The sequence below is a fragment of the Amphiprion ocellaris genome, chromosome 8 (assembly GCF_022539595.1).
Source record: "Amphiprion ocellaris isolate individual 3 ecotype Okinawa chromosome 8, ASM2253959v1, whole genome shotgun sequence".
NCBI classification, from domain to species: Eukaryota; Metazoa; Chordata; class Actinopteri; family Pomacentridae; genus Amphiprion; species Amphiprion ocellaris.
Window position 1 is genome coordinate 906,745 of NC_072773.1, and position 55,146 is coordinate 961,890.

Here is a 55,146-nt window from a genome sequence, read left to right on the forward strand (position 1 = left end):
TTTTGGCAATGTTCATGCAAATCGGCAGCGAGGTCACATTTTCATATGCAAATGAGGCTTGGGTCAAACTTGTGGGTAAATTTATGGAAAATGTCCGGCAGCTTTGACAGAACGTTTACTGCAGATTCATATTTTCATGTTTTCTTGGTGCTTTCATGGTGGATAAAGAGGCTCCGGAAAATTCACAGAAATATCCACCAGAAACACAGAAAACATGAATTTAAGACAAACTGTGAACTGAAAAATCATCTGTTTGTTATAAATGATCCAGAAAACATGAAACTGAAGCTGAAACCTCAGAAATGTAAAATCTAATAACAGGGAAGTCGTCCAATCAGCTCATCTAAAGATCTACAGGAGCTAGTTTAGGGTTTTATTCTTGATTCTGCTGATATTAAAGGAGCTTTAATGTGCTGAGAAACATCCACTAATGTCAGATTATTTCTAAATGTTCCATCTCCTGGTGGACCCATCAGGTTTCAGGTACCTCCAGGGGTTTTTCTGCCACTGAGGCCTCCAGCTGGTCCAACAGGATCCACTCCACACTGGAAAAAATGCTCCTCTCAAAACAAGAAAAAAACTTATCTCAAGAAACTTTTACTTTGAAATAAGTGAAAAATCTGCCAATAGAACAAGTGAAAATGTCTTGGTCAGATTTCTAGAAATAAGATATGATATTTAGAATATTGAGATCTTAAAATTAGCTGGGAAAACTTATTTTAAGCTCTATTTTACCAGGATTGTCAAGCTTAGGTGTCTTAAAATGAGCCAGACAGGCTTTAAAAAAAAAAAAAAAAAAAAAAAAAGTAGTTTTTCACTCAAAAATATTTTGGCTTTCATGTAACCTCCTAATCTGAGATGTATTAAACTTATTTTGAGCTTTCTTGTAAAATACAACTCAAAACAAGATAATTTCAAGATTGTTTGACTTAAGATATTTAAGATGCACTGTTTTAAAACAAGTCCCTCCATCTGATGAATGTCACTTGTTAAGTGAATTTATCTTAAATCAAGTGGGATGAGACATTTTGACTAAAAATAAGACAAACAGACTTGGTAGGATTTGGACTTTTTGCAGTGCTCCTGGTGAATTCTGACTCTCTGACTTTCAGCTCCAGAACCAGATTTCCCTGATGGACCATAAAGGCAGGATGAGTCTCTGCTCCCCGTGAAGCTGTTTCATTAGTTTCTATGGCGACCAGGCAGCTAAACGACGCCGCTGGAACGCTTTAATTCATCTGCTAATGACGGAGAGAACATCTCTGCTGTCGCCGGCTTCATAACGGAGGAAATGGAGGAAGCAGAGTGAAACCTGAAGACAGAAACAGTGACAGAAAACGGAGGACAAATATATTTAAAGATGTCCTCCTGGTGCAGCGCTGCTCTGCTCCCAGAGCTCCTGAAACACTCTGGACTGTTCTGGAAACCTGAAAACCCTCCCAGCTCTCATTTAACTCACTGGAGTTGCATTTTTTTCTTCACTGTAGTTTATTTTTCTTTACTGTAGTTTATTTTCTCTTCACTGTAGTTTCGTTTTTCCTTGCTGTAGTTTAGTTTTAGCTGAAATCTGGTTCATTTTCCTCAATAAAATTCACATGGGTCGTGATACTTTCTTTAGAACATTTAGAACATTTAGTTAAACATTGTTTCTGTTTTTACAGTTTCTGGCTGATAAATGGTTTCATCTTGGTGACACTGAGCCTGTTTTGGGGATTCAGATTCTTACAATCCTGACATCATGTTAATAAGATTATAATTCTGTACATAAGCCAGCATTTGAATCTCCAACAAACAGATGAAGTTACAGAACCTCAGCAGAGTTTCAGTAACAGATGTGGAGATATCTGAACATCTGGACGTCACTGTTTGATCCTGAAGTTAATAGAAAAAGTTAAACTGGTTCTACTGAGAACCGGTGAGTAAACTGGAGCTTTCTGTCTCTGTTGTTGTCAAACCACAGATAACGCTGTTTTTCCTCCGTCGTCAACAGGAGCCGGTGTTATTGATGGTTACCATGGAAACACCGATACCCAATCAGGAGGGGGGGTTTAAAAACCTCAGATTATCTTCAGATCAGAGAGAAACAAATAAATGGAAACAATCAGCAGCTTCTCCTCAACAAACTATCAGAAAAACAAACTGTTTATCAATCAGCTGATCGACATCTGATGGATTATTACAGAAAATAAATCATTTACCAGCATCAGAGCTTCAGATTCAAGAAATTTTAGTTTGAAACTCAAAGATACAAACAGAAACAGCTTTAATATGTTCAGGGGAAATATTAATGTTAGCTAGAGTTAGCCCAGGTTAGCTCAGGTTAGCATACATATTAGCTCAGGTTAGCTAAAGTTAACTCAGGTTAACACTGGTTAGCTCAGGTTAGCATACATGTTCGCTGAGGTCAGCTAAAGTTAGCTCAGGTTAGCGCACATGTTAGCTGAGGTTAGCTAAAGTTAGCTCAGGTTAGCACTGGTTAGCTCAGGTTAGCATACAGGTTTGTTCAAGTTAGCTCATTTTATAATATGTTAGCACAAATTAGCACGTTATTATATGTTAATAAGCATTAGCACACATTAGCACGTGTCTCTGGATGTTGGCACATTTTAGCTCAGGTTTGTACATGCATGTTAGCACTCACTGGTGCACATTTGCACATGTTACTGTGTGTTGGCACATGTTAGCACAGGTTTGCTCAGGTTAGCCCACAGGTTAGCTCATATTGTTATATGCTGGCACAAATTAGCACGTTAGCACGTTCCTGGAAGTTGGCACGTTAGCTCAGATTAGCTAAAGTTAGCTCAGGTCAAACATGTTATTAGGTCTTTGGACTCTAAAATGTCAGAAAACAACATTTAAAAAGCTGCAATCACTTAATTTAGACCGTTTTATTTTAAAAATATTTAGATTTTTGTCCAGAATTTGCCCAAACTGAGATAAAATCTGGTTGAAGTTGTAAACAGCCTGAAACTTTCTTCACATCAGACTACAAGGTTTAAATTATTTAGCTGAAGCCATAAAATATGACGAGGTTTTAAACTTCTTTTTTATCTGACCAGTGTTGAAGTGATTTTCACTGAAGTCCAGACATCTGCTGGTTCTGAGGGGAATAAATCCTGGAAGAAACTGTTGCCGAAGGAGGTTTCAGTGTTTAAACTGATGCAGCAGCGACACCTGCTGGCCGCTGAAGGAACCACATGAACCTTAAAATGTTTTGCTGCTTCTGTTTATTGATCACTGAGACGTTTTTATAAAAACTGAACCAAACTGTCAGTCTTAAAACATCTTTTTCTGACCAAATGTGTTCAGTTTACTGTCAAACGGGAGGAAAGAAGAAACAGAAACTCTTCACATTGAACCTCTGAGCTGTTTCTGGGTGTTTCTCTTCACTGTGGTTCATGCTTCAAACTAAAGTCCTGCAGCTCTGTGGAACCAGAACATCATGGAGGAGGAGAGAACTCAGAGACATCTCAGAATGATGGAAACCAGAATAAAGAAACTTTTCTTTCATTATTAACTTCACCAAAACTGTCCCGAATGACTCAAATATCATCTAGAACATCTCTAGATTTGTCTCAGATAACATCAAACTAAACCAGAATAAGTTCCAAATGGTCCAGAAAGTTTCTAGTTCAGAAGAACTTTCAGGCAGATGTTTAAAACAGACGCAGAATTCAGATTTGGTTCATTAGTTCACAGGTGATTATTTGGAGGAATGTAATCGTAGGAGCTTCAGCAGAACCAACTGGACGTCTCTCAAGAGACGTCTAGTTGAACCCGGGTTCAAGAACCTAAAAAGGAAGTTCAGTTGAGACCTGGTTCAAGAACCTACAAGGGAAGTCCAGTTGTTTTCTACTGAAGCTCCTACGACCACCATGACCTGATGACTGAGAACCTCCAGACATTTGTAAGACTGAGTGAAAGTTAAAGAAGATCTGATTCTTTCCGTTTCTGCTGATTAATGGAACCATCATGGAGATGTTTCATAGATACTTCACCTGTTGAAGCTGTCGGAGTGTTTTTGGGTTCAGAAGATTAAAAGTCTAATCAGGCAGAAACATTTAGTCTCTAACTTGGATTCGGTTCCTCCTCTAAACACTGAAGAACAGAAATCAGGAAAAAACAAACATTTTATTCATTTATTTTACAGAAATCTTCCAAAATTGTTTGACATCGACCAGAAAAACTTGAAATTTAATCAAAATTTTAGCAAAAAAATGGTTCAAAATGACAAACCGTTGAGTCGTGGCTTTTCAGTTGTTCCATAAATCACAAAGAAACAATAAACTAAAGTTGATTTCTTGATCAGAGGCGACAGAAGAACTCCTGAGCAGCTCCTCGGTGGTTCCACAAACTCTTCAGGGTTCTTCTTGTCCTGGAATCATCGGCCCGGTCGACTCTTTAATCAGATCTTCTGCTACGTTGAAGCTCTCCTCCCACGTCTCGGCTAGGATCCGGTTCTCCACCTCGTTCCTCAGCTTGTCTCTGGAACATCTGCCCAGAGTCTCCTGCAGAACCTCGGCCTCCTGATCCAGGATCAGTTCATGGTAGAAAGTTTTTCTTTCACAACTCAAAGGTTTTCCCCGTCTGAAGGTTGTCGCCAGAGCAGGAACAGAGACGATGGCAAATAGCAGGAAGGAACCGATCATCTGAAACCAACTCAGAAGATACACAAAACATGAACCAGATCCTCCTTGGAACCATCAATATTTCCAGACTTCCAGGTCCTTGAAGTCCATAGAGGAGAATGTCCCCTGGAGAAAGTTCTAGAGTAGACCTAGCGACAAGTGGACAGTTGTCAGTAGGTCTACTCTAGAACTTTCTCCAGTTGTCAGTAGGTCTACTCTAGAACTTTCTACAGGGGACGTTCTCCTCTATGGACTTCCAGGACCTGGAACTCTGGAAATATTCCCAGTCTGAATGTAGAACTCTGATCATTGATAAAGTTACTGGAGATGAAGAAACAGAAGGTTCTGAGGAGGTTCTGGTTGGTTCTTCTTACTCACCCTGGACTTGTTTCTGAGCTCATTGAGGTTCTGTTTCTCCTCAGCCGTGGTTCTTCCTTCTGGTTTACAGAGAAGCTACTGGTCGCTCAGACAGCAGATGAACCAATCTCTACCGATCAGCACCAGAACCGGCCATAGCAGCCCGAACAGAAGCGCCTTCACCACCAACCTGCAGCAAGCAGCCAGGAAGCTGCATCTGCTGCTGAGGACCAGACGCCTGCCGACGCTGTGGAAGCTTCTGCCCGTCCACACCACGATAACGAACACGATGAAGATGGGAAGAACCATGTGGACGCTGCAGTCCATGGGCTGAGGCCTGCAGGAGCACCAGAAGTTCCCACTGAGGAACAACATGATGACCGCCATGGCTGCATAGCTCCAGAAGCTCCAGCAGAACACGTCCAGCTTCTTCATCTCTGCTATAACGTCTGCTGACGAGCCGCAGCTTCAACCCTCAAACACACGAAACCAGGAGCTTCCTGACTCTGAAATGTGCTGACGGAGCTGCTGGTGTTTGGAAAAGCAGAAAAACCTCAAACCTGCAGCAGCTTCTGGAGGTAGAAGGTCCTCTCAGGTCTGCTGCTGCTGAGGGCTTCAGGTGGGGTCATTAGATGTTCTGATCAGAGAAGATCCTGGACTTCACCTACAAAAGAGATGGAAATGAGACAGAAAACAATCAGAAAGACGACACAAAATGTGTCAAAATCTGTCTCATTTTACACAGAATGATGGAAATGGAAAATAAGATGAAAAGACTAAATGACCAGAAAGAGACAGAAAAATGAATCAAACTATTAAGCTTTACACAGAACAACCAAAATGAGACAGAAAATGACCTGTAAAAGAAAAGAAAAAGTAAAGACACAGCGATGACAAAGAGAAAAAATAACCACAAAACGAAAAGAAATGAGACAGAAAATGACCACAAAGAGATGCAAAACAAGACAACTGACTAAAATGAAATTGCTTGAATAAAATCACATGAAACAACTTAAAAAAGACACAAAAAGATGCAAAAAACGAGTCAAAACTGTCTAATTTGACAGATGATGGAAATGGGATATAAAATGACCACAAAGAGACACAAAACAACCATAAAAAGACAAAACGACCTCAAAAATGATGCAGAAAATGACCAGGAAGACAACAGAAAGGAGTCAAAAACTGTCCAACTTTACACAGAACGACCAAAACGAGACACAAAATAACTAGAAAGAAAACAAACACAAGACAACAACCACAACAACAAATGACACATGAACAAAATAACCAGAAAATAACACAGAAAGATCCCAGAGATGAAAAACTATCAAATGATTCATAAAGAGAAAGACAGATGCAAAATATGAAAAAAACTAATGAAAAGCTCAGTCTGAAGAAAAACTGACTGAAAACAAACACAAAAAACCCACATGACCAGAAAGAGACACAAACTCAAACAGAAAATGATTCTAAATGCTGCAAAATCACCGAAATGTCGACGCACCTCTTTGTTTTCATTCAGCTGGAGGTTTTAGAGGAGAGTTCATCAGATGTTCTGGTTCTGCTTTAAAATATTCTCACTTATGAATAGAACAGTTCTGGTTCCTCACAACCAGCGGCAGGTTCATCTGATCAACGAAAAAAAACAAAGATAGAAAGAAAGACGGAAAACACGTAAAACATAAGACACCAAACTACACAAAATGACCACAAAGAGACAGAAAATGATCAGAAAGACGACAACAATGAGTCAAAAATTACCCAATTTTACACAAACCAACAAAAATTAGACACAAATTGACCAGTAAAAAATAGAAAAGAAAAAGTAAAGACACAATGATGACAAAGAGACAAAAACTCATCCACATGAGACAGAAAATCACCACAAATGGATACAAAACAACTGACTAAAATTAAATTGCATGAAGAAAACAACACAAAACAACCATAAAAAGACACAAAATGCCAGAAGATTACAAGTAATAAACAAGTGAGAAAGAAACAAATTAATATTACACAGAATAGTGAAAATGAGACTCAAAACAACTATAAAAAGACACAAAAATGAGTCAGAAACCGTCTTAATTTCACACAGAATGATGGAAATGGAATATAAGATGACCATGAAGACAGAAAACCTCCAGGAGAGTTTGTGAAGTTTCTGGATTTCTTGGTTTGTCGTCTCTGATTTTAACATTTTTTTTTTTTTTTTTTTTTTAGAAACAAACTCAAAGAAAAGACAGCGACTCCGTTTCTCTTTGGGAGTTTTTTAAACCAAAGCTGGAGTCTGAACTGAAACATGGACGTTTGAAAACCGACGATAAACTTCAGTCGGGTTTTAATGAAACTGTTTGAGGAAACATCAACAGAAACAATGAAGGATTCATCAGCAGCAGACTGCAGGTAATAACAATAATAAAAACAACAGTAATAATAACTTTATTTAGATGGAGCATTTCAACAACAACAGGGACAAAACTGGAAAACAAAGTTTAATTATGGTAAAAGATTTTCAATAAAATATCCACTTACGAAGAAAGAACAAGTGGAATAAAATAAATCGAGGGTAAAAACCATAAAGAAAAGGATAGAAATATTCAGATTATTAGAAACAGGAAAGAAAAAAAATAGAAAAAATCATAAAAGAGAATAAAATGAACAAATAAAATCAATAAAATAAAACAGACGTCAATAAAAATGTGCTTTAAGAAGATTTTGTGTCATTTTGTGTTTGTTCTCACTGCAGATAATAGAAACCATTTATTTAAATCAGAAAATAAGATACAAGTTTCTGGATGTTTGTTTCTTTCTCTGGTTTCATTATTTCACATCGTCGTTTCTTCTCTCGAAGTTTGGATCCTCGGCGTCGAGAAGTTCTCACTCTGTTGGGAGAAAACAGGATTTTATTTCAGCAAACTCAACAGCAACAGTTTTATAATGAGTTTAGATTCAGAACTTGGCTAAAGTCTGAGTATCTTTGTCGTCATGGTAACAGTGATAATCAGCAGGCGAACAAACAGGAAGTCGTAGTCTGAAACAGAAAATAAACAGCAGCTGATGTTTTATCGACCCGTCCGTCCGACCTGACCTCCTCCCTGAACAGATGTTACAGCTGCTACACTCCAGCCACTAGAGGGCGCCACATGTTTTCAACATCTGGAAGCCCAAAAAAGAAACTTTTATTTTGAAAAACCTCTACAGCATCATTCGAAGATGCAAGATCAGATAAAAACCAAGAACCAGAGGAAACATAAACAGTTTTAGAGTCTCAACCAGTTCCAGGTCGACTGAAGACCTTTAGTCTGGTTCTACAGGTTCCTGATCATCCTGAGACTGAAGTTTTGGTTCTTGATCATCTGAAGCTCTGCTGTTCTCCATTAAACACTGAATTCTTTGGTTCAGCTTCTCAATAAATGATGCAGATCTGCAGAAGTTTTGGGTAATAAGGTGAAACTCACCTGGTCTCTGGGCCAGTTTCAGTTCCTCCTCCTGCCAACAGATCAGAACAATGTTAGAAACGTTCCGTTGGTTCTTCTCAGGTTTCACTTCTTTGTTTTGTTTCTGGACAAACTTTAAATAAATCAGAATTCACAGCAGAACGGTTTGAACTTTATTAAAGAATCTAAAAGGACGACGAGGATCTGTTGACCTGGAGGTAGAACCAATCAGAAAACAGCTGCAGACATCCAGCTACCTGTGGAGGACACTTACCTGTAGGGGACAGTTACCTGTAGGGGACCTGTGGAGGACAGTTACCTGTGGAGGACACTTACCTGTAGGGGACAGTTACCTGTAGGGGACCTGTGGAGGACAGTTACCTGTGGAGGACAGTTACCTGTAGGGGACAGTTACCTGTAGGGGACAGTTACCTGTAGGGGACAGCTACCTGTAGAGGACAGTTACCTGTAGGGGACAGTTACCTGTAGGGGACAGCTACCTGTAGGGGACAGCTACCTGTAGGGGACAGTTACCTGTAGGGGACAGTTACCTGTAGGGGACAGCTACCTGTAGAGGACACTTACCTGTGGAGGACAGTTACCTGTAGGGGACAGTTACCTGTAGGGGACAGTTACCTGTAGGGGACAGCTACCTGTAGGGGACAGTTACCTGTAGGGGACAGTTACCTGTAGGGGACAGCTACCTGTAGAGGACACTTACCTGTAGGGGACAGTTACCTGTAGAGGACAGCTACCTGTAGAGGACACTTACCTGTAGGGGACAGTTACCTGTAGGGGACAGCTATCTGTAGGAGACAGTTACCTGTAGGAGACAGTTACCTGTAGGGGACCTGTGGAGGACAGTTACCTGTAGGGGACAGTTACCTGTAGGGGACAGCTACCTGTAGAGGACAGCTACCTGTAGAGGACACTTACCTGTAGAGGACAGTTACCTGTAGGGGACAGCTATCTGTAGGAGACAGTTATCTGTAGGGGACCTGTGGAGGACAGTTACCTGTAGGGGACCTGTGGAGGACAGTTACCTGTAGGGGACAGTTACCTCTAGGGGACAGCTACCTGTAGAGGACACTTACCTGTAGGGGACAGCTACCTGTAGGGGACAGCTACTTGTAGGTGACAGTTACCTGTAGAGGACAGTTACCTGTAGGGGCAGTTACCTGTAGGGGACAGTTACCTGTAGGAAACCGTTACCTGTAGAGGACAGCTACCTGTAGAGGACAGCTACCTGTAGGGGACAGTTACCTGTAGGGGACAGTTACCTGTAGGGGACCTGTAGGGGACAGTTACCTGTAGAGGACAGTTACCTGTAGGGGACAGTTACCTGTAGAGGACAGTTACCTGTAGGGGACAGTTACCTGTAGGGGACAGTTACCTGTAGGGGACCTGTAGGGGACAGTTACCTGTAGGGGACAGTTACCTGTAGAGGACAGCTACCTGTAGGGGACAGTTACCTGTAGGGGACAGTTACCTATAGGGGACAGTTACCTGTAGGAGACAGTTACCTGTAGAGGACAGTTACCTGTAGGGGACAGTTACCTGTAGGGGACAGTTACCTGTAGGGGACAGTTACCTGTAGGGGACAGCTACCTATAGGGGAAAGTTACCTGTAGGGGACAGTTACCTGTAGGGGACCTGCAGGGGACAGCTACCTATAGGGGAAAGTTACCTGTAGAGGACAGTTACCTGTAGGGGACCTGTAGGGGACAGTTACCTGTAGGGGACAGTTACCTATAGGGGACAGTTACCTGTAGGAGACAGTTACCTGTAGAGGACAGTTACCTGTAGGGGACAGTTACCTGTATGGGACAGCTACCTGTAGGGGACAGTTACCTGTAGGGGACAGTTACCTGTAGGGGACAGTTACCTGTAGGGGACAGTTACCTGTAGGGGACAGCTACCTATAGGGGAAAGTTACCTGTAGGGGACAGTTACCTGTAGGGGACCTGCAGGGGACAGCTACCTATAGGGGAAAGTTACCTGTAGAGGACAGTTACCTGTAGGGGACCTGTAGAGGACAGTTACCTGTAGGGGACCTGCAGGGGACAGCTACCTATAGGGGAAAGTTACCTGTAGAGGACAGTTACCTGTAGGGGACCTGTAGAGGACAGTTACCTGTAGGGGACCTGTAGGGGACAGCTACCTGGTGTTCTGCTGCTCTGCGTCTGTTTTCTCGTCCCCCCAGGTCTCGTCCTTGTTGTGATTCTTCAATCAGAGTTTCAACGACGTCACAGACTTGGTCCCATGGTCCATCGTCTATCTTCTCGATGACTTTCTCCGTCAGCTTTTCTTCGGCTGCTTTCCTTAGAACCTCCTCCAGTTTGTTTCTTTTGGCCTCCAGGATCAGTCTCTGGAATAGAGGCTGAGTGTTGCAGCATCTTTCCCACTCAAAGACGGACATTAAAGCTGCAATAAGTACGATGGCCAGCAGCAGAACGGAGCCATAAACCTGAGAGGAGACACCAGAGATCAGATTCTACGTTCTGTCTGGTTGAGATGTTCTCAAAGGAGGAATGAAAACTCACCCTAGACCAGTTCTTCAGCTCGACGATCCGGACTCGCTCCTCGGCGGTGATCTTGGTCTGGTCTGTGCAGGGCAGATGGACCAGCAGGTCGGACAGGTTGTTCCTGCAGCAGACGTACCAGTCTCCATCGATGAGGACGAAGGCCACCCACAGCAGCCCCACCAGCAGAGCCTTCAGCACACGAGGCATGAAGCTCCAGGACCAACAGCGTCTTCTACAAACGTGTCTGCAGATGCTGTGAAGCGGCCGATCGGTCCAGAGGATCAACACGACGATGATGAGAAGAGGCAGCACCATGTAGAAGCTGCACTCCAGGCGCTGAGCCCTGCAGGAGCAGGAGAAGTCCCGGTCCAGCAGGACGTTGTAGGTGAACATCATGATGATGGCGGCGTAGACGCTCAGATGGCGATGGAAATATTTAGTCACGACCTTCTCCATGTTTGAAGCCCGACTGGCAGCAGCTTCTACCCTCTGAACCATGAAACCAACAGATTCCTGTTTTTATAGAAAGAATCTGCTGCAGCTGCAGAAAAAAAACACACTTGAAACTGAAAGTAAAATATTCTGCGTGATTCTCACATCAGAAGACGATTATCAGTCATCAGTGTATGGATGGATCCATATTTCTACTAAAATTCAGTCTTTGGTCCACATTTCACCAACAATAACTTGAATCTCGATCAAAATGGCTCAAAATTGCTCCAAAATTAGATAAAAATGGTCCAAATTGACTCCAAAATGTCATAAAAAGACTTGAAACTTGTAAAAATAGACTCAAAATATGTTTAAAATAATAAAATATAGAGAACCTCTACTAATAAAATATTAGTAAAATAAAATAAAGTAGAACCTCTCAGGCCTACGAGCCTCAACCCAGTTTAATCTGAACCAATACTTCATTCTTCATTTGACATTATGATATCTGATAAATTACCGATGGCCCAATATGACTAGAAACTAGACCAAAACTCATTGAAAACTGTCAAAGTTGTCAAAAAAGGACAATTCTGAAGAATTATTGGTCCTTGAAAATGGAAAAAAGTGCAAAATGTCCAATCCAGGCTCGTCTAGTGTCTCTGTAATGTTCCTGTCAGTGTTTATATCTATGGATGGATCCATATTTCTACTAAAATCCAGTCTTTGGTCCACATTTCTCCAACTGTTGAGGCTCTAACATCAGTAGAATCTGATGTGTTAAAGTTTGACCTGACAAGGTTCCAGTTTTTAGATGTTTTGTTTCGAAACCAGTTCAAATTACCCACAACTTGTCCCAAATAAATCATAATTTGTCCAAAATAACCTGAAATGTGACCAAAATGACTCAAAATTCTCCAAAATTACTTGAAATTTGTCTAAAATGAAGAAAAAAAACTGTCCACAATGACTTAAAGTTTATCCAAAACAACAGAAAGGATCACAGAGGTTACTCAAAACTGTCCAAACAACAACAATGAATGATTATCTGTCTTTCAAAATTCAAAAAAAGAAAGTAAAAATCCAGTCTTTGGTCAACATTTCTCCAACTGTTGAGGCTCTAACATCAGTAGAATCTGATGGGTTAAAGTTTGACCAGACAAGGTTCCAGTTTTTAGATGTTTTGAAAAAGACTTTGAATTTCTGACTAAAATCTCTTGAATTCAAGTCTTAAACACTCAACATTTTTCTGATTAAAAATCGTCTCCAGATGTCTGCGGACATGAAGCAGAGAAATCCAGATCTAGAACTAGAAACTTAGAATAAACCAGTAAACAGATGAAATTAAACTGTCAGCAGCAGAATTCAGGCTGATTTATTCCACATGTAGCAGGAAGATGAATTCCCTTCATCACTTCTGTAAAGTTCTCGTCATCCCAGCGGTTTCATCAGAGCTTTCATGTTCTGCCAGCTTTTTTCCTTCCTCTTTCTTTCTTCTTTTCTCCTCACGATGGTTTTGCTTAAATGCAATGTTGCACAGAATGAAGTCTGTCACAGAAAATTCTCTAAAAAAACAGTTTCATCAGATTTCTGTTCAAAATAACGGCAGCATCACAGCCACAACTTCTGCATCTGAGCTTTAAAAAGACCTTTTATTGGAGGAAACTGAAGGATGAGTCAAACTATTTAGTGGATATTTCTTCCACTTTCCTTTGGTCAGGATTTTAGTTGTTGTCAGGACATGAATATGAATCAACACAGAAATGGAAAAAGGTTTGAAATTCATGTTCGGTTTAGCTCCCAGCTGGTTTGGATTGTGCCAATAATTACTCAGCTGCTGTTTGTTGAAAGACATTCAGGCTGGTTTCACATCTGTGGTGGTTTTTACTTCTGTTTAAAGTGTTTCTGTTTGTTCTCGAGGTGAAATATTCTGAGGTACCCAGATGTTTACTTCACTGAGCAGCTTCAAACAAACAACACTTTACTGTTTCCACAACAACTTGACGTTGACTTATGTACATATTGTGCATCTGAGGTAAGGTCAGGGGTAGAACTTCATCTTCTTCTACTGAAAACACCAGTGGATCCAGAACAGAACCTTGAGGAACCTCACAGTGAATTGTGACGGTTGCAGCAGAGTTGTTGTTTCTGTTGCACTTTGCTGCAGTTTTAACCTCTCAGATAGTACTCTTTATCTTTTCAGAAAGGAGGAAGTTCTACAGACAGTTCTTGTGGCTGGAACACAGAACAGTTCTGGTCGTCCTAAAGCAAGGTTCTGCAGTGGAATATTTCTGGATGTTCAGTTGCTACCAGGACCTGATCTTTCACAGCAGAAAAAAATAATCAGATGGACAGGGCAGAACTGTACTTCTGAATAATGAAACAGTGGATCCGATACAGAACCTTGAGGAACTCCACAACAAAGACTGATGACTGTTTGTGTTCTACTCTGCTGGAGACAAATTATCCCAAGAAAAGCACTCCGAGATTGTAGTACTCCTCCAAGGATGCTCAGTCACTGTATCACTTCCGACACATGAAATCTTTAATTAAAAATGACCTCATGCTGAGCACAGGCATGTGTTCTGCATGTGTACGTTATGTACAAACACCGAATCACGTGACATAAATATGTAGCAGGCGGCGGGAATTGATGGGACTCAGAAATACCCCCACAATTTAATCAGTTGTTCCTTGGATCATTTCTGACGGATAAGTCCTGATAAGTCCTCAGTGGTGGATTTGTAGTAGGATCACAATCATGTGATCATATAGTGTTCACTTGTCATGGTTACAGTGACGCTGTGCCGCTATCTGGCAATGATACAGAAATCTTTAACAAATCCGTGTTGTGATGACCCTCCACCTGGACACCAGGTGTGCCTGTTCCTGGTCATCACCTGATTGAGCCACACCTACGATCTGGTGGTTCAGCTGCATTTAATCTCACCTGCTTCCAGTCAAGCGGGGCTCAGACAGGAGCTCCTGCCGGCCGGAGCTCCAGCAGCATAGTGGTTTTCTGGTTGCGGACCTTACTGCACATGCATGGTTGCTTTGCGTGGCAATACACCCTCTTTTAGTCACCAAACCATGTTGTCTCCTGGTTTTGTTACAGCTTTGGAGCATAGTTGTAGTAATGTATCCAGACTATAATGACAAAAACGAGACAAAACGACAAAAACAAGACACAAAACGACAAAAATGAGACACAAAACAACATATACAAGACACAAAATGACAAAAACAAGACACAAAATGACAAAAACAAGACACAAAATGAAAAAAAATGAGACAAAAACAAGACAGAACAAGAGATGTCCACTGGGCCTCTCTGGACTTCTCTTGTAGTTTCTTGAAGACGTTCTTGTGGTCCTTGTGTCATTTCTGACCATCTCTGAAAATTTCATCCAAATCGATTCGTCTGTTTTAGAGTAACGTTGTGAACAGACAGACAGACAGACGTACGCCGATGGTCATATAATTCCGCCATGTTCCTTGGCAGAGTAATAAATATAGCAACAGACTGAGGCTAGTTAGCTGGCCTAAAACCTTGCATTCCTGTTAGCATGTCAGTAAAATATGAGGTTTCACTTCCTTCAGTACAGGAGGTCCTTGACTTACGATGGAGTTTCGTTCCTAGGGCAAGACGCAAGTCGATTTTCACCGTAAGTCAGAATTCCATCAGAAGAGTCTGACTTACGCTGGGAGCCATAATGAAGGGCAAAAAGTTAGTGACTGTAGCACAATCCAAGGTGGCGTCCAACCGGAGAATGGAAACAAAGCCGTCTGATAGCACCGCGTGACGTATTCATCCGCTCCAATCATCATCTAGTTCCACGTAATGATGAAACGATGTTGTACACCGAGGACCCCCTGTTCAGATTATGTGAAAGTTTGTATTTTTGCATCTATTATCTGCTGTTAGTTTTATATAATCACAGTTCATCAACGTCTTTACCGTTACTCAGAAACAACAGTCAGTAAACTGTGTGAATGTTTGTATCGCTGCTTTTTTATTGCATGAAATTTGACCCCAAAGTTGGTCCCACGAAGAAAACACTAAACAGCAATAAAAATAATCATCTGCATAGTGAGTACTGCATTAATAAGCCTTCATATAAGATATTAGCCACTTTAGCATTAGCCTGTTTCACCCAGAGCAAAAAACAAGTTCTCAAAATGACTTTAAATTAACCTTAAAAGAAACTAAAGTAGAACCTCTCAGGCCTACGAGCCTCGACCCAATTTAATCTGAACCAATACTTCATTCTTCATTTGACATTATGATATCTGATAAATTACCCAGAATCCTGCTGCAGCCCACATTAAACTACAGATAAAACCCAGCAGCTACATAAATGAGGAAACAATGTACATATAAATACAACCAGTAGAACATTCGTCACCACAAAGACGCAAAACATGAATAAAAAGAACAGAACTGTAACAGAAGCAGCTGCTTTAAGGTGGAGTCACTCAAACAGAGAGAAAAACATCTCAGTATGAGTGGAAAAAACTAAACATGGAGCCTAAATGATTTATTTTGATTCCTAAACCGATCGTTACCAACTACTGATTATCAGCTAACACCTGCTATTAAGTTATTATTAATTAAAGTGGTTATAAAGATAATTTTACTGTTTTGTGCTGTCGGTTCTGGAGGAGAGGCGCCCCCTGTCTGTGTGTTACTGTAAAGACACCCTCTGAGAGCAGCCAGTAAACATTCAGGGTTCTATGTTCTATTAACTACACGGTAACGCAGCAGCAGGAACCCTCAGATTTAAAGAACCTCCTGAGGACCCAGTCCAGTTCCCTGAGGAACTCCTGAAGTAAAGTTTGGTGAAACTTGACAGTTTTTTTGGACACTTCTGAGGAGTTTAGACATTCTTTCTTCCAGATCACACCTCTGGATCCTGTTCTTCATACACGGAGAACTGAGTTAGCTTGATTGATTGGTTGTTCTGAAAGCTCGTCCCAAAGCATCTTCATAGTAACGCCAAATAGCCGCCAGTTTACTGTCAGCCGGCTCATGACTTCTAAAGCTCCAGTTTATTTTTGAACACAATCTGCTGCTTTGTTTGAGCCCAGAAACACAGAAATGCAATTTAATTCTTCTAAAGTTTATCATAATTTAACAATAAAGAGTAAAATATCTTTAGTTTGGGACATTAGATGTAAAAAAAACAAAACATTTAACTACTTTTTTGGATGGTTCTCTTGAAAGACTCAATTTTATGATTATTTTGAAATTTTCTCAAACGTTTTTAGTTTTCATTTAAACATTGCAGTGTTTCCTGCATGCTTGGAACATAAAGATGGTTCCTGATCAGTAAGTTGAATCTCATAGCTTTTATTTTGAAACTGTTCATCTAAACGTGTTTATCTAAGTAGCTGATAAGAAGCGACACTGAAGCCCTGAAATAATCCTCTGACTTCACCTCAACCCGTTTATCCTGTTTAAGCTTACTACAGCTATGGAGAAACTAAAGAATTCTTCTTTTCACCCCTGAGAATATGTTTAACATTTACAAGCTTGAAGATGAAACATCATCACAAAGTCCTACAAAAGAATTCTTAATTAGTTATCCTGAAGACATCCCTGCTTCCAACACTATTATTAACACGGTTTCCTAAAGATCACAACTTAGAACCGTTTAAGACAACAGATTCAATGTTAAAATATCAAACAATGTAGTTTTTTAATGAATATACGTCAACATGTGGATCGTTCCAGAACTAGAGGGCGTTTTACATCCAATAATCAACGTAGAAAATCCTAAATCTATAAAAACTAGGAGAAAAGAACATTTGAAAATATTTTAAATCCCAAATAAGTCTGGAGTTCCCCTAAAATACCATTTTTTTCTTGTCCACCCCCCTGATGACCAAGCTGGATCTCTAATAAAACAGTTAGAATCTAATTTAAATTTACTTTTTCTGGTTTTATTTTTTCATTCATGTTTCTGTAATTGTGGGAACATGTTTTAATCAACAGAATATTTTAAATACAAATTATTATTCATGGAACATTTCCCACAACATGTTAGCAGAACCTGTTGATGACGTTTTTGTTGTTCAGTGTCTCGTTTTTTGTCTCGTTTTTGTCATTTTATGTCTCGTTTTTGTCGTTTTGTGTCTCGTTTTTGTCGTTTTGTGTCTTGTTTTTGTAGTTTCCATCATCCAACAGTGTTCCTATAGAATGTGTAGAGCAAAGCTATGTCCTCTCTTCTATTTTCCATCTTTCCATCCCATCGTCAGCCTTGATTGAATGTTTCCTTCCAGCTCATATTATCAGGATCAGACTAATTCTTTGGACTGTTTTCCATCAGTCAGTTTGTCCTCTTGGTCAGCAGTAACAGCAGCTAAATATCTAGCTTCTACTGCTGAGAAAAAGATCACATTAGCATGGATTAGAGTAGAGTCAGCAAACAGCACACAAAACATGGAAGAAAAATGAGCCAATCACTACCTATTATTGATCAATATGGAGCAGAAAACTGGAAAAGAGAAGCTTGATTTTTCGAATGTCCTCCAGTTCTGGAATGACCTATAGATGGCGCCATATTCTGAAGTGTGTGTCGGTTAATGGAGTTGTTTCTCTTTGTGTCAGGAAACAAAAATGACTTTTAAAGGTAAAAATGTCAAACTGACAGATTCTGCTGTGAATATTAATGATAATTATGAGCTACACCTCCATTACAGAGTGAACCTGGAGGAGCTAAACTCCGCTGTTGTCCTTGATCCAGTGGCGGTATTTGGTGACTCGGGTGTAGATGCCGGGTTTGTTCCTGAGTCCGCAGCCTTCGCCCCAGCTGACCACGCCGGCCAGGACCACCCGTCCACCAGCGCCGGTGATAGACAGCGGACCGCCGGAGTCGCCCTGAGGGTCAGAACACGGCATCTTCAAGTTTAGAGTCAGAAAAGGTCAAAGGAAATGACAAACTGAAAAAAAACGTCCTCAGTTCTACTTTTACACTCGCTTCAGGTGGTTTTTGACTGCTCAAGAACGTTCATCGTCTTCTTATTGAAGCAGTAGTTTTGGGTTCTGCTGTTCATAGACAGATGCTGATTATCTGGACAGTTTTGGTGAAATTGTCCAGGTAATCAGCATCTGTCTATTTATCTTATGTCTGAACAAAAGAACTCAAAACTACAGGTTGTTTTGGACTTTTTCTAAAAACTGTTGATACCAAAGAATCCTCAGAACCTTCCTGACTGAAGATCATTTCTAAAGACTTCCTGTTCCTGCTGGTTCTGGTTCTCTTCTACTGTTTATTGCAGCACTGCAAAAACTCTATATCTTACCAAGTCTATTCATCTTATTTTTAGTCAAAATGTCTCATCCCACTTGATTTAAGATAAATTCACTTAACAAGAGAAATTTCAGCAGATGGAGGGACTTGTTTTAACCCTGAAAAGTTTGAAAATGTGGAAAAAAATGTATTTTCACAGTGAAACTTCTGATGTCCACATTTTCAACATTTCTGGGAAATCTTTCAACATTTTTTGGTGGAAAAAAAAAGAAATGTTAAAAATGTTTCTTTAAGAACATTCACAAAAAATCAACCAAAATCCAGCTGGATTTTGGTTGATTTTTATGTGAATGTTCTTAAAGAAAATATTAGAAGTTTTACTGATATAGATGGAATCACTACATATTTTTAGGATTTTTTGGAAGATTTTTACTCATTTTTTGAAAATATTTACAAGAATTTTCTTGCCAAGTTTGGGGGATTTTTTTTTTTTAAATAAAACCTGTAAGGAATGAAGGTTTTGCAAATTTTCTGAAATTTGGGGATTTTTTTGCTGAATTTTTGGATTTTTTTCAGACAAGGAAACAATATTTTTTTTTGGTGCCCTTAAATGAAGACAACAGGAGGGTTAAAACAATGCATCTTCAATATCTTGTTAAATAAACAATTTTGAAATTATGTTGTTTTGAGTTGAATTTTACAAGAAAACTCTAAATAAGTTTAATACATCTCAAATTAGGAGGTTACATGAAAGCAAAAATCTATTCTTGAGTGAAAAACTACTTTTTTTTTTTTTTTTAGCATGTCTGGCTTATTTTAAGACACCTAAGCTTGACAATACTGGTAAAAAATAGAGCTTAAAATAAGTTTTTGCAGCTAATTTTAAGATCTCAAGATTCTAAATATCATATCGTATTTCTAGAAATCTGACCAAGTCACTTTCCACTTGTTCTACTGGCAGATTTTTTCACTTATTTCAAGGCAAAAGTTCCTTGAGACATTTTTTACCAGTGAGGCACGTTGTTCTGATGACTTTACCAATAAACCCTTGATCAGAATGACTAAATGAGTCAAAATGGAATAAAAACTCAAAGTCTGCACAAAAGAGCAACTTAACAAGTCAAAATCACTCAACAGTCATATGAAAAGAATGAAAATGTCAAAAATAACAATAAAAAAAACATCCAAAAGACTTGAAATAATTTAAAATAAAGTTTTCCAGAAACACTCAAACTCATACTTTTTAAATTTGTCCAATGTGACTTCAGAGTGATTCAAAAAAAGTCCAAAATGACCAAAAAAAATGAAATCACTCAAAATTTTGTCAACTTGTCTCAAATGACACAAACACCAGTTTTCAGACCTTAAATGTACAAAAACAAAAAGCAGCAGCTACACAACACTGAAGGAAAAGAAGAACCAAAGAGACGACTGTAAAGTGGGATTTTTAGTATTTACATTTAGCATTTACTTCAGATTTGTTCAACACAACAAAAGTCCAAAATCTGTAAAGATTTGGACAAAAATGCTTGAATATTCATAGAAAATTATTTAAAAGTTAAGAAAAAATTTCCAAAATAAAAAAAGTCTAAAATGATCCATAACTTGTTCAACTTGTCTCAAATGACACAAACAGACCTTAAATGTACAAAAAGCAAAAATAAAGCAGCTATAACAACACACTCAAGGAAAATAAAAACTAAAGAGACGACTATAAAGTAGGATTTTTAGGATTTGTATTTATTTCAAATTTGTCCAACCCAACAACAGAAAAAAATCCAAAATCTGTCAACATTTGGACAAAATTGCTTGAAAATTCATAGAAAAATTACTTATAACTTAAGAAAAAATGTTTAACCCTCCGGTTGTCCTTATTTACAGGCACCAAAAAATATTGTTTCCTCGTCTGAAAAAAAATCCAAAAATTCAGCAAAAAATTCCCAAATTTCTGAAAATTTGCAAAACCTTCAGGAAGAAAATTCCCATAATTCCTTTAAAGTTTCCCTTAAATGTTTTATTTGAAAAAAAAAATACCCCAAATCTGGCAAGAAAATTCTTGTAAATATTTTCAAAAAATGACTAAAAATCTGAAAAAAAATCCTAAAAATATCTAAAGTGATTCCATATATATCAGTAAAACTTCTAATATTTTCTTTTTCTTTTATTCACATAAAAATCAACCAAAATCCAGTGAAATTTGCTGCATTTTGATTGATTTTTTTCTAAATGTTCTTACGAAACATTTTTAACATTTCTTTTTTTCCACCAAAAAAAGATTTCCCAAAAATGTTGAAAATGTGGACATCAGAAGTTCCACTGTGAAAATTTTTTTTTTCCGCATTTTCAAACTTTAAAACAGGTCAATTCTGACCTGCAGGACGACATGAGGGTTAAAAAGACCTAAATTTTGTGCAACACCTATCTGGAACAACTCGAACACACATTTTCAGACCTTCTACGTGCAGCTGAACAACACCATGAAGGTCTGAATGAACGTCCTGAAGGTATAAACCATGAACCCAACCCTTCCTAACTGGTCCTACCTGGCAGGCGTCGGTTCCTCCCTTCAGGACTCCAGCACACATCATGTTGTCGGTCACTTCGTCGTTCATCAGACTCTTACAAACGGTGCTGTTGATGACCCGAACCATTGCCTTCTGCAGGATGGTCGCCGTCACGCCTGGCAGACGACACAAGCTTTAAAATCACTACGAACCGCTTCAAATCCAGGTTTATGTGATCTCAGCTTCAGTCTGAGTGAAACCCTGGACTCAGATCTGAGGTGTTCTGCTGCTACGATACAGACAAAGATGAAGTCGGTGGTTTGGGATCTTTTGGACCCCAGACAGCAAACACTGGGGAGCTAGGCTGTTCCTCTTTAAACCTCTAGTTCCTGGGTTTAAAGCTACTTTGAGCTCCTTACTACTCGATAAGAAAAGCCTTTTTTATCGCTCTGTTATGGTTTTTCTCTGCTGTCACCACAGAGCTGCTAGGAGGTATCCCTGGACCTGTGGAGTTTCTCTCTAAGTTACCGTTGGGCTGAATATTTGAACCTGGTGGGTACATTTGTAAACTTATTTCTCTGTTGGAAAGAACTTTGGCCCAGCGTTTGTTGTTTAAAACAGGACGTTAAGATCATCGTTTCCATTGCTGACATGGATCTAGTTTGGCTGCTGTCCCTTTAGTGGTACTTTGATGTAAAATGCAACCAGAAGTTGAAAAAAACACATAAAGAGACACAAAGTGTTGACAAAAATAGTCAAAAATCAACTTTCCTTTTCCAACACATTGCTTCTTAAAGTTGCCGACCTGCTCCTTTTGTTTGTGTTCGGCCAAGGGTCATTCCACCTCAGTTCACCAAATTTAAAAAAAAAAAGTTCACCTTAAAGACAGTTTGTCATGTTGGTTTTTGCATTGATTTATTGGCACCAGTCTGTGGATGTTTAACCCTCCTGTCGTCCTGCGAGTCAAACTGACCCGTTTTAAAGTTTTAAAAAACATATTTTCACTGTGAAAATTTCCACATTTTCAACATTTTTGGAAATCTTTGAACATTTTTTGGTGGAAAAAAAGAAATGTTAAAAAAATGTTTTTTTTAAAGAACATAACAAAAAGTTCAGTGATTTTTTTGTAAATGTTCTTAAGGAAAATATTAAAAGTTTTACTGATATATATGGAATCACTTTAGCTCTTTTTAGGATTTTTTTTCAGAATATTACTCTTATAATAATTTTCTTGCCAAATTTGGGGTATTTTTTTAAAATAAAATTTTTCAGGGAAACTTTAAAGGAATTATTGGAATTTTCTTCCTGGAGGTTTTGTAAATTTTCAGAAATTTGGGGAATTTTTTTGCTGAATTTTTGGATTTTTTTCAGACGAGGAAACAATATTTTTTGGTGCCTGTAAATGAAGACAGCAGGAGGATTAAGGTGACTAGAGGAATAATGTAGATGGAGTCCTACATGGTACAACCCACGGTACCAACCAGGTATATGATGGTGCCAATCTGGTCAAAAAATGTCCACGTTTGTTTCTATTCCGATATTCCTCCAACCACGACCCCACCACTCTATAACGGTTTTTAACTCCAGAACTAACGTTGCCGATGACCCCAGCAGTCCCAGTAAACCTCTGGATAGACGGCGTTTCCTCACCTCCCTCCCTGGTGACGCCCCAGCCGGTGATCCAAGCCTCGTGGCCGGCAGGAACCTGGTAGGAGGCGGACGGCAGGCAGATGGGGAAGATGTTCTGGTTGAGGGTGACATCGGCGTCCAGCTCCATCAGGGCGATGTCGTTGTCGTAGGTGACGGTGTTGTAGTCACGGTGGGCGATGATCCGCCTCACGTTCCTCCTCACCGTCCACTCATTGGTCTGACTCTGCACGTGAAGCCCCAACAGCGCCTCCCATCGGTCGGCCTGGGAGTACCTGTAGTCGAGAGGTCAGAGGTGGCATCAGCAGGAGGAACCGTGTTACGGGACTTTGTGGTCGACAGGTTTGCTGCAGGATAAATCCCAGAAATAAGTTCCAGGAAACTTTCTCACAGCTGTCAGTTTTGTAGGAGATGATCTGAGAAGGTAACTGACAAAGACCTCCATCTGCAGACGTCCCGATGGTGGTTTTTGAAATTTTTCCCATAGTGGATCCAAGTCTTTTAATATTTAGTATTTGCTGACACCTAACACCATTTTTCCAAGATGTCCAACTAGTTTTAGGGCCACATTTGTAGGACTTCTGGTCTTTCATTAACCTTCTTGGACCAGATGACAGGTGACCACTGGTTCACTCCAAACGTTCATTAAACTCAAATAGCAACACACTAACGCTGAACTACGGAGAGTTTTGGTTGGAATTAACTTTCAAAACAGGAAACACTTGGACAGAAAGTAAGATATTGGGTGAAATAAACTTTTTAAATGATAACTTGCTTGTTAGAAAAACTATTTGGATGGTTTAAATCTATAAAACTCTAAATACTCTGATATCAAGTAGAATTTTATAGCATTTAATTGTATTTGTAGCGAATGCTAGGGAAGTCCAGATCTATTTTTAAAAAATTCACCTCTGATTCAATTTGTCATTTAATATTTAGCACCTGAGTCCCAATCTGATACCATTACATGAATAATACACACTTCAAATACATTAAAGTTAATACAATCAGTCCGATGTATCTGCTTCACAACTGAATATCTCTGGAATGAAAGAAAAAAAACTGCATTTCTGCATCCAGTCTGTTGGGTAAATGTGGTATTAGAGGGTAAATGTGGTATTAGAGGGTAAATGTGGTATTAGAGGGTAAATGTAGTATTAGAGGGTAAATGTAGTGTTAGAGGGTACATGTGGTATTAGAGGGTTAATGTGGTATTAGAGGGTAAATGTGGTATTAGAGGGTAAATGTGGTATTAGAGGGTAAATGTGGTATTAGAGGGTAAATGTGGTATTAGAGGGTAAATGTAGTATTGTTGTGGAAAAATGTCTTCACAACTTGAGGCTTCTTCAGTTCTGGCTCTAAGTTCTGATTGCTTAAAAGTTTACAAGTCCAAAAATAATAGCTGCCTAAGTCTCTCCAATAAAGGCAGAAAAGAGTCTAAGAGTCAATCTTCAGATTCAAAGATGTGTTTTATTCCTCCACATACCGGTCAAACACACTGAGAGATACCCCGGGGTATGTCTGAAGACCCTACCTGATGCACTGGCTTTTATACTATTTGGCTCTGGGGCTTTCCACGCCCCAGGCCCATCCTTCTTTTTGTGACAGGCCTTCTACCATTATATCACTAGTTTCGATTCTAATAGTGTTAGAGGGTAAATGTGGTACTAGAGGGTGAATGTAGTATTAGAGGGTAAATGTAGTATTAGAGGGTAAATGTGGTATTAGAGGGTAAATGTGGTATTAGAGGGTAAATGTGGTATTAGAGGGTGAATGTAGTATTAGAGGGTAAATGTAGTATTAGAGGTGTTACAACCCGGCTCCACAGTTGCAACAAAAACTCGGAGACAACCACTGTACGGTGAGAAAACAAAGATTTATTGCTAACTAAAAGCAGGCCACAATGCCGTCAAGGCCCAAACGACACAAAACCCCAAACGTGAGGCTGGAGCTCCACAGACACCAGCTGCTGTCAGCGAGCCCCGTCTAGACTGGAGAGGAGAGCAGTTAAATGCAGCTGAGCCACTGATTACAGGTGTGGCTCAGTCAGGTGACGACCCTCAGCTCCTGATCAGACACATCTGGTGTCGAGACGAAGGGTCGTCACACACACCCCCCCTTAAGACGATGCTCCTCCTGAAAAATCTGGAACAGCCGCATCAACAATACCAACACAAACTCACTGCTTTAAGTTGAATTGGTCAGCAATTTCCCACACCCCGGAAACTGTACAAAATCTTATACTGACAAATTTCAGTCGACTGGACACAATGTCCAAGCTATCATACTCACCAGTCCTACGTAGACCACTCCAGGAAACCCCTCATCTCCATGCTGCACCCAGCAACCTCTGGTGGCAGGAGGAGAAACAAACAGGGACCAGGAGGACCACGCATGAATCCAATAAGCACAGTTTTACAAACCAGGGACTCTGGACAAACAGCCACCACATCTTCAGAGCTAATGTGGTGTGCATCCAAACAGTGGGACAGTAAAAACACAACTATGACCAACATTCGGTTACCAGTTCATGCTCCCCTTCACAGGACTGATGCTGCAGGGCATAGGCTTAAACCGACTGACGACCCTGTTAACCTCAGCCTCACGGTCATACCAGCACTTTTTACTCAGAGGAGGGGAAAGCTGGCTCTTCCTCGCTTTAATATAGAGAGACACATCCCGTTTCATGTGAGGCCAAAAGAAGTGCTTACGGATGTACCAGTACATCTTGCGTACCCCCAGATGTCCACACCGACCATATGATGTCCTCAGTACCTCCCCCTGGAACACTGAAGGCACAACAATCTGAAAAATAGGATCACAAGTGAAACCTTTCCCATTTGGCACCCATTTTCTTAGCAACAGGTTGTTGTTTACCAGATAACCTGGTGCAGAACTCTCCCCATGTAAGAGCCCAGAATTAAACATTGCACTGAGGGAGGGATCAGCTCGTTGTTCTGCTGCCAGGTCACTGTGAGAAACAGAAGGAAAAACATCAGGTAACCCAACAGTGAAGGACCCACTATCCTCAGTACCACTCAGCTCAAGGTCTGATTCTGCTTCTCTGGCCCACACGGTCTGGGCAGCTGTACCGCCACCAGGAAAACATTCTGCAACACCAGGAGAAGCTGTTACCACAGGTTGAGGTGGACCATCAGCCCACACACGGCTACCAGCCAGATCATTCCCCAGAACAACCTGCACCCCCTGGACTGGTAGAGCCGATCGCACCCCCATGGTCACCTCACCCTGAACCAACCCACAGTCCAACCTCAGTTTATGAGCTGGAACAGGTAGCACATCCAAATCCATTCCCTTCATCAGAACCTTATCACCAGTAGCAGTGAACTGAGAGAACGGCAGCACAGAACTCACAATATATGAGCGGCTCGCTCCAGTATCTCTCAGGATTTTAACTGGTACTTTACCATCACTACCTACCAGTGACACGTAGCCATCAGACACAAAAGCTGAGAAGTCAGACTGCAACCTCCCATGAACCACTGCAGATTCCCTCTCAACTCTGCGAGAACAGACCCCAGGAGAGAGAACACCAGTTAACCTCCTGCCAGGAGCAGCGAGCGCCACAGGCTCCACCTGCCCACCTTCAGGATTACTTTTTAATGGACACTGAGCCTTCCAGTGTCCCCTACCTTTACGGTAGTGACAGATGTTCTTCTGGTCCCCCTGTGCCTGACTACACACAGACCTATCTGTTCTACTTTTACCAGATTCCGGAGCTCGATAGTCATAAGGCCCCCGATGAGTTAATACATAATCATCGGCGAGGGCTGCCGCTTTCTCTGCTGTGTTCACCTTATGTTCACTAATATAGACGGCAATATGTGGAGGAACTGAATCCTTAAACTGCTCCAAAATAACTAACTCACACAGAGCATCAAATGTATGAACATTTAGTGAAGAACACCACCGATGAAAATGTATACTTAGCTCCCTGGCAAACTCCATGTGAGTCTGGCGACCAGACTTCTCGCAGGACCTGAACCTCTGTCTGTAGGCCTCAGGTACCAACTCATAGGCCTTAAGAACAGCGGCTTTGACCGAAGTATAGACCCTGCTGTCTGCAATACTGAGTGCACAATACGCCTCCTGAGCCTTACCTGTGAGAATACACTGCAGGAGTAATAACGTTCTCTCAAACAAAGTAAAGAACGTATCAGGATCACGTTCACTAAACGGAGGAACCAACCGCAGATTCGTGGACACATCAAATGAAGGTGGAGGACCAGACGAACCTCCAGGAGTCTGACCCACGACCCCAGCAGATCTCAGGCTTAATAAGTGCTCCTCCAGCTCAAGCTTTTTCAGTTCAACTTGTAACATCAGCAACCTCTCACGCTGCTCAAATGTTAAAGTCGAGCTGCTTGGAGCAGCTTCACCAGAAGCAGTAGCTTCACCAGAGTCTAACTCAGCCTCTACAGCCTGAACTTTAGGCTGGAGAACCCCTGCATCAAGTAGGTTCATTTTCAGGATGTGTTTCATATTGTCTTTAGAACGTTTATCACCTACATCCATTTTAAAGTACTCTGCTATTTTCACTAACTGCTCCCGTGAACAGCGGTCTAACAGCTCCTCTGATGGAGCTTTCAAAAAATCCTCCACCGAAGCCATGACTCAGCACAAACCGAATAACCACAATGATACCGACAGGTTTAATCAGCTGCTCTGTCTCGAAGCTCTCTGCAGCGGAAACAGCTGACTGGTCACCGTGGCTCCGTCCCTCTAACTGCCTCCACCAGAATCTAGCTGATCTCCCCCCTAGTCTTCAGGCGGTACTTGTGGCGGGTATTTACGCACTGATCTCCCGCAGGCCGTGAAGCAACCGAGGATCGGCGACTCCACCTGCAGCCTCGGACGTGCTCCCGAGACAACCGCTCCAACCACGTTCTCACCACACTACCGACCCCCCAACGGACTGCAAGGGAGTTCGCTCTGAAGCCTAACAGGGACAGAACCACAGCGACTTACCACCGCTGTGCCGATGCAGAAACACACGAACTCAGAAACGAACACAGTATCAGAGCGAGCACTAAACAGAACTCCAAGATCTGTCTACTCACCATACACGTGTCTCCGAACACCCAGAACGCGCCGATCCTCCTAAACGGAATGAATGAACAGGCCACACAGCGTCACTCCCGACACTACAAAGCACCTGAGTCATTCACAAAAATCACAGTCTCCGCCCACAACGGCACTCACACAGACCAGCTGCCGCTGTTTACACTGGTTGGACTGTTTGGACGAGCCCCCATTTGTTACAACCCGGCTCCACAGTTGCAACAAAAACTCGGAGACAACCACTGTACGGTGAGAAAACAAAGATTTATTGCTAACTAAAAGCAGGCCACAATGCCGTCAAGGCCCAAACGACACAAAACCCCAAACGTGAAGCTGGAGCTCCACAGACACCAGCTGCTGTCAGCGAGCCCCGTCTAGACTGGAGAGGAGAGCAGTTAAATGCAGCTGAGCCACTGATTACAGGTGTGGCTCAGTCAGGTGACGACCCTCAGCTCCTGATCAGGCACATCTGGTGTCGAGACGAAGGGTCGTCACAGAGGGTAAATGTGGTACTAGAGGGTGAATGTAGTATTAGAGGGTAAATGTAGTATTAGAGGGTAAATGTAGTGTTAGAGGGTAAATGTAGTGTTAGAGGGTAAATGTGGTATTAGAGGGTAAATGTAGTGTTAGAGGGTAAATGTAGTGTTAGAGGGTAAATGTGGTATTAGAGGGTAAATGTAGTATTAGAGGGTAAATGTAGTATTAGAGGGTAAATGTAGTGTTAGAGGGTAAATGTAGTGTTAGAGGGTAAATGTGGTACTAGAGGGTGAATGTAGTATTAGAGGGTAAATGTAGTATTAGAGGGTAAATGTAGTATTAGAGGGTAAATGTAGTGTTAGAGGGTAAATGTGGTATTAGAGGGTAAATGTAGTATTAGAGGGTAAATGTAGTGTTAGAGGGTAAATGTAGTGTTAGAGGGTAAATGTAGTATTAGAGGGTAAATGTAGTGTTAGAGGGTAAATGTAGTGTTAGAGGGTAAATGTGGTATTAGAGGGTGAATGTAGTATTAGAGGGTAAATGTAGTATTAGAGGGTAAATGTAGTGTTAGAGGGTAAATGTAGTGTTAGAGGGTAAATGTGGTATTAGAGGGTGAATGTAGTATTAGAGGGTAAATGTAGTATTAGAGGGTAAATGTAGTGTTAGAGGGTAAATGTGGTATTAGAGGGTAAATGTGGTACTAGAGGGTGAATGTAGTATTAGAGGGTAAATGTGGTATTAGAGGGTGAATGTAGTATTAGAGGGTAAATGTAGTATTAGAGGGTAAATGTGGTATTAGAGGGTAGGATAGATAGGTAGATGTAGAAGTAGAGTTGGGTGGAGTTCCTACTTGTTGGGTCCGTTGTCCTGGACACAGTGGGCGGCGGTCAGCAGCCAGCGGCGGCTCAGAACTGAAGCCCCACATACGTGTCCCGTCCCCCTGATTTGGAGGCTGACCTGCCAGGGCCACTCGCCCTCCCGAGAAACCTCACCGCCCACGATACGAGAGCTCCGGTAAGGCCTCATCCCACACTCTGAAAACACAGAAACACAAAACTACCAGAAAGACCAACTACACCCATCAGCCACAACATTCTGAGCACTGAAGAACATCCATCATCTTGCTGTAATGCGACGTTCATGTGGATGCTTGACATTACCCCCCACCTACACACTGCAGGACAACAACCCTCCACCTCCCATAGCAACAGCAGTCCTTGCACTGCAAAGACTCCAAATTTTACCAAGTCTATTTGTCTTATTTTCAGTCAAAATGTCTCATCCTACTTGATTTAAGTTAAATTCACTTAACAAGAGACATTTCAGCAGATGGAGGGACTGTTTTAACCCTCGTGTCGTCCTGCAGGTCAAATTGACCCGTTTTAAAGTTTGAAAATGTGGAAAAAAATGTATTTTCACAGTGAAACTTCTGATGTCCACATTTTCAACATTTTTGGGAAATCTTTGAACATTTTTTGGTGGAAAAAAAGAAATGTTAAAAATGATTCTTTAAGAACATTCATAAAAAAAATCAACCAAAATCCAGAGAATTTCACTGGATTTTGGTCGATTTTTATGTGAATATTCTTAAATAAAAAATCGGAAGTTTTACTGATATATATGGAATCACTTTAGATATTTTTAGGATTTTTTTTCAGATTTTTACTCATTTTTTGAAAATATTTACAAGAATTTTCTTGCCAAATTTGGGGGATTTTTTTAAATTAAAACTTTTAAGTGAAACTCTTAAGGAATTATTGGAATTTTCATCCTGAAGTTTTTGCAAATTTTCAGAAATTTGGGGAATATTTTGCAGATTTTTGGGATTTTTTTCAGACAAGGAAACAATATTTTTTGGTGCCTATAAATGAAGACAGCAGGAGGATTAAGACAATGCATCTTAAATATCTTGTTATGTAAACAATCTTGAAATTATCTTGTTTTGAGTTGAATTTTGCAAGAAAACTCAAAATAAGTTTAATACATCTCAAATTAGGAGGTTACATGAAAGCAAAAATCTACTTTTGTATGGAAAAACTACTATTTTTTTTTAGCATATCTGGCTTAAATTAAGACACCTAAGCTTGACAATCCTGGTAAAATGGAGCTTTAAATAAGTTTTCCCAGCTAATTTTAAGATCTCAATATTCTAAATATCATATCGTATTTCTAGAAATCTTACCAAGCCATTTTTCACTTCTTCTATTGCCAGATTTTTCACTTATTTCAAGGTAAAAGTTCCTAGAAATAAGTGTTTTTCTTGTTTTGAGAGGAGCATTTTGTCCAGTGTGATACCAGTTTCCACCGTCAGCAGGACAATGCACCCCGACACATCACCACAAAAACTGCTCAGGAGAACCCGGGGAACACGACACAGCTAAGGTGTTTCCCCAGGTTCCACACTTCCCACATCCAGATCTGACTGATCATCTGTGGGATGGTCCAGCATCAGCCTGATCTAGGTAGGTCCGCCCTGCAACCCACAGAATCCACAGGATCCACAGGATCCCCAGAGGTTCTGATGAACCACTGGGTCAGAGGAGTTCTAGCAGCATAGAGGGACCAACAGCATATGAGGCAGGTGGTCAGAATGTTATGCCTGATCAGTGTAGATGTCCCCAAAGAGACACTAAGCAGGTAACTGTGAGTGTTGAACGTACGACAGTCAGCCTCGTCAGATCCATCCTCACAGTCTCGCTCTCCATCACACTCTGGGTTCAGTTTGCTGATGCAGCGTCCGTCGGTGCAGCGGAAGGTAAACTCTGAGCACCGCTGCAGCACCAGAGCTACACAACACGACAAAAACATCAGCATCTCAGTAACAAACATCACATCACAAGCTTAGTAACACAAGAATCCACCAGTCTTACACATGAGGTTCGGTTTATTCGCTAGTTGTCCTTCAAACTTTGTTTTTTATGATGTCTTGCAAACAACAATACTCTGATATAGAATGGAAGACAGCATCTAAAGAAAGAAGCTACCCAGCTGCATTATAGGAAATATAGGATCCTGTGAGTTTGATCCTTCAACATTTATACAAGAGGTGCTATCAAAAGTTTCTGAGGCTGTTGCATGTCCATTATGGGAGAGATGGATCCGTCATAAGTCTGCAAGCAACACGACACTGCACAGACATAAAGTGATTATAAAGAGGAAAACACATCTACAAAGAGACACAGAATGACAACAGAGTCACAAAGCAAACACAAAGACAAACAGAAGGACCACTGAGACACAGAAGTCTTGCAACATCTCTTTTCTTTTAGATGGAATGGAAAATGGATTCTTACATTTTTCACATTTGGATTCGTCAGATCCGTCACCGCAGTCGTCTTTTCCATTACACACCTGCTTTTCCGAGATACAGAGCCCAGTTCTGCAGGAAAACTGTCCTTTTCTGCATTTTACTGCAAAGAAAAAGAAACATGTTCACTGAGGAAACAGTTTCTTACAATCAGATATGCTTTACTGCCTTCACATTTGTCAAGAAGTGGAGATGGATGACCCATCGTGATGCTAAGATCTGGATCAGGGCTGATCAGGCTGTTGAAGTGATCAGAATTAACACAGATTTCTGTACCAGACTCTTAGTTTACATCTGGTGTCACATCCAAACACGACAAAACTCTGCAAAAACAGCCATAAGATGTTCCACTAGAATGCAAAATTATTGTCCTAATTCATCCCAACTTAAACTTTTTGCTGGCCTGAGGTCACTAAATGTCACTCAAGTCTCTGTCATGGTGCTCCTTTATGAGCTAAACTCCCCACAACAGTCTCTGTTTGTCAATGTGAAGTTTCCACCTTCTGAGGTTGCTACAGCATCAAACAGCAAGAGCTCCACCTGGTGGTACAACCAGGTACAACAGCTCTTAATATTGAATAACTCAGATCAAATTTAGAACAAATAAAACAACAGAAAACGCATTTAATCAGGACACCCTAGTAGATGATTTAATCTGGAGTAGTTTCAATTCAAATGCGACCATAAAGGCCTGTTTTGATCAGATATTTATGCTCCAGAGTTCAGATGTTGATGTATTTTAGCACCTGAATCAGTTTGTATGTGCAGTATTAGTGAGAGATTGATTTTCGTTTAGCTGTATTTATTCAGTTGGACCGACCACAGTTTTCTTCATCGGAGTTGTCCCCGCAGTCGTCATTCCCATCACATTCCCACAACTTCGGCTTACAGCGACCATTTTTACACTTCATCTGCGATGCCTCACACTCTGAGCAGAGACACAAAGGAAAAACCAGCAACACATTCAGTCCACATTCAGTAAAGGTTACTTCATCCACAGATTTTGTTTGATGACCGGGACTTACTACAGTTGACCTCATCGCTGTCGTCCCCACAGTCGCTCCAGCCGTCACACTGCAGAGTCTTGTTGATGCAAAGATTGTTGCCACACTGAAACCTTCCCGGACAAGCTGTACAATAACATGACACACCTTCATTAATCGGTCTGGAAGGCCGGTAATCAATCTGAAAACCAATGACTTGCTAAAAAACAGGGTCTTACGGTTGGTTGGGACAAATGCTTCATACACGGCACTGAAACCCTGGTTGACGTAGGACGAGTCCGAGTTAAACTTGATGGTCATCTTGTTGCTCCTGCTGGTGATCACGGTGCTTTCTGACTTTCTGCCACACAATCTGCAACACAAAGAGACAAATAGGTGGCGCTTTTAGATCAATACAGGACAATAAGCATCAATGTTAGAGAAGATTCATGACTCAAAACACAATGGTTACAGCTGAGGACTCACTGGACGTAACTAGGAGCTTGTTGGTTGTTTCTGACTCAGAAATTAGAAGTCTTCATTTGGGACTTGTCTTAAATTTGGATTTGTTGGTCTTCAACTTGATAATCTTGACAGGAAACGCATAACCTTGCCATGGGACTTACTGGTCGTGTATTGGGGTGTAGTTTTCCTAAGAGGGAACTGTTCTTTATTGGAGATTTGCTGGTCTTGATTGAGGATTTTTTAAAATTATTTTTGATGCAGAATTTTGTCCTCACTGGGGACTTGCCTTGATTCATGACTTGCTGGTTGGTCCTGACTCTGAACATTGTGGTCTTGACTTGAGATTCATTGGTCTTGACTCAGCATTTCTTGGGTTAGGGTTAAACATGGAACTCATTGGCCTTTACTAGGAAATCAGAATTTGTTAGGCTTTAGAACAAACTTGTTTGTCTTTACATTGGACTTCTTGGCTTTGACTGAGGATTTTTTGGTCGGTCCTGACTCAGAAATAAGTGGTGTTGACTAGGGACCCCTGATCTTAAGATAGAATTTGCTGGTCTTTACTAGTCACTGGTTGGTTTTGACTAGGGATTTGTTGGTCATGAAATGGAACTTGACCTTTGCTGGGGACTTGTTGCAGAAAGTAACAGTTTTGATTTGGGACTAGTTGGTCTTGAATTGGAACTTTATAATAAAGACTTTCCTGTGACTTGCTAAACAATAATTCTGTCTCCTCACAAGTCATTATGTCCATGTCACGGAATGCAAATCATTCATTGTAGTCTTGGCTTTGTGCAAGTCATATGATCTCCGTGTCCCAGCAGGAAGTCACCACAGTTGGGTTGGGTAACAAGTCCAGAAATCATACTTCAAGTCAGTTACCTCCAAGTTACTGTGACTATAATCAATCACAGAGCACATTACTAAAAATCTGACACAGTTTTTGTCAGTGCTCAATATGAAGATGCTCAGAGGTGAGGCACTCGTGTAAACGTGTCTCAGAAGACGTATGAATGAATGAAGTAATACTGACCTTTGACCGTTGACGTCCACGTAATCATTGGGACACTGGCTACTCTGGTTTCCCATAGAGAACTTGTTGAACTGAACCTTCACAAACTTGTACTTCGAGGCCTGAAAAAGAAAAATAAAGACGAGAAAATTATGAAACACAACTAGTCTGTGTAGATTCTCAGTTATCCAGGTCAGGGTAATCGTAGGAACTTCAGCAGAAATCAAATGGACTTCTCTTATAGGTTCTTGAAGACATTTCACCAGATGATTTCTACTTAAGCTCCATCAAAACACAATTAAAAAATCCCAAACTATGTGAAACTAATTCAGAATAACTATGTCTTTAAAGACTGATAAACATGAATCAGTGATTAGAGCTGAGCTATGAACCCATCCATCCATCTATCAACTATACACCGCTTAATCCTCATTAGGGTCGCGGGGGGGGGACATGAAGATGATGGAGAATATGAAGGCAAAGATGAAGACGATGATGAAGAAGACAAAGAATACAAAGATAGAAGAAAATGAAAATGACAAAGTTGAAGATCTAAGAATACAAAGACACAGATGAAGGCAATGAAGGTGAAGATGAGAGCACTAGGACACAGATGTAGACAGCAAAAACAAATATGTAGATGATGAAGAAGATCAAGAAGACAAAGACAAAGGAGAAGCTCAAATTGTCATGAATGTCCTGATCTGATTCAGTCTCTTCAGAGGAAGATCCTGGTAAATTTAAATGTCCTTCACCCTCCAGGATGGTAAAGCTCTAAGAATACATTTTATTTTAAGGAATGTTAGCGTCCTGCTAAACAGGTTTCACTTGTTCCTCCCATTAGTTCCATAAAATGTGGGAATTACGTGGACTCACCTCGATGGTCCAGACACATGAGGTTCGTGGAGGATAGTTGGAGGGAAAGAACGGTGAAGAGAAGGAACCTTCATCTGCAGTCATTTTACCTCCACACTCTGAAGAAGACAGACGGTTCACAGCAACACATTAATGAAAGATAGAATAAAACCGTGAGAAGAAACGTCTCAGTATGTCCAACCAGAACCCAAAGATATTCAGTTCACAATGAATCAACATCTGAAAGGATCAATAGTTTAATTAATCTATTTGCAGATTCACTTTTAGCTGCTAACTAGCTTAAATGTACTGTTGGATCTAAATATGAAGAAGTGGAGTTAAGTCAATCTTACACTCTTAAACTATGCTCAGGTTTTGTTGTTGCAGAAATTTGAATTTAGTTCATGAAGTAAATCAAATAATCAGCTTCAAGAAAACCAAATGAATCTCTAGAGAATTCAACCAGCTCCACACGTTCCTGTAAACAGCTTGTTGTTCCTCAGAGAACTGAACTTACTGAGTTCAGTTGAGGGGATCTGGGAGTAGAAGGCTCTGAAACCAGGGAAGTTCTTGTCCTCGCTGGTGACCAATGTCAGCAACATGACGTTTCCAGACGACAAGAAGGACAGAGAGTTGTGAGGATATCCACACTGTCTGAGGAGACAGGGGGACATGTTAGGAGGACAGACAGGAGGACATGTTAGGAGGACATGTTAGGAGGACAGACAGGAGGACATGTTAGAAGGACATGTTAGGAGGACATGTTAGGAGGACATGTTAGGAGGACAGACAGGAGGACATGTTAGGAGGACATGTTAGGAGGACATGTTAGGAGGACAGACAGGAGGACATGTTAGGAGGACATGTTAGGAGGACATGTTAGGAGGACAGACAGGAGGACATGTTAGAAGGACATGTTAGAAGGACATGTTAGGAGGACATGTTAGGAGGACATGTTAGGGTCTGCTCTGGTAAACAACAGTGGAGGGATTTACATCTTTGTGCTAAAATATAATCATCATGTTCATCCTAGGAGCTTCAAAAGAAAGCAACTGGACTTCTCTTTTAGGTTCTTGAAGAAGTCTCACCTTCACCTAAGAAGCTTCTTCTGTTCAGAGTCAAATCATCTTAAAGAACCCAAGAGAGAAGTCCTGTTATTTTCTACTGATGCCCTCAGAGTGCCCATTTTTTATTTTTCCATCTTAAAAATCAAAGAAAAAGTGAGAACATTGTCTAGTTTCTGTCCATTTTAAACCAAGAGAGAATAAAATGAGAAAACAAGCTTATTTTTTACTTTTCCCATTTCAGACTAAATTTAAAAAAAAAAAAAAAGAAATGGTTCGTTATTTATTCTTTCATTTCAAACAAACAACAAAAAATACAAAAGAGGACCATTTTAAATGTTTCCGTCATAAACCAGTGTGTCCTTTCTCCTTTTACACCAACAACAATAAAACAAACAAGAAAACTGGCCCATTTTCAGGTTTTTTTCACTGTCCGTTTAAAATCAAACATAACAGAGTAGAAAACGGGTCGTTTTTTGGTTTGCCGTAATCTCATTAGTCTCATTTTTAACCAAAACAGGAAAACCAATTATATGTAAGCAGGCAGACGATATGGAGTCTGAACTGTGTGTTGGAAGGTCGGACAGCATCGATGTCAACATTCATCTGGAACCAAAGAAGACAACTTCCTGTCTGATTGGTCAGCTGTGAGAAGTCAGCAGTTTTGGTCAAACCTGGAATGCACCTGTTTTTAGCTGCTGTTTACCCATTTTTGAAACATTACAGTGAAAAGTACGCTGATCTAAGCTGTGATTGTGGTAAAGAGCCGTGAGTCTCACTCTGTCAGCACTCGCTGCTCGATGGGAACCAGCGAGTCGTAGATTTTGATGAAGTCTTGCTGACAGTCGTCCTCCAGGATCAGAGTGTGGAATTTGAGCCAGACTCGATGGCCCGGATCGGCCCGAAGCCTCCACTGCAGGTAGATGTTGGGAGGGTATGAAGAGTCGGGGAAGCCGGGCGACTGGACGAAGGCTTCTTCATGGACGTGGATGTCGAAGGACTTCTTCACTGGAAATAAACACGATGTCAAACATTTTCAAAAGGCCTCGTTCAGGCGTCTGCTTCAGGATGAGTTCAAAGGATCGTGGATGTGAAATCTTGGTTTATTGTCATCTGTGTGACACCACATTATGAACAAATTTAATACATTTCAGAAAATTCCAACCGATTAACAGAAATGTCCAAAAGAAAAGCTGCTCTCACCAAATAATGAGGTTCTGATCATGCGAGGATCGATCACTGTGAACACAAAGACATGAGTCAAACATTTTGACTGTTTAGGCTAACATAGCACTGAACGTTAGTTTATTTAGGCTAACGTAGCACCTAGTGTTAGTTTATTTAGGCTAACGTAGCACCTAGTGTTAGTTTATTTAGGCTAACGTAGCACCTAGTGTTAGTTTATTTAGGCTAACGTGGCACCTAATATAAGTTTATTTAAACTAACGTAGCACCTAGTGTTAGTTTATTTAGGCTAACATAGCAGCTAATGTTATCATGTTTAGGCTAATGTAGCACCTAATGTTAGTTTATTTCGGCTAACGTAGCACCTAGTGTTAGTTTATTTAGATTAACGTAGCAACAAATGTTAGTTTATTTAGGCTAACATAGCAGCTAATGTTATCATGTTTAGGCTAATGTAGCACCTAGTGTTAGTTTATTTAGTCTAAGGTAATACCTAGTGTTAGTTTCTTTAGGCCAATGTAGCACCTTGTGTTAGTTTATTTAGGCTAACATAGCAGCTAATGTTATCATGTTTAGGCTAATGTAGCACCTAATGTTAGTTTATTTAGGCTAACGTAGCACCTAGTGTTAGTTTATTTAGATTAATGTAGCAGCAAATGTTAGTTTATTTAGGCTAACATAGCAGCTAATGTTATCATGTTTAGGCTAATGTAGCACCTAATGTTAGTTTATTTCGGCTAACGTAGCACCTAGTGTTGGTTTATTTAGATTAACGTAGCAGCAAATGTTAGTTTATTTAGGCTAACATAGCAGCTAATGTTATCATGTTTAGGCTAATGTAGCGCCTAGTGTTAGTTTATTTAGGCTAATGTAGTACCTAGTGTTAGTTTATTAGGCTAACGTAGCACCTAGTGTTAGTTTATTTAGGCTAACGTAGCATCTAGTGTTAGTTTATTTAGGCTAATGTAGTACCTAGTGTTAGTTTATTAGGCTAACGTAGTACCTAGTGTTAGTTTATTTAGGCTAACGTAGCATCTAGTGTTAGTTTATTTAGGCTAACGTAGCACCTAGTGTTAGTTTATTTAGGCTAATATAAAACCTAATGGGGCTGCACAGTGGCGTAGTGGTTAGTACTTTCGCCTTGCAGCGAGAAGATCCCTGGTTCGCGTCCCGGCTTTCCCGGGATCTTTCTGCATGGAGTTTGCATGTTCTCCCTGTGCATGCGTGGGTTTTCTCCGGGTACTCCGGCTTCCTCCCACAGTCCAAAAATATGCTGAGGTTAATTGATTACTCTAAATTGCCCGTAGGTGTGAATGTGTGAGTGCTTGTTTGTCTATATATGTAGCCCTGCGACAGACTGGCGACCTGTCTAGGGTGTCCCCTGCCTTCGCTCGAGTCAGCTGGGATAGGCTCCAGCCCCCCCGCGACCCTAGTGAGGATTAAGCGGTGTATAGATAATGGATGGATGGATGGATGGATGGATGGATGGATGGATGGATGGATGGATGGATAAAACCTAATGTTAGTTTATTTTGGTTAACATAGCAGCTAATGTTATCATGTTTAGGTTAATGTAGCATGTAATGTTAGTTTATTTAACGGAACATTAGTAATGTTTAGGCAAATGTACAAGCTAACATCATGTTTCGGCTAATGTAGCAGCTGACTCTGTTTTGTAAATAAAGTTGGTTAGAAAAGCTTTAGTATCCTGTGAACCTCGTGAGATGACGCTGTTGACGTCCAGAGCTTCTGTGGGCTTCAGCAGGATTCGTCCATGTCGGCTTGGCTGAATTTCTGCCGGCGGCTCCAGAGACCCGATGGCTTCGTCCAACGAGTCCTGCTGAGGGACAGGAACATCGAACTCTGACTCGTAGTACACAACGACGCTGTCACCACCACCATCTCCCTCACTGCAACACAACGACACAAGACGATACGTACGAACTTAACTTCACAGTTTCTAAAGGAACAGTTCTACAGTTAAAGAATATGTTAAGTCAGAAAAACAGTCAACCAAATCTGAACAAAGTCCCGTTCCCGTCCCCCAGGCACAAGATAGCAGATATTAATCAGTGATCTTTACAGTTGTTCTAATTGAGACTAAACTTAAAGACTGGAAGCAAGAAAGGAGAACGTCCCCTGGAGAAAGTTCTAGAGTAGACCTACCAACAGCTGGAGAAAGTTCTAGAGTAGACCTACCGACAGCTGGAGAAAGTTCTAGAGTAGACCTACCGACACCTGGATGAAAGTTCTAGAGTAGACCTACCGACAATTGGAGAAAATTCTAGAGTAGACCTACTGACAACTGGAGAAAGTTTTAGAGTAGACCTACTGACAACTGTAGAAAGTTCTAGAGTAGACCTACTGACAACTGTCCAGTTGTTCAGATTTAGTTGATTTTTAATGGAGTGGAAACAGAACATTAACAGGAGAGGGGGTTTAGATGTTGGAGTAGAACCTGGTCAAACACTGACCTCTAGTGCTCTGTTTGCAAATTACAAAAATATTCCTAGTATGAAGGTAAAACTATGCATGTCTCCATTAAATACACTAAAACTGCTGTAGAGAAAGAACCAAACAGTCTGATAGGTTCTTCCTGGCATCAGTGTCGGACATTCAGACGTACCTGAAGGCCTGAACTGTGGAGTCTCTGAAGTATTTGTCAAGAACCGAGTTTCTGGAGTAAATCAGCTTCAGCTGGAAGAGAAACGATCTGGTTATTTCCATCTCTCAACCACAGGAAGTCGAACTTGATGCCAACAGACTGTGAATCGACCTCCCATGATGCTTTGGGGCGGGTATGTCTCACCTGCTGTTGGACCAGGGCTGCCAGGTCACTGAACTGTTTGCTGCTGGGATCTTCGTAGGCCAGCAGGAAGGGCTGGCTGCTGATTTCCATCGATCCGATGTAGACGCGCTTCACTCTGACGTCGTTACGCACTGCAGAGTCACAAAGACTTTAAAAAACTTTATTTACACACTAACTGGCTGACAGAAACAATAAATACAGAGGGTCCTCGGTTTACGACGTCCTAGACCTACGGCGTTTTGTCGGAACTGGTTACGGGCAGGTCCTCAGTTTACGACCTACAGCGTTTCATCGTTACGTCAGAACTGGTTACGTGGAACTAGTTGATGAGCGGAGTGGATGAATACGTTGTCATGGCGCTATCAGACGACTTTGTTTCCATTCTCTGGTTCTACTCCACCTTGGATTGTGCTACATTCACTAACTTTTTGTCCTTCATTATGGCTCCCAGCGCAAGTCAGAGTCTTCTGATGCTTGGAAGAAAAGGAAAGCCGTCTCCATGGAAGTGAAATTAGATAGAATAAAATGCTCAAGTTGTAAAAACAGGTCAACATATTCTGTTGTCTTGTAGTAAAATGATTCATAAATGCATGAAAGTCATTGGTATTCATGACTTTTATGAAGAACTGATCGATATCGTGATGCACGGAACGGCTTTGTTTACATTTTCGCTGGAGTTCTGACTTACATCAATCTGTAGGAATGGAACTCTGATGTGGGTCAAACACCCTCGTACTCTGTTTCCTCTGCTGTAAAACCCAGAGTGGAGTAGATACAGATTTACTGACAACTATTACATCAAGAATTCTGGAAGAAATTACAAGTGTGACAAATCAAAAAGTGAAGCTTCATGTTTCCAGCTGTGGTTCACTGCAAAGTTTGATTGTAAAAATTAGATTTGGCAAACCAAACAATCAGTCAGTTACAGTTTTTATTATAGTTAATAAATGAAGACATCACCCAGAGTTCTGAAGATTTCTAACTAAATTCTGACATTTTTAAAAAACAAACTAATAAATCTCATCTGTCAGTCATGAAACTACTGCTTGGTTGTAAATGTGTTGGTTTTAAATATGCAGGCTGAAGAACGCACAAGGAAAGAAAAATGAAGCAGCAACATGCTTGTTCTTACTGCATTAGCTTTTTAAGGCTAACATAGAGGCTAAAATCATCTTGTTTATTCTATCACAGAGGCTAACATACACATTTTTTAGCCAAGCATAAAGGCCAACATCACCTCATTCAAACTAATATAGAGGCTAATATCATCTTCTTTAGGTAAACAGAGGTTAAAATCATCTTGTTTAGGCTATTGCAGAGGCTAATCTTGTTTAGGTGAATATTATCTTTTTTTATGCTAATATAATGGCTAATATCATATTTAGATTAATGGAGAAGCTAACATAGGGGCTAACATTAGCTCGTTTAAATGAACATGGAGGCTAACAAAATCTTGTCTAAACTAACAGTAACTAACATTATCTTGCCTAGCTTAACTTAGAGGCTAACATTCGCTTGCCTAGGCTAGCATAGTGGCTCACATTATTTTGTTTAAACTGACAAAGAGACTAACTTAGAGCCTAACATTAGCGTGTCTAGGCTAACTTAGAGGCTACCATTAGCTTGGCTAGGCTAACTTAGAGGCTACCATTAGCTTGGCTAGGCTAACTTTGAGGCTAACATTACCTTGTCTAGGCTAACTTACAGCCTAGCATTATCTTGCCTAGGCTAACATTAGCTTGTTTAGGCTAACCTAGAGGCTAACATTAGCTTGTTTCAGCTAGCAGAGAATCTAAGATCATCTGTTTGAGGTTCGCATAGCTGCTAGTCACTACTTTATATCCTGACATGACTGTTTGAGGTTTTTTGTGGAAGAACGATGTGATAAAAGAATCCAGGACAGAAGAACAAAGCAGCAACATTTCAGGATGAACGAGTGTTTCTGAATGTTTGTGGGACAAATGGAGCTGCTCACCGTGGAAATGCCAAACCAGCAGTCCAGTCAGCAGAGCCAGAGCGGCTGCCGCCAGCAGCAGCCCGACTCCCATCCACAGCTTCCTCCTGAAGCCCGGCTTCTTCTCCAGCTGCCGGGTGTCCGACGCTGGGAGGAACTGCAGCGTCGTGTCCCATTCAGGGTCCTGGAGGACGGAAGGAGGAAAACTCAGCTTCATTTCTCCTCATTCTGGAGTTTGGGATGAACTCAAACAGCCATTTTCTTTTCTGAGCAGATTCTCATCTCACTGTTGACATTTTGGATCCCATCGTCTGTGTTGACAGAAAATGTAGCAACTAATGCTGTCTTGTTTAGGCTAACGTAGCAGATAGTGGTAAATCGTATAGGTTAGCATTATCCTGTCAAGGCTGGTGTAGCTAACGTTATTTGTTTTGGCTAATGCTATCTTGTTTAAGCTAACACAGTGGCTAACTTGTCTTGATAAGGCTAATGTAGCTGCAAACATCTTGTGTACACAAACCTAGCAGCTAGTATTAATTTGAATGGGCTAGCATTTTCTTGTTAAGGCTAACATGGCAGCCTATTTTATTTAGTTTAAATTAACGGCGCATCATTGTGTTAAAGCTAACAAAGCGGCTAATATCATCTTGCTTAGACTAGCATAACTGCTATTATTATCATGATTAATCAAGTCTAGCAGCTAGTAATGTCTTGATTAGGCAATATAGCAACTACCATTATCTTGATTCAGCTAACATAACAGCTTATATTATTTTGTTTAGGCAAACCTTACAGCTAAAAATATCTCGAAAGCCTAGCATTATCTTATTTAGGTTAATAACACAGCTAACATTGTCCTGATAGGGTAAACCTAGCTGCTAACATTATCCTACTTAGGCTAACATAGCAACCTTTTCTATCTTGGTTTAACTAATTTAGCAACTTAGGTTACCATGTTTAAGCTAACAATGCAACATTATCTTGGGTAGGCTAACACAGTGGCTAACATTATCTTGTTTAGGCTAACACATGGCTATCATTATCTTGTTTAGGCTAACACAGTGGCTAACACTAACGTTTTTATGCTAACACAGTGGCTAACATTAACGTTTTTAGGCTAACAAAGTGGCTAACACTATCTTGTTCAGGCTAGCACAGTGGTTAATATTATCTTGATTAGGCTAACACAGTGGCTAACATTATCATGCGTAGGCTAACACAGTGACTAACATTATCATGCGTAGGCTAACACAGTGACTAACATTAATGTTTTTAGGCTAACATAGTGGCTAACATTATCTTGATTAGGCTAACACAGTGGCTAACATTATCATGTGTAGGCTAACACAGTGGCTAACAATGTTTTTAGGCCAACATAGTGGCTAACATTATCTTGATTAGGCTAACACAGTGGCTAACATTAATGTTTTTAGGCTAACACAGTTGCTAACATTACATTTTTTTCAGCTAATGTAACGATAGCTCTTAGTGTGTGCTCCAGATATTGTTAACTGTTGATGTTAAATCCATTTCATTGATTTATTGTTTTTTGTACCGTGATTTAATGAATTTCAGGCTCCAACTATCAGACATCTGACATCGTGACGTCTCCAACAGCGACTGCAGCAGGTGATGATGATTGGTTGTTCTGTTTTCTGAAGCTTCTGACAGGTTTTAGAGTGATTCATGTGAACTCTGAGGGTTGATGGTGAACCTGTTCTGGGTGTTGCTGCTCAGGAATTCAACAAGCTGCGTCCTGCACTCTGATTTAAAGAGCTGCTCCACCCGACAACAGCAAGACGTCTAAACTACAACCGACAGGAAGGTTCAGCTGAAACCACAACCTGTTTGACCAATAAACACCAACAGAAATCATCAGATTTAAAAAAAAAAAAAAAAAACAACAGTCACCAAGATAACGCCAACATTTACTGAAACACTACATAAAAATCAGATATTCAGTCAGGATCAGCTGTAAATATGTTTCTAAACCAGTTAGTTAAATCGAGCACTGGTTCTGGAATTTATTCAGATTATCTGGTTAAATTATCTTTTAATTCCTTGTACAGTTTAAATGTGATTTCAACAGTGTATAATTATTGATATATTTTCATTTTAAGATGTTAAACTTTATTAAACATTAAAAAGTTATCTAAAATTCAGACTAGAAAATGTATTTTAACTACAGGAATTACTTTTCTGTACATTTTGACACCGAGCTGCTAAAACATTGACTTTTAATTCATTTATTTAAACTTTAGAAAAATCTGGGTTAAAATAAAAATGAACTGTTTTGGCCTGTTTTTTTGTTTAGACTTTTATAGTTTACATGTAAATGAATACAAAGTAAATTTGAGTATTTATTCTAGGTATCTTCTGTAATTGCACAAAAAAGGAATATATAGTAAAATATGTAAATTATAAACGTATTTATTACAATAAATTGTTAAATAAAAATTATGAAAAACTTCCCAGCATACTGCGAGTTTGAATGTGGATGTTAAGTTCTTCAAATAAAGGCTGGAAAACGTCAAATAATTTAATTTAATTATTTTCTGTTGATCATCAGTCAGAATTTTTTTTTTTTGGGAGCTATGTTCATATTTAGTCACAGAAAGTTTTTACAACATCTGAGGAAAACATTGATGTTTCCATCAGTGTCATATTTTCTGCTAACCAGTTAGTGGCTAACCAGTTAGCCGCTAACCAATTTGCAGCTAACCAGTTAGCTGCTAACTGTATTAATATTGGAAATGTAAAGAACAGGGACTTCCTGGTAAAATAAAGGTTAAATAAATATATAAAAAGCTGCTAACTGGTTAGCTGCTAACTTTTCATTCTGTTTTTTACATATCCAACGGCTAACTGGTTAGCGACTAACAGGTTGGCAGCTAACTGGATAGCTGCTAACTTTTCATTCTGTTCTTTACATTTCCAGTGTTAATCTGGTTAGCTGCCAATTAACTAGCTGCTAACTAGCTAGCTGCTAATAGACTAGCTGCTAACTAGTTAGCTGCTAACTGGATAGCCGCTAACTGTCTAGCCTCAGTGAACTATCCTGTCGATAAGCAGCAGTGGTCTGTTGACTCCTCACAGTACAGTGTTGCCAACTCCTCAGTAAGGGAAGTAGCTATTGGCTGTCCTAAAAGTCACTAGAAGTCACTAAATGACGTCATCGCCTAATTTGCATAATTTTTTGCTTGCATGTAATTGTCATTAACATTGTAGGAGAGAAGAATAGCATTGTGGGAGAGACAAAAAAGTGAGTATAGAACACCCAAAATATGTTTTTGAAGAAACATTTTCATTTACATCCCGCTCTGTAAGCCAGAACAGGATCTGCAGCGACTTTGCGTGATTCATCTGCCGTCTGGCCGCGGAGTGATGTGGGTCTCCTCCAATCAGACAGCGAGATGCTGTGGGGTTACTAGACTGACCGGCTGTGCTTTGTGATGGGGAGGAGCTCATAGCGCCACCTGCTGTTCGTTGAGGACAGTAACTGCAGAACGATCTGAGCTTTCATGTCAGAGTCTCCAAAACACCAGAAAAAGTTGCTAGATTTGTCGCTAGTCGCTTTTGACAAAAAAAAAGTTGCCAGGAGGATCTGGAAAGGTGCCAGATTTAGCGAGAAAGTCGCCAAGTTGGCAACACTGACACAGTAAAATCTGAACTTTAACTGGAATTCTGGGAATATTTCGCTCTTACACTTCAGTTTATTTAGATCAAACATAATATCCAGGGAGAATATAATATCCATTTATTCTTTTACAGTGTTTGATTGTAAAATTACACTACTTTACACTGTTTTTAAATCATGTAAAATGATGTTATTTTACACAAAATTGTAGTTATTTAAAAGAAAAATACATTAAAGATTAAAAATGCTGAATCAGTTTAAAACTGTAATTTTACTAAATGTCTGTTCTGTTAAATTAGAGATAAAATCCAGGAAAATTACAGGTTTACTGGATTTAAAACAGCTAAAAATATTATTTTATGGACACATTTTTCTGCTGTTTTTTAACTTATTGATCAGTTTATTTCATTATTTTCTGTTTGTTTCAGGACTTTAGCTTCCTGTTGGAGCTGAAATAAAGGGAACAAATAAAAGCTGATTTCTGGGTAACTTTGGTTCCTGATCTCAGAAGAAACTCCAACTTTTATTCTCTCTGTTTACTTCTGGTTTCTATGGAGTGAAAATAAACCTGGATCTGATCTTTACTCAGTCTTCTGTGAACTTCCTGTTAGATTTGGTTCATAAACAGAAGAAACTCAGGACTTCCTGCTGACTAAATAAATCCTCTGATGGTTCTGATCTGAATAACTTTCATCTAAACTGGTTCTGAATCACTTCCTGCTTGAAACCAGTCATGAACTGGGACAGAACCATCAGAACCAGCTCAGTCTGGACCTCCTAAACAAACTTCCTCATTCTGATCGCAGGTGAAGCCCGCTCTGACGTCACGGCCGGTAGCAGGTAGGACTCACCTGAGTGGGACTGAACTTCTGTCCTGAGTCCAGTAAATCCATCAGAGGCTGGTTCCGCTTCGTGGTCCGCAGAACTCTAACGTCCGGAGCTTCCCGCGGTCATTGCAGCGGCAGGTGAGAGGAGAGAACAGGTGAGCAGCAGGTTACCGGCGGCAGCAGGTTACCGGCGGCAGCAGGTTACCGGCGGCAGCAGGTGTCTCCCGGTGAACCGGAGCGGAGCCTCACTTCTGTGAGCTGTTCGTCCCGGTGTGAGTCGGAGTTTCGGTCGTTCGGCGGCAGGAAACAGGTGAAGGAGCGGAGCAGGTCGAGCACACCTGATACCTGACACCTGCAGAGTTCCCAGCAGCCACTGCGACACCGAAATCATCACAGGTGCCGCCGATGACGTCGCGGTTTCGTTTTTAAAACAAGAAATTGTGAAGCTCCAGAGTTTAGACTGGTACAGTTTACAGGAAACAGTAAACAACAACAACAATAATAAATAAGAACAATGGATTTATGCTTTTTGCTTTCTAATCTGGTGCTTGGTTCTATTTATAGACTCCCTCATGAAGCTCATCCAGACAATAACCAGAGAATCTAAAATATAAAACATGTTCTGACTCATTCCACGCTTCTTTGTTTCCTCCATGATTCCAGATGCGTTCGTTCATTCCCAGTGATGCTGATGTTGAAGCTTCCACACGTCATTCCAGACAGGGTTCATCACTGGAGGCTCCAGTAGGACCTCTAGTGGTCAATATCAGGAAGTGCAGCGGAGACGTGTTGGATTAGATTCTCCATCCTGTTGGACTCCACTAGATGACTGTATGGGTTCTAGTGGATACAATAATAATAATAATAATAATAATAATAATGACAGTAATAATAATAACAACAATAATAATAATAATAATAATAATAATAATAATTATTATTATTATTATTATTATTATTATTATTATTATTGTCATTATTGTTATTGGAGACCATGTTCCTTATTGGGCATGTCTGTCTATAACCCTAAATATTCCATCCATCCATCCATCCATCCATCCATCCATCCATTATCTATACACCACTTAATCCTCACTAGGGTCATGGGGGGCTGGAGTCTATCCCAGCTGACTCAGGTGAAGGCAGGGGACACCCTAGACAGGTCACCAGTCTGTCACAGGGCTACATACAGAGACAAACAATCACTCTCACATTCACACCTACGGGCAATTTAGAATAATCAATTAACCTCAGCATATTTTTGGACTGTGGGAGGAAGCCGGAGTACCCGGACAAAACCCACGCATGCACAGGGAGAACATGCAAACTCCATGCAGAAAGATCCCGGGAAAGCCGGGACGTGAACCAGGGATCTTCTAGCTGCAAGGTGAAAGTGCTAACCATTACACCACTGTGCAGCCCCCTCCCTAAATATTCTTCACTTCTATTCTGGAGTTCTGAAACGTTAAACGGTGCTGCTATACATTCATGAGATGCTCTCTACAAATACAGACTGATGTCATTTCTACATGGTGCTGGATAAAATGCAGATTATCTCATGGATTTTGGCAACACGTTTTGGGGTTCAGGTGATTTGTTGACGTTTGAAGGACTAAACTGCTTCAAACATCATGAGTCTCGCGACCAAACCACACCTTGGTACAGATGTTCCTTACATTGGCTTTATGAGCTACTGAGCATGTGTCAGAGGACCTTCACTATTCCTAGTTTTGATGCCCTCAGTGAGAATCTAACTGTTAGTGTTCGCGTCTCGAGCATCTTTGTGTATAAAATTAAAACAGAAGCTTGAGGGAGTATCAGGATGAGTAGAAACTAGTGTCCCAGTGCTGGAAATGTAAACAGGAGACTGTTGACAAGGTGTAAAGATGCTAATGCTAATGAAACTAGCATCCCGGTGCCACAGTGAGCAGAACTGTTAAAGTGGAGGATAGAGGTGATGGAACTGGCATCCCAGTTCCAGAATGAGAGCAGGAGATTGTTCTGGTCTTTGAACCTGTTGAATCCTAGGGCCAGTAACCTCCTAAATTAATTAAATAAATAAATTAACTATCAGAGGATTACTGGACCAGCTCTCCATCTAACGGGTCCGGTTCCCGTAGCCCATATGGTACAACCCAGATGGGATCTGAGGAACGTTTAAGCTGGTAAGCGAGAAAATTCACCTAGCTTCTAACTGCCTCCATCCAGACATCTATCCTGCTTCCTCTGATAACTAACTCAACTGAGTAGCCACTTTCCAATGGTCAAATTAATTACCAGTCACGTCTGTTAACGGCAGCTTTTCTCTCATCGGATTCTGCACTTGGTAAGTTGCTGGGTTTAAATTTAGAGGTTAAGGAATGGATAACCCCAAGGATAAGTTTAAAAAAGGCCACCCTCGGCCCCAACAACTAGGTAATCTGACAGAACCAGTTTTAGATGTAATGCACACAATAACCTGACTTTTTACAAACTGAGAAGATATATGTGGTTAATTCATCATCATGATAAAAATAAATAGAATTTCCAATCTGTTAACTTTAATTGCAGGATAAATGTTTTATTATAATCTCAGCAGGAAAATAGCAATAGCCCATAAATCATCAGACAACCAATTAAACATTAATTTCTATAACAATCCTCTAATATGACTCCTAACTGGAACTATGCTTTTATCTAAGAAGAGCAATAATCACCCAGACTATGTAATTTGGAGGGGGAGAGCAGAGGGTGTGGCCTCACCTGCTGCTCACCTGAAGACCGACGCCCCGCTGGGCTCTGCTCCAGGGAGGAGGTGGAGAGAGAGTTCAGTCCCCATTTAGATCTGCTTGTATCCATTTTTGTTCTTTGGGCCAGTAAAAACTTTGTTAATCCATTCTGGTGTTAATCCTTTGGAAATAGTAGAGTTCAGTTATATTCCTTCAGTCAGCGTTATTTTTAGATCACAGTCTTTCGTAATCCTCAAACAGTGCAGAAAGAGCACTCCTTCAGTCCATAATTCCAATAGAACAGATATTCCTTTGCAGATCATGTTGAATCCCCCGTCCGAGTTACGTGGTAAAATCCCCTTTGCTCAGAGCATTTCTACCCTGGCTTGCAACCAGTGACCACCTCGCAACGACTCCCAACTCGTGTCTCGATCCAGTGCAATTTATACAACAACTGAACCTGTTGCATATGCAAGAACTGCACCCTTAATTAACATACATGATGACAGCATCCATCCCCCTCCTTACTCGTGCACTGCTTCCATCCACTGACCTCGTGGCCTCTGCGTGCTCTGGAGGAACTAAAACCATCTATTCTGGACTGTTCCACCAGCTCCCCCCCCAACTCATCCTAAGACCCCTCCATGTTTGAGGAACTGAAACTAACTGTTTGGACTGTTTGGACCCTTCCACTCAGTCTCACTTCTCTATTAATGTATTTGTTCCATCTGCAGCTCAGAGCAGGCCTCCGGTCAGGAAACAGATGTCAGACTCACAAAAATCCTTGACGTCTACCTCGAGGTTAATAACCTTTACTGTGAACACTTGACCCCAGTTCACCTTAGCTCTTGACTTCTCACTTCATTACTAAGTTAAAAACCTTAGTTTAACAGTAATCAAAACTCTTAAAAGCATTTCCATTTAATAAAGCATTAGTTCCTCATATTTGTCATATCTATCAAAAACATCAGTTTTCCTGGTAACCAAAACATCACTTTTCACAGTGAGTTGCTGTTCTGACTTAGTTACTTCTTAAACAAAGATTATAAAAATAGGTATTTGTGTTAGCTTTAACACATTTATTAGGTTATAGCATGAATCAGTTATAAATCACAGGTTATAATATCACAATGTTCCCTTATTTAGCTGTTATTCTGCCAGAGTCTCATCCTTGTGGCTGATTCTGGGATCTCATACCTCCATGTTTCTCAACAATCTCTTCACTTTCTTGTCCAGTAGTGGACCTGCTGTCTCTGGATCTTCTACTCCAGACTGAAGACTGTAGAACCTAAAGATGCAGAGAGAAGTGAGATGACTCGTGGTCAGAAACCCTCCAAAGGTGTTTGATGTTAAAGTTCTAAAGTCTGAGGGTGGATGAGTTCTGAGTGTGTTTGGCTGTTGGGATGTTGATGGGAGTTGTAGCAGGTGTGGCGTAGGATTAAATTCAACTTTATTATTTGTCCCTGGAAGGGAGGTTTGTTATGCACAGTTACACAAGTGTTCACAATAAACAAACAATAAAAACAATAAAATATCACACAAAACATAAGATGGACAGGGACATTAGCAGCAATCTAAGTCATTTAGTCAAGTGCAGATCAGTCCCTTCATCAGCAGCAAGACAGAAGAAAGTAAAGTAAAAGTAGAACACAATAAAGTTAGACAGAAGAAAGTGAAGTAAAAAGAAGATAAAGAGCATCATAGTATGTGATAAAGTACAGCAGTAAAAACAGACTATCACCTCCTCCTCTTCTCAGCGTTTAGAGCTGAGATGGAGGCACAAAGGAGAACCTGTTCCTGTTTTTGTGTCCTGGGTTCTGGGGTCCTGGGTTCTGGGGTCCTGGGTTCTGGGGTCCTGGGGTCCTGGGTTCTGGGGTCCTGGGTTCTGGGTTCTGGGATCCTGGGATCCTGGGTTCTGGGGTCCTGGGTTCTGGGGTCCTGGGATCCTGGGTTCTGGGGTCCTGGGTTCTGGGGTCCTGGGATCCTGGGTTCTGGGGTCCTGGGTTCTGGGTTCTGGGATCCTGGGATCCTGGGATCCTGGGTTCTGGGGTCCTGGGTTCTGGGGTCCTGGGGTCCTGGGTTCTGGGGTCCTGGGTTCTGGGGTCCTGGGGTCCTGGGTTCTGGGGTCCTGGGTTCTGGGTTCTGGGATCCTGGGATCCTGGGTTCTGGGGTCCTGGGTTCTGGGGTCCTGGGATCCTGGGTTCTGGGGTCCTGGGTTCTGGGTTCTGGGATCCTGGGATCCTGGGATCCTGGGTTCTGGGGTCCTGGGTTCTGGGGTCCTGGGTTCTGGGGTCCTGGGTTCTGGGGTCCTGGGGTCCTGGGTTCTGGGGTCCTGGGTTCTGGGTTCTGGGATCCTGGGATCCTGGGTTCTGGGGTCCTGGGTTCTGGGGTCCTGGGATCCTGGGTTCTGGGGTCCTGGGTTCTGGGTTCTGGGTTCTGGGATCCTGGGATCCTGGGTTCTGGGGTCCTGGGTTCTGGGGTCCTGGGATCCTGGGTTCTGGGGTCCTGGGTTCTGGGGTCCTGGGATCCTGGGTTCTGGGGTCCTGGGTTCTGGGTTCTGGGATCCTGGGATCCTGGGTTCTGGGGTCCTGGGTTCTGGGGTCCTGGGATCCTGGGTTCTGGGGTCCTGGGTTCTGGGGTCCTGGGATCCTGGGTTCTGGGGTCCTGGGTTCTGGGGTCCTGGGTTCTGCCAGATGAAGGCTGGAGGGGAGGATTAGGAGGATGAGTAGCATCCATCAGAATAGACTGAGCTTTCCTTTTAACCTCCATATAAAAAACACCTTGAAGACTGTTAAAACACACCCAGCTATTTTAGAAGCTACTTTTACTGTCCTCCAGAGGGAGTTGTTGTCCTTGTTGCCATGGTTACCATACCAGCTATGATGGAAAATGAGATGATCGACTGGATGAAGGAAGTACGGTGGCCGAGAGGTGCAAACCAAATTTACATAATGCAAAACACTTTTACAACCTCCAAGACAAATTTACAAGTGACAAAACACTTTTACAAGTCCAAATGTAACCGGAAAGGGAATGTTCCAACTCCGGGATTGAACCGGAAGTGACAACGAGGAGCGGCTAATGCACTCTGTCGGTCTGATCTGCGCCATTTAAACACTCTAAAGACCGACCACACAGAAAACAAAACCGCGTCAATCGGTTCATATATTCCCCACAAAACGGGCAAAACATCACCCGCTCGCTGTCCATCTTGGTTCACCATCAATAACAACCAAAAGTTGCATTAGCCGTTCCTCGTCGTCACTTCCGCTTCAACCCCGAAGTTGGGACATTCCCTTTCCGGTTACATTTGGATTTGTAAAAGTGTTTTTGGACTTGTAAAAGTGTTTTGTCGCTTGTAAATTTGTCTTGGAGGTTGTAAAAGTGTTTTGCATTATTTAAATTTGGTTTGCACCTCTCGGCCACCGTAAGGAACCGTAGAAGAGCTTCATCAATCTGAAACTTGGCGATCTTTCTCAGACAGAATAACCGTTGCTGACCTTTTTTAACCAACATTTCACAACTTAAGTCAAACTTAAGTTGGTGGGCAGTGGTGGCGCAATGGTTCTGGACTACTGATCCAAAGGTCAGAGGTTCAAACCCCGATGCGGCCATTGTCGGACCCTTGAGCAAGGCCCTTCACTCTTCCTGCTGCAAGGGCGCCGTACCATGGCTGACCCTGTGCTCTGACCTCTCCAATTGGCCGATATGTGAAAATCAGAATTTCCCCTCGTGGGATTAATAAGGGATAATAATAAATAAATAAATAAACTTGAGTTTCCTGGTATTTATAGTTAGGTACCAGTTCTACTGAGGAGCTGGAGGGACCGTCTAAAATCAGTGCAGATCTCCTTAGTTTGAGTAACGTTGATCTGAAGGAACGTTTCTTCACACCGTAATATAAAATGATCAAGAACCTGCCCGGGGCTGCACAGTGGTGTAGTGGTTAGCACTTTCACCTTGCAGCTAGAAGATCCCTGGTTCGCGTCCCGGCTTTCCCGGGATCTTTCTGCATGGAGTTTGCATGTTCTCCCTGTGCATGCGTGGGTTTTCTCCGGGTACTCCGGCTTCCTCCCACAGTCCAAAAATATGCTGAGGTTAATTGATCATTCTAAATTGCCCGTAGGTGTGAATGTGAGAGTGATTGTTTGTCTCTGTATGTAGCCCTGTGACAGACTGGTGACCTGTCTAGGGTGTCCCCTGCCTTCACCTGAGTCAGCTGGGATAGACTCCAGCCCCCCCATGACCCTAGTGAGGATTAAGTGGTGTATAGATAATGGATGGATGGATGGAAGAACCTGCCCATGTCTGACTTCATCACCACCAAGCAGGCTGATGGTTACTGAATCATTAGCATATTTGATGATGAATCTGTCATTGTCTGACACAATCATTAGTGTATAAAATATATAAAGAGCAGATTAAACCCAGCTCTGAGGAGATCCGGTGGAGGAGGTCAGTAGGCTGGATGGAGCTCCGTTGACTTGTTGGGATCGATTTGTAAGAAAATCAAGGATCAACCCACCAGACATGCATCAACACCAAAGATATTAACAAGGTGATCTACCAACATGTGAATCTGGATTGTGTTTACAGCTGATGAGAAGTCAACAGAAAGCAGCCTGGCATGATTCCTACTACCTTCCAAGTGCTTATATATGAGGTTAAGTCAGCTAGCAGTAGCATCTTGGACGTCCCTTTTAGCTCTATAATCAAACTGAAGAGGGTCCAACAGGCAGTCGGTTTTTAGAGTAGCTCTTCTTTGACTAGTTTTTCTAGTTGTTTCATCACCATTGAGGTTCAGGCCAGTGGCTGAAAATCATTCAGAGAAGAGGGGCAGCTTGTTTTAGTAACGGGCACCAATATGGACTTCGACTATAGGACTGACTCTCTCTGCGGGACAAGAGACATCAAAAATAGAATAAACAATGGTTCCAAGCTGGTCAGCACACATTTTAGTAAACGGCCACTGATCAGGACCAGGACTTTTCTTTGGTCTGCACTGTTTGAAACATCTTATTACATCGTCATCATTAAAGAAGGGGTTCTGTGGAGAGGCTGGCATGAGACAGTTTTTAGTCTCAGCATGAACAGCCCTGAAATCAAACTGTTAAGACTCTGAGCCAGCTCTAGATCAGAACTATAACCACTGAGCTGAACTCTCTTCTTTATACATTAATTCATCCCAGTGATCAGATTCATGCTGTCCCAGACTGAACCGAGGTTGTTCATTTGGAGCTGAGACTCAGGTTTGTCTTTGTCTTGTCTTTGGCAGGTCCTGATCTTGTATTTTATTTCCTTCTGTAGGTGACACAGATTTAGTCCATTTCCTTCCCTTAATATCTTTTTCTTTCTGTACAGTAGCTCTTTAAGTCTCTTAGAAACCCATGACTTAGTGTTCAGCTAAACTTTAACAGATTTTTCAGGTGTAACTCTGGTTTCACAGAATGAGGACTCCTTAAAGACGTCCCAGTCAGTAGCTTCCAGACATCCCTGCAGAGAACGACAGGGTCCTCATTTTATGTCAGTGTCTTGGGGTGAGGACATGGGAGTGGGAAGTCTTGTAGCTTTGGAATCAACAGATAGTAGTGATGCTGTAGAGTAAAGATGACTGGACCCAGGACACTTCCCACCCAGGTGACCACCTGTTTACTCTACTGCCCTCAGGGAGGCGCTACAGGTCCATAGAGACATGCGCCTCCAGACCGTTCAATAGTTTTTACCCCTGTGCCATAAAGCAGCAGAACCAGTGCAATAACTCTTGAACCTGTACATTGGGTTAGGGGTGGTTTTGTGTATTTATTTATGTTCTTCATACATATATAATACATATTTTGCAGAGTCTATTTTTTTATGTACATATTTCATATTTATCTGTTGTTACCATTTTATCCCACGAAGGAAGCGCACTCAAAATTTCATTGTACACGTGTCCAATGACAATAAAGGCCTTTGATTTGATTTGATTTGATTTGATTTGATTTGATTTGATTTG

General features: G+C 41.1%; 2 protein-coding genes across 3 annotated transcripts; both read right to left on the reverse strand.

Annotated features, from left to right (window-relative positions):
- Positions 1-6,495: 6,495 nt before the first annotated feature.
- LOC118471641 (uncharacterized) lies at positions 6,496-15,235 on the reverse strand. Of its 2 annotated transcripts, XM_055013130.1 has the most exons (4): positions 10,969-15,235; positions 10,587-10,892; positions 8,447-8,477; positions 6,496-7,870 (listed from the first exon to the last, which is right to left on the reverse strand). In XM_055013130.1, the coding sequence occupies exons 1-4, from the start codon at positions 11,446-11,448 to the stop codon at positions 7,866-7,868; spliced, it is 822 nt and encodes a 273-aa protein (XP_054869105.1). In that variant the 5' UTR covers positions 11,449-15,235; the 3' UTR covers positions 6,496-7,865. The 2 variants fall into 2 exon arrangements, with proteins under 2 accessions (XP_054869105.1, XP_054869104.1); XM_055013129.1 differs by lacking the exon at positions 6,496-7,870 and having other exon boundaries at positions 7,898-8,477.
- Positions 15,236-15,372: 137 nt separating this feature from the next.
- Positions 15,373-46,817, reverse strand: LOC111586977 (suppressor of tumorigenicity 14 protein homolog). Its single transcript, XM_055013128.1, has 19 exons — positions 46,468-46,817; positions 42,001-42,163; positions 40,026-40,156; positions 39,843-39,913; positions 38,933-39,126; positions 37,235-37,270; positions 36,811-37,039; positions 35,485-35,621; positions 34,989-35,086; positions 34,134-34,234; positions 32,875-33,008; positions 32,678-32,782; positions 32,473-32,580; positions 31,639-31,755; positions 31,006-31,131; positions 29,196-29,379; positions 22,790-23,061; positions 21,179-21,315; positions 15,373-18,262 (listed from the first exon to the last, which is right to left on the reverse strand). Exons 1-19 carry the CDS (start codon positions 46,507-46,509, stop codon positions 18,101-18,103), a joined length of 2,547 nt encoding a protein of 848 aa, XP_054869103.1. The 5' UTR covers positions 46,510-46,817; the 3' UTR covers positions 15,373-18,100.
- Positions 46,818-55,146: the final 8,329 nt, after the last annotated feature.

What these genes read in the sequence shown, in the direction of transcription:
- LOC118471641 (XM_055013129.1), bottom strand. Translation starts at nt 11,448, where the DNA reads ATGGTTCAGAGGGTAGAAGCTGCTGCCAGTCGGGCTTCAAACATGGAG. An exon ending in AGCTGAAGAACTGGTCTAGG is followed by an intron (nt 10,893 to 10,968) that starts GTGAGTTTTCAT and finishes GTCTCCTCTCAG; the next exon opens with GTTTATGGCTCCGTTCTGCT. An exon ending in GCAGAGCAGCAGAACACCAG is followed by an intron (nt 8,478 to 10,586) that starts GTAGCTGTCCCC and finishes ATCTGTTGGCAG; the next exon opens with GAGGAGGAACTGAAACTGGC.
- LOC111586977 (XM_055013128.1), bottom strand. Translation starts at nt 46,509, where the DNA reads ATGGATTTACTGGACTCAGGACAGAAGTTCAGTCCCACTCAG. An exon ending in AGAAGTTCAGTCCCACTCAG is followed by an intron (nt 42,164 to 46,467) that starts GTGAGTCCTACC and finishes TCCGTCCTCCAG; the next exon opens with GACCCTGAATGGGACACGAC. An exon ending in CAGCCCTGGTCCAACAGCAG is followed by an intron (nt 39,914 to 40,025) that starts GTGAGACATACC and finishes TTTCTCTTCCAG; the next exon opens with CTGAAGCTGATTTACTCCAG.